The sequence below is a fragment of the Bufo gargarizans genome, chromosome 4 (genome assembly GCF_014858855.1).
Source record: "Bufo gargarizans isolate SCDJY-AF-19 chromosome 4, ASM1485885v1, whole genome shotgun sequence".
NCBI lineage: Eukaryota > Metazoa > Chordata > Amphibia > Anura > Bufonidae > Bufo > Bufo gargarizans.
This window is the reverse complement of record NC_058083.1, coordinates 457371589-457443677: the sequence shown is the minus strand read 5'-3', so window position 1 is coordinate 457443677 and position 72089 is coordinate 457371589. Positions and strand designations below refer to the sequence as shown.

General features: G+C 45.7%; 1 protein-coding gene across 1 annotated transcript; it reads left to right on the top strand.

Moving 5' to 3' along the window:
• Window positions 1-27702: 27702 nt before the first annotated feature.
• Window positions 27703-68793, top strand: NAPB (NSF attachment protein beta). Its single transcript, XM_044289965.1, has 11 exons — window positions 27703-27951; window positions 39058-39137; window positions 44400-44516; window positions 52267-52313; window positions 53979-54056; window positions 54544-54599; window positions 54900-54984; window positions 58788-58892; window positions 59599-59667; window positions 60954-61004; window positions 68046-68793. The coding sequence occupies exons 1-11, from the start codon at window positions 27854-27856 to the stop codon at window positions 68151-68153; spliced, it is 894 nt and encodes a 297-aa protein (XP_044145900.1). The 5' UTR covers window positions 27703-27853; the 3' UTR covers window positions 68154-68793.
• Window positions 68794-72089: the final 3296 nt, after the last annotated feature.

Sequence of the window (72089 nt, the reverse complement as noted above, 5' to 3'; positions counted from 1 at the left end):
ATCCCCGCCCACCGCACCTTGACAAAATTTGGAGGTTCTAGCAGGAAGCCCATTCCCCAACGGGAGAAAAAGGACATCCGCCTAGCCAACCAGATAAGCCCGGCTGCTGCCCCTCCCCCCTTACTATTTATGTGGCAGCCACATAGTGGCATTACCCTCTAAGCCCAAGGGAAGGGCAGCCCTCCAGCCATGGTTCCCTAGAGGTTTCCTCCACAGGGGGTTTTCCTCTCCTGAGTGCTGGAGGGTGACTCTCCGTGAGTCGGGGGTTTGCCATTTTTAAATATTTTGAATAAACTATTTGGCCATTTATTCCCCAATTACCGTGTTCTGTGTCTTTATTCTGTTTCTTTAATTTCCGTTCTTTGGCTTCAGGGGTGTATGCATGATTTTCTCAGGGAAGAGGTTAAAGGAGTATTCCCATATAAGGCATATGTTGATAGCAGGTGTCATAAATGTCGGATAGATGTAGATCCCACCTCTGGGACCTGCTCATATCTCCAGAACAGTGGTTCGAAGTAAATGGAGAGCACATTGCGCATGCGCAGAATCCTCTCTATTCATTGCTATGGGAGTTCCAAAAATAGCTAGCATGCTTGGCTGCTTTTTCGGAAGTCTGATAGCAGCGAATGGAGAACAAGCAGCAGAAGCGCGGTCACCTCTCCATTCACCACTAGGGGACTCCTGAAAACCGCAGCTCAGCTATTTTCTGGAGTTCCATAGCAGTGAATGACGGGTGGCCGTGAAAGCGCAACTTGCTGTCTGTACACTTTGAATCCCCATACTATAGGGATTATAAAATATCATTATAAAATATCCAAGTTAGCAGAGCATCGCTAGGACTCAGAGCTATGGTAGGAGTCCCAGCACTGTTGCGTCGAATGAGAACAGTCGCTGGTAATGCCGAGGGTCAACAACTGTTCAGGTGAACGCTGTGGGGCGAATGGATCAATCTTCTACGTCACTTTTATAGCGCTGGAAAGTCACAAATTTAGCTGCAAGTCTCTTTTTGTGTCTAAATTGGAACACAGCCTGGCTGAAATATGTAAATGCATATTATATATAATATTAGGGGATTACATACAATAAATAATAACATAGGCGCACCCCCGATGAGGAATGGCTCTCATTTATCAAAGCTAGACATTGTCCATAGCAATCAGAGAGCAGCTGTCATTTTTCCAGACCAGTTATAGAAATGAAAGCTGACCTCTAAGGGCAACAAGGACAGTTCTTGGTAAATTAGGCCTTAAGATGTATGTTAGAACAGATTTTGCGCATGGCTGTATCATCACAGTACAAGTCGCAGTCCTAGTGCCCTTATTGTGCCCCTTTACCATAGGTGCCAGACTAAGCCCTTATACATTTACTGAAGAGTCTGGGATTGCCCACATAACTGCCAACCATAGTTAGTGCCAGCCACACTACCCCTACAGATCCTAGAATTATGGGCCTCTTGTGCTATCCACAGTGTCCCCATTAGAGATAGTGAGCGACAAGTTTTATCTGCTGTCTCCGTAACTGGAAGCCATAGTTCCCCAAGAAATCCAAGCAATAGCGATCCCAAAGGTGTTATCCACAGTGATGCCAGGGTTGATAGCTCCAGTGCCCGCATAACTGCCAGCTTTTGTGCCTCCACAACAGCCAGCCACTGTACCCCTTATAATTGAAAACCACAGTATACCCAAACTGCCAGCCACTGAGTCTCCATAAGTGCAATCCATGCTGCCCCTACAACTCCCTGCAACATTAGTAACATAGGAGCTATTTGTTCTGTCCCCACATGAAGGCGAATGAAGGTGTAACTGATAATGACCTTGTGACTGTCCTACCTTCGTATCCAAGCAGTGGAGCAGACCGGACCGGCAGATGCTCAGGTTAGATGGACCCAGACGTAGACATGAGGATGCAATCAAACGTGGGTTTATTTGATCCAGAGCAGCAACATACAGTGATGCAGTACAGGATGCAGTAGATGCTGTGATGTGGGTGTCTTTCCTGAGGCTAACTGCTGAGGCAACTGCTGGTCAAAAACTGATGCCTTCACAAGCCAAGGTGTGAGTCTCTAGTCACAAGGAGTGCAGCACTTAAAATGGCTACAGGAAGTGACAAGGACCAAGGCTGCTAAAACCACGCCCAGCAGAGAAAAACTTTATAGATAAGGAACAAGGCGCGCAGCATACAAATTCCGGCCAGCAGATGGCAGCAGAGAAACAATACGTAGAAACAACATAGTAAAAGGAGATATAATAATACAGTGCATTAATTAAATTTGAAAGAAACAGCACACTCCCCGTCTGAAATTCACTTTGGGGATTTCACTATGACGAATGTCCATAAAATATAAACAACCTGTAAAAAAAACATGTTAGAATGCAAAACATAGATAGTCCTGTTTTCAACTTGGAATGGAGAAGATCTGCGAAGCTAGATACAGTCCTGTTCACCCGTCAGGGACGTTCTGGATGGGTAGTATTAAGATGAGTTCATTGATTGGTCTTGAGAACGTTTTAAGCTCGCCTTTCCTGAAGATCTTCAACTCCACCTTCCGGACCTTACCATCCTTGCTAGGGAAAACCTTTGAAATTAGCCCAACAGGCCAGTCAATCCTTTCGGTTTGTTGCTCTTTCATCAATACAAGGTCTCCTTCCTTCAAGTTTGGTTTGTGGTGTTGCCATTTTCTTCTTCCTTGAAGAACACTGAGGTACTCCTTTCGCCACCTGTTCCAGAAGTAATCTGCTAGATATTGTACACGTTTCCAGTGTTTTTGATAGATGTTCGCATGAGTGAATTCTCCACTAGGAATAAGCGTACTCTCAGTTTTTTGGGTAAGTAGAATAGCCGGAGTCAGAATGGCTGGTGTCTCAGGATCCATAGACACTGGCACAAGGGGTCTTGAATTGATAATGGCTGAAACTTCAGCGAGAAGAGTAACTAGAGTCTCATGTGTGAGTCTAGACGAGTTTACATCCATCAACATAGAATTTAAGATGTTGCGTGAGATGCCGATCATTCTCTCCCAAGAGCCCCCCATGTGGGAACTGTGAGGAGGGTTGAAAATCCAGGTGCAACCCTTTTCCGCCAACTGATCTTGAATGGACTTGGTGTCGATGTTAAGTTCTCTACAGGCTCCGATGAAGTTGCTTCCCTGGTCAGACCTCAATTGTTTTACTGGTCCTCTGATTGCGAAGAACCGTCTTAAGGCATTAATAAGGCTGGATGTGTCCATAGATTCTATCACCTCTATGTGAACTGCTCGCACACTCATGCAAGTAAATAGTACGGCCCAACGCTTACTGTTTGCGTGACCGCCGCGGGTCCTGCGTGCGGATACCATCCATGGCCCAAAGACATCTAGGCCAACATAGGTGAAAGGCGGCTCTGTACATAGTCTATCTGCAGGCAAGTCGGCCATTTGTTGGTGTAGTTGTTTTCCTCTTGCTTTACGACAGTGCACACACTGATGCAGTACTTGGGCCACACGTTTTTTCATACCTATTATCCAAAGGCCTGCAGACCGTAATTTGCCCTCAGTAATTTGCCTGCCTTGGTGTTCGGCCCTTTCGTGGTAGTGTCGGATTAGCAAGATGGTGATATGATGTTTGCTGGGAATGATGAGAGGATTTTGTTCTGCAATTCCCAGGTGGGCTTGATTCAAACGACCACCAACTCTCAGCAAGCCAAAATTGTCGATAACTGGATTTAAGTTGGCGAGAGGACTTTTTAAAGGAATCTGCTGTTTTGTTGTACAAACACTTCCATTCTATGTTGAAATTTTCCTGCTGGACGTGACGTATTATGAGGTACTCACTATGAGAGATGTTCTCAGCAGAGAAGGGTTTATGGCAGGCATGCCAACCATGACAATCTTTATCTTGGTGAGTATTATGATAACATCTTGCAATGTGCACTAACCTTGCAATAGTTCTGACGAGTCTCATCCAACTGGAGAAACGCTCGAAGCGCTGACAACCGAAGCTGGCTGTTTGCTTAGTTCCAGTGACTAATGCGCTAACTTCAGCACGGATTTCTGGATCATTTTCCGGATCCTGGATGCTGAAAGCTTCCTGTACATATTTGTCCGCCTCTTCAAGCAGAAACTCTGGACCTGTAAGAAGGACATCATTAAGAGATACACCTTGATGTTTGGCGCTTGAGTCGAAAACAACCCTAATTTGATTAGGTTTCCGTGGGTGATACACTCCAAATGAAGGCAAGTACCATCACTCGTCGTTCTTCCCTAAGGATGGAGCTGGTTCTGCATGGTTGTTGCGGAATATTTTGTCGATAAAGGCAACAATGTGTTCTCTCATCTCAGGCTTACTGTTCATGGTACGCTGAAGAGAGTTAAATCTAGACAGAGCTTGTTCTCTATTGTTCGGGAGTCTCACCCTGGTAGCTCGGAAGGGTAATGGAGAAACCCAGTGATTGGTTTCGTCTTTAAGGAACTCATTGTCCATTATCTTGATAAATTCTCTGTCTTCTACTGACAAAGCTACTTTATCATCGTCCTTGCTTGTGTTAAAGATTAATCTTCCCAAGTTGTCGGCAAAGAAGGGAGGAATGTCGTCAGGTGGTTGTATGAGGTCTGGAGGCTTCTCTTTCACCTCGTAGTGATGAGGACAAGGCTTAATGCAAGTTGTGCGTCCATCTCCACGCACGTACGTTTTGAAAGAGTGGATTCTAGGTTGATCCAAGCATACATTTCCTATGACTACCCATCCCAAGTCCAGTCTCTGGGCGTATGGTGCATAGTCGGGACCATTACACTGTTGACGCACCTTGTGTACCCTTAGATTGTCTCTGCCAAGCAGGAGTAGAATCTCGGCGTTGTTGTCCATAGGTGGGATAACATTGGCTAGGTGCCTTAGGTGTGGTTGGTGAAATGCAGCTTCCGGGGTAGGAATCTCATCCCTATGGTTGGGTATTTGATCGCATTCGATCAGCGTCGGTAAAGGTATTTCTGTATTCCAACTGACGGAACAAGCGATGAATCCTTGTGCCCTCCTGCCGCTAGTCTCTATGCGACCCGAGCAGGTGTTTAAGATGTAGGGTTCTGACAGTCCCTTTATTCCAAAGGCTTCAAAGAATTTAGGTCCTGCTAGGGAGCGGTTACTTTGGTCGTCAATGATGGCATACATTTTTACTGCCTTTTCTGGTAGCCCCTCCGGGTAGACCTTGATTAGGCATATGCGGGCACAACATTTCTCACTCTGGCCCTCCCCACATACATCCAAGCATGAGCAGGAAACAGCAGTGGCTGTGTTAGCGTTGTTTTGGGGCTCCCCGCCATGACTTGGAGTGGGACTGGTGGTGACAGCAGCCGGTGAATCCCTTGTAAGTGGAGTTGGGTGCATAGCTGAGGCATGTCTTTCACTATGACACTCCTCACACTTGATAATGGATTTACAGTCCTTAGCCATGTGCTCCAATGAAGCGCAGTACCTGAAACATACCCCAAGCTCGGTGAGGACTTTCTTGCGCTCCTGTATGGTTTTGGATCTAAATCCTCTGCATTTGTTTAGTGAGTGTGGTTTTTTATGAATGAGGCATTCACGATTGAAGGCCTTGTCTCCTGATGAGGTAGTGTACTGTTTACCAGTGGGTACTGCAGATGATGGTAGGTTAGTCTTCCTAACATTCACGCTGCTCTTAAAGTCTCTGTGTTTATGCACAATACTTTCATACCTTGATGATGGTGTCACTGAAGCTGTAGTATTGAACTCCAGGAAGTCGAGGCTGGGGTCATTCCTCATCTGGGACTGTTCGTCGATGAACCTACAGAAATGAATAAATGGGGGAAAAGTGACGTCATGCACTCTTTTGTACCTTGAGACGGATGCCGCCCACTTCTCTTGCAGGCTGTATGGTAGCTTCACGACAATTGGGTTCACCCCATGGGCAGTATTCAGGTAGCACAGCCCGGTCAGACGAGGATCTCTTTTGGCGAGCTCCAGTTCCATGAGCAAATCACTTAAATCCTGAAGCTTGTGGACATCCTTGAGACTGATCTTGGGAACGTTCTGCAGTCTCCTGAATAGTGCCTTCTCTATTGCTTCTGCACTGCCAAAGGTGCGTTCGAGTCTCTGCCAGGCTGCAGCGAGACCTGCTTCTGCTTGTCCCACATAGACAGTTCTAAGGCTCTTGATGCGATTTGTGGAGCCTGGGCCCAGCCAGTTGATCAAGAGGTCGAGCTCCTGCTCTGCGGCTAGGTTGAGGTTGGCAATGGCAGCTTTGAAGGTTGCCTTCCAGGCTCTGTAGCTCTCCGCACGGTCATCAAATTTTGAGAGACTGGTGTTAATTAGCTCTCTGCTCACCATAAACCTGGCAAACTCAGACATATCTGATCTCTCACTGCTTGTTGCCATGACAACTTGTGATGCCCCTGGGGCGTATAGGCTGTGTGGCGTGAAAGGGTGAGATGCTTCCGGGTAGAATGATGTTGCTGCAGGGTTGAGCTGTGGTCTAGCCTCTGTAGATTCTGATGACTGCCGCTTGAGCTGTGGAGGTAGGCCAGGGAACACCTGGTAGCCATCTTGCTGTAATAACTGCCCTTGAGAGGGCGCGCCTGGGCAACTGTTATTGGGTTGCTCGGGTGCTGTGGGTATCGCTGGGACTGCAGGTAGAGCTGACTTGGAGGTTTCAGTGTTGTTTGCTTGGACAGTACTGCCCACTGGGGGTGGTGCAGATAACTGTTTCAGTACATAGTCGCTGGTGCGATCAACTGGATCGTCTCTCTCCTCTGGTGGTAAGCAGACTGAATCAAAGCCTTGGCTCAATGCTTGCTCAAGTAGTCTTACTTTTGCTAATGCAATTTCCTCTTCCCTCTCTGATTCAAGGATCTTTATTCGAGCCTCTGCTTCTGCCCTCTTGGCTTCTGCCTCCGCTTCTGCCCTCTTGGCTTCTGCCTCCGCTTCTGCCCTCTTGGCCTCTGCCTCTGCCCTCTTGGCTTCTGCCTCCGCTTCTGCCCTCTTGGCCGCCGCCGTCTGTGCTTCTGTTCTCGCAAGGACTTCTTTTTCGGTGAAGGAACGCCTCACTTTGGATAGCTCTGCATTTATGCGGGCCTCTAGTAATCTGTCGCTCAGGGCGGAGCTTCTAGAGCATGATGATCTGTAGGACCGCGAGGAATGTTTGGATGAATACGATCTGTGTGATCTAGTTTCTTGCAAATGAGAGATGCGGAGTTCCACTTTATCTTTAGCATCCATCACCATGGCGTCTCTTTGTCTGTCTATTGATTCTGCCTTGCACAATTCTGACAGGGCTTCTTCAATATTAGAGTCTTTTAGAAAGGTTATATACCTTGTGGACAGTCTCTTGTATCTTTCGTGGGCTGCGTTCAGCCGCCCGACGGCAACTTGTAAACTGGTGGCATCACCTGAGGAGGACTTAAGTCCTGATATGAGGGAGGAAACTCGTTCCCATAGCTCTTCCAGGTTGTCGCACAGCTCATCTTTCCTGGTGTGATAGTTTTCTGTGATCTTTATAGTTGGTTTGAGAGAGCGCCTTGGTCGCGTGACTTGGTCTGCTGGAAGTGTGGGTTCTACCTCCAGCTCTTCATAATGATCAGTATCAGGTTGCATTTGCTTTGTTTTATCACTGGGGAACTGTACGAGGTTATTTTCGGCCATTTTGATTTAAGGTGCGCTGTCTCTTTAAGAAAATGAACTTTAGAATTGGGGACTGAAAATTGCTGTGCGACTCAGATAAGGCACCCCGATAAGGTTCCTAAAGTGTTTTGAGTGAATTGCGGGGTTTTGGTTTGAGGGAGGCCCCGCGTGCGTGAACAGTTCCTATATCATGCGAGAAAGGGTTAATATAGGATGTAGAAAGTGTCTTGGTGAGTAGTGGAGGACTTCCAGGCGAGAGTATATCTACTGCGGACACGCCGTGCTTCCCCTTGGGCTTATGGGACGTGCACTGTTGCCGGGCAGATTTGCTGCGAGTGGGCCTGTTGCAAGGGAGGTTCCTGAGTGTGGCACTGGGCTCTGAGGGAACCTGTAGCCGGGCATTAGACTTTGAGACGGGTATTGACTGGGGGATAAGGCTTTAAGGCAGTTTTTGACTGTTCTGTCCCCACATGAAGGCGAATGAAGGTGTAACTGATAATGACCTTGTGACTGTCCTACCTTCGTATCCAAGCAGTGGAGCAGACCGGACCGGCAGATGCTCAGGTTAGATGGATCCAGACGTAGACATGAGGATGCAATCAAACGTGGGTTTATTTGATCCAGAGCAGCGACATACAGTGATGCAGTACAGGAATGCGGTAGCAGTGTAGATGCTGTGATGTGGATGTCTTTCCTGAGGCTAACTGCTGAGGCAACTGCTGGTCAAAAACTGATGCCTTCACAAGCCAAGGTGTGAGTCTCTAGTCACAAGGAGTGCAGCACTTAAAATGGCTACAGGAAGTGACAAGAACCAAGGCTGCTAAAACCACGCCCAGCAGAGAAAAACTTTATAGATAAGGAACAAGGCGTGCAGCATACAAATTCCGGCCAGCAGATGGCAGCAGAGAAACAATACGTAGAAACAACATAGTAAAAGGAGAAATAATAATACAGTGCATTAATTAAATTTGAAAGAAACAGCACACTATTCACACTGATACCAAAGGTGACAACCATGGTGCCCCGATAAGTGCTAGCCACAATGCCCGTCTAACACAGCATCCACAGTGCTACCATAAGAGATAGACATTGACAGTGCCATATTAGTGCCAGTCAAACCCCAAAACATCTCCACTGCCTCCATAACCAGCCATGGTTTCATCGTTCCTGCACAAGTGCCAGCCACAGTTCTCCCCAAACACATAAATGTCCTATAAAGCTCAGCCAAAGCCCTCTATAAATTTCCACTATATCTATAGTTGTGCCATAATTGACAGCCACAGTGCTCCACAAGTGCCATCGCCTTCTCAAGAACAGTCTTTAAAGGGACACTGACAGGCCAAATCAGCATATTTAGTTATATATATGACATTACAGGTCTTATAAAGTCTATTAAAAGCATCTAAGTATCCCCCCTGTCCACCTTATAAATACCGAAATCTAAAGTTTTATAACCTGCTTGTCTCGTCACCAATCTGCCCAAGCTACAACTCTCCCCAGTCAAGATCCTGCGAGATGTAAGTGAGCAGCGCTCTGAAGCGCTGCTCTGAACAGTGCCCGGCGCATGCGCATGAAGCAGAGGCTGCAGCGGCCTCGAAGACGCAGGTTGGGTCTGTACGCAGGCGCGATGTAACCCCGGCCGGGCGCAAGCGCAGAAGATTAGATGAGGACGATGCCCAGAGGATTCAATTGGCCATGCGCAGGATCTTGACTGGGGAGAGTTGTAGCCGCCGCCCAGCAAAGTGAATATTGATGAGCTGGGCAGGGCTACAGAACAGCAGTTGGGAGCGGCTGGCTGGGCGCAATTTGAGATTAAACGCCGCCCCTTGGGCAGATTAGTGATGAGACAAGCAGGTTATAAAACTTTAGGTTTTCAGTATTTATGAGGTGGACAGGGGGGGTACTTAGATGCTTTTAATAGACTTTATAAGACCTGTAATGTCATATATATAACTAAATATGCTGATTTGGCCTGTCAGTGTCCCTTTAAGTTTAGTGCGACCACAAATGTCTTCAAGGGTAGGGGATTAGGGGTGCCGCAGTTATAATCTTCAGTGCAAGAGCTAAAGTACCTGTGATGACGTCACCATCATGTGAACAGTGAAGGAGGGGCTGGAGCAAAACGGACAAGAATAGGACAGGTTATATTTTTTGGGCTGACCACGGAACGGAGCAACGGATGCGGACAGCACACGGAGTGCTGTCCGCATCTTTTGGGGCTCCATTGAAATGAATGGGTCCGCATCCAAGCCACAAAAACTGAGGCTCGGATGCAGACCAAAACAACGGTCGTGTGCATGTGGCCTTACTTATATATTCACAGAATCTAGCTAGTAATTGTAGTTAGGGATCAGTATATACAGTCAGGTCCATAAATATTGGGACATCGACACAATTCTAAAATTTTTGGCTCTATACACCACCACAATGGATATGAAATGAAACGAACAAGATGTGCTTTAACTGCAGACTGTCAGCTTTAATTTGAGGGTATTTACATCCAAATCAGGTGAACGGGGTAGGAATTACAACAGTTTGCATATGTGCCTCCCACTTGTTAAGGGACCAAAAGTAATGGGACAGAATAATAATCATAAATCAAACTTTCACTTTTTAATACTTGGTTGCAAATCCTTTGCAGTCAATTACAGCCTGAAGTCTGGAACGCATAGACATCACCAGACACTGGGTTTCTCTAGTGATGCTCTGCCAGGCCTCTACTGCAACTGTCTTCAGTTCCTGCTTGTTCTTGGGGCATTTTCCCTTCAGTTTTCAGCAAGTGAAATGCATGCTCAATTGGATTCAGGTCAGGTGATTGACTTGGCCATTGCATAATATTCCACTTCTTTCCCTTAAAAAACTCTTTGGTTGCTTTTGCAGTATGCTTTGGGTCATTGTCCATCTGCACTGTGAAGCGCCGTCCAATGAGTTCTGAAGCATTTGACTGAATATGAGCAGATAATATTGCCCAAAACACTTCAGAATTCATCCTGCTGTTTTTGTCAGCAGTCACATCATCAATAAATACAAGAGAACCAGTTCTATTGGCAGCCATACATGCCCACGCCATGACACTACCACCACCATCCTTCACTGATGAGGTGGTATGCTTAGGATCATGAGCAGTTCCTTTCCTTCTCTATACTCTTCTCTTCCCATCACTCTGTTGATCTTGATCTCATCTGTCCATAGGATGTTGTTCCAGAACTGTGAAGGCTTTTTTAGATGTAGTTTGGCAAACTTTAATTTGGCCTTCCTGTTTTTGCGTCTCACCAATGGTTTACATCTTGTGGTGAACCCCTTGTATTCACTCTGGTGAAGTCTTCTCTTGATTGTTGACTTTGACACACATACACCTACCTCCTGGAGAGTGTTCTTGATCTGGCCAACTGTTGTGAAGGTCGTTTTCTTCACCAGGGAAAGAATTCTTCGGTCATCCACCACAGTTGTTTTCCGTGGTCTTCCGGGTCTTTTGGTGTTGCCGAGCTCACCTATGCGTTCCTTCTCTTTAAGAATGTTCCAAACAGTTGTTTTGGCCACGCCTAATGTTTTTGCCATCTCTCTGATGGGTTTGTTTTGTTTTTTCAGCCTAATGATGGCTTGCTTCACTGATAGTGACAGCTCTTTGGATCTCATCTTAAGAGTTGACAGCAACAGATTCCAAATGCAAATAGCACACTTGAAATTAACTCTGGACCTTTTATCTGCTCATTGTAATTGGGATAATGAGGGAATAACACACACCTGGCCATGGGACAGCTGAGAAGACAATTGTCCCATTACTTTTGGTCCCTTAACAAGCGGGAGGCACATATGCAAACTGTTGTAATTCCTACACCGTTCACCTGATTTGGATGTAAATACACTCAAATTAAAGCCGACAGTCTGCAGTTAAAACACATCTTGTTCGTTTCATTTCAAATCCATTGTGGTGGTGTATAGAGCCAAAAATGTTAGAATTTTGTCGATGTCCCAATATTTATGGACCTGACTGTAGTTCAGGGTAGTGATAGGTTAGGCTTCCGACGGCCAACTAGATAGAGGCCCAGTTGCACTGGTAGATTAGTTGGCAGGTTAAAGGGGTATTCCTATCTTAGACAATGGGGGCGTCTGATAGGTGCGGGTCCCACCGCTGGGACCCGCACCTATATCGAGAACAGAGCGGGTATCGCTGTGGCTGGAGGACCCCAGATTTCCGGGGTCCATCCACCACCAAGCGCTAATCCCCACCTCTACCATAGAAGTGAATGAGAGCATGCCGCACATGTGCGGCCCATGCTCCCATTAATTTCTAAGGGGCAGACAGCAATAGCCGAGCCAGAGCTCGGCTATTTTCGGCAGCCCAATAGAAATGAATAGAGGGCTGCTGCACATGCGCAGTGCGCTCTCCTTCACTTTCGGGGCTCCGTTCTCGATATACAGTACAGACCAAAAGTTTGGACACAACTTCTCATTCAAAGAGTTTTCTTTATTTTCATGACTATGAAAATTGTAGATTCACACTGAAGGCATTAAAACTATGAATTAACACATGTGGAATTATATACATAACAAAAAAGTGTGAAACAGAAAATATGTCATATTCTAGGTTCTTCAAAGTAGCCACCTTTTGCTTTGATTACTGCTTTGCACACTCTTGGCATTCTCTTGATGGGCTTCAAGAGGTAGTCACCTGAAATGGTCTTCCAACAGTCTTGAAGGAGTTCCCAGAGATGCTTAGCACTTGTTGGCCCTTTTGCCTTCACTCTGCGGTCCAGCTCACCCCAAACCATCTCGATTGGTTTCAGGTCCAGTGACTGTGGAGGCCAGGTCATCTGGCGCAGCACCCCATCACTCTCCTTCATGGTCAAATAGCCCTTACACAGCCTGGAGGTGTGTTTGGGGTCATTGTCCTGTTAAAAAATAAATGATGGTCCAACTAAACGCAAACCGAATGGAATAGCATGCCGCTGCAAGATGCTGTGGTAGCCATGCTGGTTCAGTATACCTACAATTTTGAATAAATCCCCAACAGTGTCACCAGCAAAGCACCCCCACACCATCACACCTCCTTCTCCATGCTTCACGGTGGGAACCAGTGGAGTCCATCCATTCACCTTTTCTGCATCGCACAAAGACACGGTGGTTGGAACCAAAGATCTCAAATTTGGACTCATCAGACCAAAGCACAGATCTCCACTGGTCTAATGTCCATTCCTTGTGTTCTTTAGCCCAAACAAGTCTCTTCTGCCTGTTGCCTGTCCTTAGCAGTGGTTTCCTAGCAGATATTCTACCATAAAGGCCTGATTCACACAGTCTCCTCTTAACAGTTGTTCTAGAGATGTGTCTGCTGCTAGAACTCTGTGTGGCATTGACCTGGTCTCTAATCTGAGCTGCTGTTAACCTGCGATTTCTGAGGCTGGTGACTCGGATGAACTTATCCTCCGCACCAGAGGTGACTCTTGGTCTTCCTTTCCTGGGGCGGTCCACATGTGAGCCAGTTTCTTTGTAGCGCTTGATGGTTTTTTTGACTGCACTTGGGGACACTTTCCAAGTTTTCCCAAGTTTTCGGACTGACTGACCTTAATTCCTTAAAGTAATGATGGCCACTCGTTTTTCTTTACTTAGCTGCTTTTTTCTTGCCATAATACAAATTCTAACGGTCTATTCAGTAGGACTATTAGCTTTGTATCCACCTGACTTCTCAACAAGGCAACTGATGATCCCAACCCCATTTATAAGGCAAGAAATCCCACTTATTAAACCTGACAGGGCACACCTGTGAAGTGAAAACCATTTCAGGTGACTACCTACTGTCTCTGCGTTTTTAGAACTTGAGAGCAGGACATACCTCGGCCGTCTCAGGACCGAGGGACAGCCACTGCCATCATTGTTGCATCTACGCTGCTATTGAGAGGACTGCACTGTGATTTACCTATGAACTGTGCCTTTTGTGCTATTTGTATTGTTGCACCCATCAATTGGATTACAATAAATACGTTCTGAACCTACTCCATCAAGAGCAGCGCAATTACCACCAGACAGGAGCCCGAGTTCCAGGGTGTGCCCCAAGGGAAGTAAGGGTGCACCCTCCAGTCACTGCACGACCCCAGGGGCCCAGCGCCAGTATATCAACTACCACTCCTCTCATCCTCGCCTCCCCCGCAGGTCGCCACGGCTCCACCCAAAGGTACCTGGGAAGAGATCAGTACTTACCTGCTCTCCGCCGCTTCTTTTTGGCTCTGTGGCACCCAGGCTGTCTTCACCGCACTTCCAGTCTCTCCCTGTCAACTTCCACATGTGCAGGGTCACTGACGTATGCCACTGCAGCCAATGACATATTGTGTCCTTATGCCTGTTTGAATCAAGCCTCGAAGAACCACTGGACAATATTCTAGGTGAATTTTATTTGCCTGAAGTGTTCCTTTAAATGGTAATTATTCACCTGTCTGATTATAGCATCCTCTGTTTATGGCCACATGGTTATATTGGAACTATAGTCAAGATGATTTTATGACAGTCCTACATCTGTGACTGAAAATACATAAAGAATATAAATTATTGGAGCACCAGGAACGTATTTGCCCTTATTAAACATGGCCGGCAACATCATTGCACACTAAGGTAGTAAGAACTACATTTCCCATGAGGCAGCGCGGCGTCAGCTGTCAGAGACAGCGGCCGGTGTTCTGCCAGATTCCTATACCTTGGCAGAATGCTATACCGAAGTGACGCGGCCGCACCCGAATCACCTAGAGGAGGGTGTGTGTGGATCCATCTGCAAGCGCAGATCCACTGGATTCGTAAAAATAATTGCACCGCCGCGGGAGAAGCACCTACTTAATTTGCATGCGCGAAACCATACACTGCGCGTACACACTCAGCACTGCTATGTGGATGACCCCACCACCCCAATATCCTGCATTTAGCTCTGCTATGTGGTGAAGCTAAACTGCTCCAGATGATGTGTCCGTGAGTGTGCACTGAGGGGTAGGGAGATCTAATGTAACATTTTGCACTCCAAAATCTACCTACCACTTAGTGCGCACGCGCGGTGTACGGTTTTGCGCATTATTATTATTTATTATTAAAGCGCCATTCATTCCATAGCGCTGTACATATGATAAGGGGTGCACATACATAATACAGACAATTGCACTAATCATAAACAAGATGAGTTACAAACTGGTACAGAAGGAGAGAGGGCCCTGCCCGTAAGGGCTTACAATCTACATGGTATGGCAGAAGGACACAGTAGGAGAGGGTGAAGCTGGTCATGGCGGTATAGAGGCAGCAGGGTCACTGGTTGTAGGCTTGTCTGAAGAGGTGGGTTTTCAGGTTTCTTTTGAAGGATTCCACTGTAGGTGAGAGTCTGATATGTTGGGGAAGCGAGTTCCAGAGTGTGGGGGATGCACGGGAGAAATCTTAGAGTCGATTGTGGAAAGAGGTGATAAGAGGAGAGGAGAGAAGGAGGTCTTGTGAGGATCGGAGAGTGCGTGTGGGGGTGTATCGGGAAAGTAGCTCAGAGATGTAGGGAGGGGACAGGTTATGGACGGCCTTGTATGTATTTGTTAGTACTTTGAAGTGAATTCGCTGGGCAATGAGGAGCAAGTGAAGGGATTGGCAGAGGGGGGAGTAATAGGGTGAGAGGTGGATTAGTCGGGCAGCAGAGTTGAGGATAGATTGGAGGGGTACGAGAGCGCTAGATGGAAGGCCACAGAGGAAAATGTTGCAGTAGTCTAGGCGGGAGATAATGAGGGCATGTACAAGCATTTTCGCTGATTCAAAGTTAAGGAAAGCACGGATGCGGGAGATGTTTTTGAGTTGGAGGCGGCAGGTGGTGGACAGGGCTTGGATGTGCGGTCGGAAGGAAAGGGCAGAATCCAAGATCACTCCAAGGCAGCATACTTTGTTGACTGGGGAGAGTGTGCAGCCATTGATCATTAAAGATAGGTCTGTTGGGGGGGTTTGAACAAGATGGGGGAAAGATTATGAATTCTGTCTTATCCATGTTAAGTTTAAGAAAGCGAGAGGCGAAGAAGGATGATATAGAAGAAAGACATTGTGGGATTCTTTATAGTAAGGTGGTGATGTCTGGACCAGAGAGGTAGATTTGTGTGTCATCAGCGTAGGAGTGATACTGAAAGCCATGGGACTCTATGAGCTGTCCCAGACCAAAAGTGTAGATAGAGAAGAGCAGGGGTCCTAGGACAGAGCCTTGCGGGACACCAACAGAGAGGGAATGAGACGAGGAGGTAGTGCGGGAGTGGGAGACGCTAAACATCCGGTCTGTGAGGTATGATGTGATCCAGGAGAGGGCCAGGTCAGTGATGCCAAGAGATGAGAGAGTTTGCAACAGAAGGGAGTGGTCAACAGTAGGGATGAGCGAACTCGAACTGTATAGTTCGGGTTCGTACCGAATTTTGGGGTGTCCGTGAAACGGACCCGAACCCGGACATTTTCGTAAAAGTCCGGGTTCGGTGTTCGTCGCTTTCTTGGCGCTTTTGTGACGCTTTCTTGGCGCTTTTTGAAAGGCTGCAAAGCAGCCAATCAACAAGCGTCATACTACTTGCCCCAAGAGGCCATCACAGCCATGCCTACTATTGGCATGGCTGTGATTGGCCAGAGCACCATGTGACCCAGCCTCTATTTAAGCTGGAGTCACATAGCGCCGCCCGTCACTCTGCTCTGATTAGCGTAGGGAGAGGTTGCGGCTGCGACAGTAGGGCGAGATTAGGCAGATTAACTCCTCCAAAGTACTTGACTAATCGATCGATCTGCAGCTGTGCATCATTGAGCTGCTGAAATTCAATTGCTCACTGTTTTTAGGCTGCCCAGACCGTTTGTCAGTCACTTTTTTCTGGGGTGATCGGCGGCCATTTTGTGTCTTGTGGTGCGCCAGCACAAGCTGCGACCAAGTGCATTTAACCCTCAATGGTGTGGTTGTTTTTTTTGGCTAAAGCCTACATCAGGGTGAAGCTGTCACACCAAGTGCATTTAACCAGCAATAGTCTGTTTATTTTTTGGCCATATACTACATCAGGGGCAAGCTGCGCCTGTCACCAAGTGCATTTAACCCTCAATGGTGTGGTTGTTTTTTGGCTAAAGCCTACATCAGGGTGAAGCTGTCACACCAAGTGCATTTAACCAGCAATAGTCTGTTAATTTTTTGGCCATATACTACATCAGGGGCAAGCTGCGCCCGTCACCAAGTGCATTTAACCCTCAGTAGTGTGGTTGGTCAAGCTGTCACACCAAGTGCATTTAACCAGCAATAGTCTGTTAATTTTTTGGCCATATACTACATCAGGGGCAAGCTGCGCCCGTCACCAAGTGCATTTAACCCTCAGTAGTGTGGTTGGTCAAGCTGTCACACCAAGTGCATTTAACCAGCAATAGTGTGGTTATTTTTTGGCCATATCCCAGTCTAATTCTGTCACTAAATCCATACCGGTCACCCAGCGCCTAAATACTAGGCCTCAAATTTATATCCCGCTAAATCTGTCGTTACCGCTGTACTGTTGTGGCTGGGCAAGTTATTTAGTGTCCGTCAAAGCACATTTTTTGTTCTGGGTTGAAATACAATTCCAAATTTAGCAATTTCATAATTTAGTGGTTTCTGCTATATCAGAGCTATTTGAAATCTATCCCTAAAAGGGTATATAATATTCAAGGTGCACATAGGGTCATTCAGAATAACTTCACACACACGCTACTGTGCATTTCCAAGTCTAATTCTGTTAGTAAATCCATACCGGTCACCCAGCGCCTAAATACTAGGCCTCAAATTTATATCCCGCTAAATCTGTCGTTACCGCTGTACTGTTGTGGCTGGGAAAGTTATTTAGTGTCCGTCAAAGCACATTTTTTGTTCTGGGTTGAAATACAATTCCCAATTTAGCAATTTCATAATTTAGTGGTTTCTGCTATATCAGAGCTATTTGAAATCTATCCCTAAAAGGGTATATAATATTCAAGGTGCACATAGGGTCATTCAGAATAACTTCACACACACGCTACTGTGCATTTCCAAGTCTAATTCTGTTAGTAAATCCATACCGGTCACCCAGCGCCTAAATACTAGGCCTCAAATTTATATTCAGCTGAATTTGAAAACAATACATTGGGCCAAATAATATTTTTGTTGTTGTGGTGAACCATAACAATGAGGAAAACATCTAGTAAGGGACGCGGACGTGGACATGGTCGTGGTGGTGTAAGTGGACCCTCTGGTGCTGGGAGAGGACGTGGCCGTTCTGCCACATCCACACGTCCTAGTGTACCAACTACCTCAGGTCCCAGTAGCCGCCAGAATTTACAGCGATATATGGTGGGGCCCAATGCCGTTCTAAGGATGGTAAGGCCTGAGCAGGTACAGGCATTAGTCAATTGGGTGGCCGACAGTGGATCCAGCACGTTCACATTATCTCCCACCCAGTCTTCTGCAGAAAGCGCACAGATGGCACCTGAAAACCAACCCCATCAGTCTGTCACATCACCCCCATGCATATCAAGGAAACTGTCTGAGCCTCAAGTTATGCAGAAGTCTCTTATGCTGTTTGAAGACTCTGCTGGCAGGGTTTCCCAAGGGCATCCACCTAGCCCTTCCCCAGCGGTGGAAGACATAGACTGCACTGACGCACAACCACTTATGTTTCCTGATGATGAGGACATGGGAATACCACCTCAGCATGTCTCTGATGATGACGAAACACAGGTGCCAACTGCTGCGTCTTTCTGCAGTGTGCAGACTGAACAGGAGGTCAGGGATCAAGACTGGGTGGAAGACGATGCAGGGGATGATGAGGTCCTAGACCCCACATTGAAAGAAGGTCGTGCCACTGACTTTCACAGTTCGGAGGAAGAGGCAGTGGTGAGACCGAGCCAACAGCGTAGCAAAAGAGGGAGCAGTGGGCAAAAGCAGAACACCCGCCGCCAAGAGACTCCGCCTGCAGCTTCAAGGAGTTCCCTGGCATGGCACTTCTTCAAACAATGTGCTGACGACAAGACCCGAGTGGTTTGCACGCTGTGCCATCAGAGCCTGAAGCGAGGCATTAACGTTCTGAACCTGAGCACAACCTGCATGACCAGGCACCTGCATGCAAAGCATGAACTGCAGTGGAGTAAACACCTTAAAACCAAGGAAGTCACTCAGGCTCCCCCTGCTACCTCTTCTGCTGCTGCCGCCTCGGCCTCTTCTGCTGCTGCCGCCTCGGCCTCTTCCTCCGCCTCTGGAGGAACGTTGGCACCTGCCGCCCAGCAAACAGGGGATGTACCACCACCACCTCCGTCACCAAGCGTCTCAACCATGTCACACGGCAGCGTTCAGCTCTCCATCTCACAAACATTTGAGAGAAAGCGTAAATTCCCACCTAGCCACCCTCGATCCTTGGCCCTGAATGCCAGCATTTCTAAACTACTGGCCTATGAAATGCTGTCATTTAGGCTGGTGGACACAGACAGCTTCAAACAGCTCATGTCGCTTGCTGTCCCACAGTATGTTGTTCCCAGCCGCCACTACTTCTCCAAGAGAGCCGTGCCTTCCCTGCACAACCAAGTATCCGATAAAATCAAGTGTGCACTGCGCAACGCCATCTGTAGCAAGGTCCACCTAACCACAGATACGTGGACCAGTAAGCACGGCCAGGGACGCTATATCTCCCTAACTGCACACTGGGTAAATGTAGTGGCAGCTGGGCCCCAGGCGGAGAGCTGTTTGGCGCACGTCCTTCCGCCGCCAAGGATCGCAGGGCAACATTCTTTGCCTCCTGTTGCCACCTCCTCCTTCTCGGCTTCCTCCTCCTCTTCTTCCACCTGCTCATCCAGTCAGCCACACACCTTCACCACCAACTTCAGCACAGCCCGGGGTAAACGTCAGCAGGCCATTCTGAAACTCATATGTTTGGGGGACAGGCCCCACACCGCATAGGAGTTGTGGCGGGGTATAGAACAACAGACCGACGAGTGGTTGCTGCCGGTGAGCCTCAAGCCCGGCCTGGTGGTGTGTGATAATGGGCGAAATCTCGTTGCAGCTCTGGGACTAGCCAATTTGACGCACATCCCTTGCTTGGTGCATGTGCTGAATTTGGTGGTGCAGAAGTTCATTCACAACTACCCCGACATGTCAGAGCTGCTGCATAAAACGCGGGCCGTCTGTTCGCGCTTCCGGCGTTCACATCCTGCTGCTGCTCGCCTGTCTGCGCTACAGCGTAACTTCGGCCTTCCCGCTCACCGCCTCATATGCGACGCGCCCACCAGGTGGAACTCCACCTTGCACATGCTGGACAGACTGTGCGAGCAGCAGCAGGCCATAGTGGAGTTTCAGCTGCAGCACGCACGGGTCAGTCGCACTACAGAACAGCACCACTTCACCACCAATGACTGGGCCTCCATGCGAGACCTGTGTGCCCTGTTGCGCTGTTTCGAGTACTCCACCAACATGGCCAGTGGCGATGACGCCGTTATCAGCGTTACAATACCACTTCTATGTTTCCTTGAGAAAACACTTAGGGCGATGATGGAAGAGGAGGTGGCCCAGGAGGAGGAGGAGGAGGAGGAGGAGGAGGAAGAGGGGTCATTTTTAGCACTTTCAGGCCAGTCTCTTCGAAGTGACTCAGAGGGAGGTTTTTGGCAACAGCAGAGGCCAGGTACAAATGTGGCCAGCCAGGGCCCACTACTGGAGGACGAGGATGAGGAGGAGGTGGAGGAGGATGAGGATGAAGCATGGTCACAGCGGGGTGGCACCCAACGCAGCTCGGGTCCATCACTGGTGCGTGGCTGGGGGGAAAGGCAGGACGATGACGATACGCCTCCCACAGAGGACAGCTTGTCCTTACCCCTGGGCAGCCTGGCACACATGAGCGACTACATGCTGCAGTGCCTGTGCAACGACAGCAGAGTTGCCCACATTTTAACCTGTGCGGACTACTGGGTTGCCACCCTGCTGGATCCACGCTACAAAGACAATGTGCCCACCTTACTTCCTGCACTGGAGCGTGATAGGAAGATGCGCGAGTACAAGCGCACGTTGGTAGACGCGCTACTGAGAGCATTCCCAAATGTCACAGGGGAACAAGTGGAAGCCCAAGGCCAAGGCAGAGGAGGAGCAAGAGGTCGCCAAGGCAGCTGTGTCACGGCCAGCTCCTCTGAGGGCAGGGTTAGCATGGCAGAGATGTGGAAAACTTTTGTCAACACGCCACAGCTAACTGCACCACCACCTGATACGCAACGTGTTAGCAGGAGGCAACATTTCACTAACATGGTGGAACAGTACGTGTGCACACCCCTCCACGTACTGACTGATGGTTCGGCCCCATTCAACTTCTGGGTCTCTAAATTGTCCACGTGGCCAGAGCTAGCCTTTTATGCCTTGGAGGTGCTGGCCTGCCCGGCAGCCAGCGTTTTGTCTGAACGTGTATTCAGCACGGCAGGGGGCGTCATTACAGACAAACGCAGCCGCCTGTCTACAGCCAATGTGGACAAGCTGACGTTCATAAAAATGAACCAGGCATGGATCCCACAGGACCTGTCCGTCCCTTGTCCAGATTAGACATTAACTACCTCCCCATAACCATATATTATTGGACTCCAGGGCACTTCCTCATTCAATCTTATTTTTATTTTCATTTTACCATTATATTGCGAGGCTACCCAAAGTTGAATGAACCTCTCCTCTGTCTGGGTGCCGGGTCCTAAATATATGCCAATGGACTGTTCCAATGTTGGGTGACGTGAAGCCTGATTCTCTGCTATGACATGCAGACTGATTCTCTGCTGACATGAAGCCAGATCCTCTGTTACGGGACCTCTCTCCTCTGCCTGGGTGCTGGGCCTAAATATCTGACAATGGACTGTTGCAGTGGTGGCTGACGTGAAGCCTGATTTTCTGCTATGACATGCAGACTGATTCTCTGCTGACATGAAGCCAGATCCTCTGTTACGGGACCTCTCTCCTCTGCCTGTGTGCTGGGCCTAAATATATGCCAATGGACTGTTGCAGTGGTGGCTGACGTGAAGCCTCATTCTCTGCTATGACATGCAGACTGATTCTCTGCTGACATGAAGCCAGATTGTCTGTTACGGGACCTTTCTCCTCTGCCTGGGTGCTGGGCCTAAATTTATGAAAATGGACTCTTACAGTGGTGGGTGACGTGAAGCCTGATTCTCTGCTATGATATGAAGACTGATTCTCTGCTGACATGAAGCCAGATTGTCTGTTACGGGACCTCTCTCCTCTGCCTGGGTGCTGGGCCTAAATTTATGACAATGGACTGTTGCAGTGGTGGCTGACGTGAAGCCTGATTTTCTGCTATGACATGCAGACTGATTCTCTGCTGACATGAAGCCAGATCCTCTGTTACGGGACCTCTCTCCTCTGCCTGTGTGCTGGGCCTAAATATATGCCAATGGACTGTTGCAGTGGTGGCTGACGTGAAGCCTCATTCTCTGCTATGACATGCAGACTAATTCTCTGCTGACATGAAGCCAGATTGTCTGTTACGGGACCTCTCTCCTCTGCCTGGGTGCTGGGCCTAAATTTATGAAAATGGACTCTTACAGTGGTGGGTGACGTGAAGCCTGATTCTCTGCTATGATATGAAGACTGATTCTCTGCTGACATGAAGCCAGATTGTCTGTTACGGGACCTCTCTCCTCTGCCTGGGTGCTGGGCCTAAATTTATGAAAATGGACTCTTACAGTGGTGGGTGACGTGAAGCCTGATTCTCTGCTATGATATGAAGACTGATTCTCTGCTGACATGAAGCCAGATTCTCTGTTACGGGACCTCTCTCCTCTGCCTGGGTGCTGGGCCTAAATTTATGAAAATGGACTCTTACAGTGGTGGGTGACGTGAAGCCTGATTCTCTGCTATGACATGAAGACTGATTCTCTGCTATGACATGAAGACTGATTCTCTGCTGACATGAAGCCAGATTGTCTGTTACGGGACCTCTCTCCTCTGCCTGGGTGCTGGGCCTAAATTTATGAAAATGGACTCTTACAGTGCTGGGTGACGTGAAGCCTGATTTTCTGCTATGACATGCAGACTGATTCTCTGCTGACATGAAGACAGATTCTCTGTTACGGGACCTCTCTCCTCTGCCTGGGTGCTGGGCCTAAATATCTGACAATGGACTGTTGCATTGGTGGCTGACGTGAAGCCTGATTCTCTGCTATGACATGCAGACTGATTCTCTGCTGACATGAAGCCAGATCCTCTGTTACGGGACCTCTCTCCTCTGCCTGGGTGCTGGGCCTAAATTTATGAAAATGGACTCTTACAGTGGTAGGTGACGTGAAGCCTGATTCTCTGCTATGATATGAAGACTGATTCTCTGCTGACATGAAGCCAGATTGTCTGTTACGGGACCTCTCTCCTCTGCCTGGGTGCTGGGCCTAAATTTATGAAAATGGACTGTTGCAGTGGTGGCTGACGTGAAGCCTCATTCTCTGCTATGACATGCAGACTGATTCTCTGCTGACATGAAGCCAGATTCTCTGTTACGGGACCTCTCTCCTCTGCCTGGGTGCCGGGGCCTAAATATCTGAGAATGGACTGTTCCAGTGGTGGGTGACGTGAAGCCAGATTCTCTGCTATGGGACCTCTCTCCAATTGATTTTGGTTAATTTTTATTTTTTTAATTTTTATTTTAATTCATTTCCCTATCCACATTTGTTTGCAGGGGATTTACCTACATGTTGCTGCCTTTTGCAGCCCTCTAGCCCTTTCCTGGGCTGTTTTACAGCCTTTTTAGTGCCGAAAAGTTCGGGTCCCCATTGACTTCAATGGGGTTCGGGTTCGGGTTCGGGACGAAGTTCAGATCGGGTTCGGATCCCGAACCCGAACATTTTCGGGAAGTTCGGCCGAACTTCTCGAACCCGAACATCCAGGTGTCCGCTCAACTCTAGTCAACAGTGTTGAAGGCAGAGGACAGGTCAAGGAGAAGGAGGACAGAGTATTTTTTCTTGGTTTTGGCTGTCAATAGGTCCTTGGTGACTTTGGTAAGGGCAGTCTCGGTCGAGTGGTGGGGTCGGAAGCCAGATTGTAGGCGGTCAAAGAGGGAGCAGGAGGAGAGGTGGGAGGACAGTTCTGAATGGACATGTTGTTCAAGTAGCTTTGAGGCATACCATCATCAATTGGATTACAAATTAAGTAGGTGCTTCTCCCGCGGCGGCGCAATCATTATTACGAACCCAGTGGATCTGCGCTTGTGCAGATCCACACACACCCTCCTCCAGCTGATTCCGGTGCGGCCGCGTCACTTCCGGGTATAGCATTCTGCCAGGGTTGAGACTAGAATGGAGTTGTTAGAAGGAGATCCTCCCCCTGGAGTCAGTAATATAGTAGAATGGGAATGTTAGAAGGGGGTCCTCCTCCTAGAGCAGGTAATATAGTAGAATGGGAATGTTAGAAGGGGGTCCTCCTCATGGAGTAGGTAATATAGTAGAATGGGAATGTTAGAAGGGGGTCCTCCTCCTGGAGTCAGTAATATAGTAGAATGGGAATGTTAGAAGGGGGTCCTCCTCCTGGAGTCAGTAATATAGTAGAATGGGAATGTTAGAAGGGGGTCCTCCTCCTGGAGTAGGTAATATAGTAGAATGGGAATGTTAGAAGGGGGTCCTCCTCCTGGAGTCAGTAATATAGTACAATGGGAATGTTAGAAGGGGGTCCTCCTCCTGGAGTCAGTAATATAGTAGAATGGGAATGTTAGAAGGGGGGTCCTCCTCCTGGAGTCAAAAACATAATAGAATGGGAATGTTAGAAGGGGGTCCTCCTCCTTGAGTCAATAATATAGTAGAATGGGAATGTTAGAAGGGGGTCCTCCTCCTGGAGTCAGTAATATAGTAGAATGGGAATGTTAGAAGGGGGTCCTCCTCCTGGAGTCAGTAATATAGTAGAATGGGAATGTTAGAAGTGGGTCCTCCTAGGGTTGGACGATATCAAAAATATTCAGACGATAACGATATTAAAAAATGTATCGCAATAACGATATATATAGCGATAAATACCTGTTTAAAAGAAAAAAAAACACAAGGAGACGGAATACTGTATGGGGGGCCACAAGGAGACGTTATAATGTATGGGGGGGCCACAAGGAGACGTTACACTGTATGGGGGCCACAAGGAGACGTTACACTGTATCGGGGGCCACAAGGATACGTTATACTGTATGGGGGCCACAAGGAGACGTTATACTGTATGGGGGCAGCCACAAGGAAACGTTATACTGTATGGGGGCAGCCACAAGGAGACGTTACACTGTATGGGGGGCCACAAGGAGACGTAACACTGTATGGGGGGCCACAAAGAGACGTTACACTGTATGGGGGGCCACAAGGAGACGTTACACTGTATGGGGGGCCACAAGGAGGAGTTACACTGTATGGGGGGGCACTAGGAGGCGTTACACTGTACGAGGGGCCACTAGGAGGCATTACACTGTATGGGGGGCCACTAGGAGACGTTACACTGTATAGGGGGGCCACAAGGAGGTGTTACACTGTATGGGGGGGCAGAAGGAGGTGTTACACTGTATGGGGGGCCACAAGGAGGTGTTACACTGTATGGGGGGCCACAAGGAGGTGTTACACTGTATGGGGGGCCACAAGGAGGCGTTACACTGTATGGGGGGCCACAAGGAGGCGTTACACTGTATGGGGGGCCACAAGGAGGTGTTACACTGTATGGGGGGCCACAAGGAGGCGTTACACTGTATGGGGGGCCACAAGGAGCGTTATAATAAGGTCTTGTGGCCACAGGCCACCATACATGCAGTAATACTTTGCGATATACCTTTCCCGCGGCTGCCTCGCTTGTGTGCTCCGATTCTGACATCAGATGCCGGTGGGCAGAGATTTGAATATGGGAGCAAGGAGGAGGGAGAGCCGGGGCGGCCGCTGCGGGAAGTAGTAAGTTTATAATTTTATAAGTCTCGTGGAGACTTGACTAAGGGAGGCGGAGCAAGAAGGAGCCAGGCCAGGACGAAAGGAAATAATGTTACTCAGCGCTATGCAAGGTGCAGGGGCGGACGCACGTTTAGAAGCGGTCAGCGCACAATGTGCGCTGACTGCGTTGATGACGTCACAAAATACTGCGGTATTTAGGAAACTGCGATATCGCCATTTTTTTTATACCGTGGTATATCGTGATACCGGTATATCGCCCAACCCTAGGTCCTCCTTCTGGAGTCAGTAATATAGTAGAATGGGAATGTTAGAAGTGGGTCCTCCTCCTGGAGTGAGTAGTATAGTACAATGGGAATGTTAGAAGGGGGTCCTCCTCCTGGAGTCAATAATATAATGGGAATGTTAGAAGGGGGTCCTCCTCCTGGAGTCAATAATAGAATGGGAATGTTAGAAGGGGGTCCTCCTTCTGGAGTCAGTAATATAGTACAATGGGAATGTTAGAAGGGGGTCCTCCTCCTGGAGTCAATAATATAATGGGAATGTTAGAAGGGGGTCCTCCTCCTGGAGTCAATAATAGAATGGGAATGTTAGAAGGGGGTCCTCCTCCTGGAGTCAGTAATATAGTAGAATGGGTATGTTAGAAGGGGGTCCTCCTCCTGGAGTAGGTAATATAGTACAATTGTAATGTTAGAAGGGGGGTCCTCCTCCTGGAGTCAATAATATAATAGTATGGGAATGTTAGAAGGGGGTCCTCCTCCTGGAGTCAATAATATAATAGAATGGGAATGTTAGAAGGGGGTCCTCCTCCTGAAGTCAGTAATATAGTAGAATGGGAATGTTAGAAGGGGGTCCTCCTCCTGGAGTCAGTAATATAGTACAATTGGAATGTTAGAAGGGAGTCCTCCTCCTGGAGTCAGTAATATAGTAGAATGGGAATGTTAGAAGGGAGTCCTCCTCCTGGAGTCAGTAATATAGTACAATGGGAATGTTAGAAGGGAGTCCTCCTCCTGAAGTCAGTAATATAGTAGAATGGGAATGTTAGAAGGGGGGTCCTCCTCCTGGAGTCAGTAATATAGTAGAATGGGAATGTTTGAAGGGGGTCCTCCTCCTGGAGTCAGTAATATAGTAGAATGGGAATGTTAGAAGGGGGTCCTCCTCCTGGAGTCAGTAATATATTAGAATGGGAATGTTAGAAGGAGGTCCTCCTCCTGGAATCAGTAATATAGTAGAATGGGAATGTTAGAAGGGGTCCTCCTCCTGGAGTCGGTAATATAGTAGAATGGGAATGTTAGAAGGGGTCCTCCTCCTGGAGTCGGTAATATAGTAGAATGGGAATGTTAGAAGGGGGTCCTCCTCCTGGAGTCAGTAATATAGTAGAATGGGAATGTTAGAAGGGGGTCCTCCTCCTGGAGTCAGTAATATAGTAGAAGGGAGTCCTCCTCCTCTATAGTCAGTAATATAGTAGAATGGGAATGTTAGAAGGAGGTCCTCCTCCTGGAATCAGTAATATAGTAGAATGGGAATGTTAGGAGGTCCTCCTCCTCGAGTCAGTAATATAGTAGAATGGGAATGTTAGAAGAGGGTCCTCCTCCTGGAGTCTGTAATATAATAGAATGGGAATGTTAGGAGGGGGTCCTCCTCCTGGAGTCAGTAATATAATAGAATGGGAATGTTAGAAGGGGGTCCTCCTCCTGGAGGCAGTAATATAGTAGAATGGGAATGTTAGAAGGGGGTCCTCCTCCTGGAGTCAGTAATATAGTAGAAGGGGGTCCTCCTCTATAGTCAGTAATATAGTAGAATGGGAATGTTAGGAGGGGGTCCTCCTCCTGGAGTCAGTAATATAGTAGAATGGGAATGTTAGAAGGGGGTCCTCCTCCTGGAGTCAGTAATATAGTAGAATGGGAAAGTTAGGAGGGGGTCCTCATCCTGGAGTCAGTAGTATAAGCTGTTCACTATAGAATCAGCTAGAATGGAGTTGATTCCACTCCACTTGAACCCCACTGCCCCCGAGTGCTCCCCCTCCTATATGAGCTCCATATGCCGCCCCTCACCCGCTCCCGTGCAGCTCTGCGGACTCCAAGACCCCACCACATCCTCCCACCGGCACACAGCCCCTCCTCCTTCCACAAACATCTGCAGTCGGGGTTCTTCAGCACTTCCCACATTTGGTCATGTGACCATGAAGGAGCATGTGACCAATGACGTCATATACCTCCTTCTAACAACTCCACTCTAGCATCTCCCATTCTGCCAGGTATAGGAATCTGACAGAACACGGGTCAGTGTCGGGCGCTGGTGCAGGAGACAGGTCGGGCTCAGCGGCAGGTTGTGAGGTTCGCGGAGATTCCCAGGGAACAGACATGGACACCTCCGGGAAAGAGCGAGAAGCCGTGCAGCTGATGGCCGAGGCCGAGAAGAGGGTGAAGTCCTCGCATTCCTTCCTGAGGGGTCTCTTCGGGTAAGTGTAGGGAGGAGGTGGGGGTGCTGGCTGGCGTCATGGGGGAGGGAGAGGTGTTTCCCCGGCCGGGATCTGGGATGCTGAGTCAGAGCTGACCCTGGAGGACTGTGACCAGTCCCTGCAGAGAAATGTCACCAGTATACAGATATATATAATGAATGATGTCATCAGTATACAGATATGTATATAATGAATGATGTCACCAGTATACAGATATGTATATAATGAATGATGTCACCAGTATACAGATATGTATATAATGAATGATGTCACCAGTATACAGATATGTATATAATGAATGATGTCACCAGTATACAGATATGTATATAATGAATGATGTCACCAGTATACAGATATGTATATAATGAATGATGTCACCAGTATACAGATATGTATATAATGAATGATGTCATCAGTATACAGATATGTATATAATGAATGATGTCACCAGTATACAGATATGTATATAATGAATGATGTCATCAGTATACAGATCAGATCTGTATATAATGAATGATGTCACCAGTATACAGATCTGTGTGTATATATATATATATATATATATATATATATATATATATATAATGAATGAATGATGTCACCAGTATACAGATCTGTATATAATGAATGATGTCACCAGGAGTCTGATGGATCACCCATATCGTGATGGTCACTAACTCATAGATGGTAGAATCGCAGCGTGTGAACAAGTCTTTATATAGGTTGACATCTTCTAGGTTGGTCCTCAAGGTAGCAGCATAAGGAGGTTCCTCTGTCAGGGCTGGACCTAGATGTCCTTCCTTTTTAAAATGGGTGTCACATCCATAGACTCTATTGGAGAGAGACTATAAATGTGCAGCCAACTCTCTTGGGCACTCCTTTTGTCAGTGATTGTAACCCAATAGTCCATCAATTATGGTAGGAGATCCTCTTTAACGTTGAGGTTCCCCCGGTGGGATCAGATGACTGCAGGAGACCTCATCATGACGGGTCTGTTGATACATTAGTGTTGATCACAAATGACTCTCCTGTACCATGTAAGCTCCTGTCTGCTAAACTGCTTCATACCCTTCAGTGAGGGCCAGCACCCCTCAAGCCATGTCTGAGGCACCTCATCAAGGGGTTTGTTTCCTTCCCATGGGGCGCTGCCTGAAAATAGGTCTCCATACACGTGCAGGGTCTCCTCAATGTAAACAGCCCACCGTCCCGAGGTATCTTGCACTCCATCAGTTTCAGGCTAGCGGAGCTCCAAGGTGGGCACACTCATTATGATTGGCATACTGTTTGTTTGGGAATGAAGAACCAGTGACCTCCTAAACAATCAGAATTTATCATTTTCGAGGGAGACTGAAAATGTAGTCAGAATGGGTGAAGTGAAGAAGAATGATCAGGACAACCTGGTTCCCCATCAGGGAATATGGACATCAAAGGGGTGGGTGCCCTTTTGCAACCCCCGTATGAGAAAAGGGCCGCTAACATCCCCTCTGGCGACCTGAATGGCCGCTATTCACAGTATATTGCTGTGTTTCCGCAGAATCCGCACGTGTTGGATTTGGTGCATTTTTCACCCCATGCATTGCAAAGACTGTAATCAGTGATGGATATCCGTAGCATAAATGAACCCTATGAGGATCTAGTCCAGGGATGGCCAACCTGTGGCTCTCCAGCTGTTGCAAAACGACAACTCCCAGCATGCCAAGACTGCCTTATAGCTATCAGCCTACAGCAGGGCATGGTGGGAGTTGTAGTTTTACAACAGCTGGAGAGCCACAGGTTGGCCATGCCTGGTCTAAGATCTGCACTGCAGGACCGTTTAGGGAGAGTTCACTTCACCATTATTTTTCCGTTCTTCTGATCCGTCAGAACAGAAAAAAAAATAGATCCTGTAAAAATACAGATGCCATTTCTGTTTTTTTAGATGGGGGGGGGGGGGGCGAGTCCTGCATGCAATGGATAAAAAAAATTAAATAAATGGATAGATTAAAAAAAAAAAAAAAATAAAATAAATTATGTAAACCCTCCCTAAGGGCTCATGCAGACGGTCCCGAATGCACGTGCAACATCTGTGCGAATTCCACAGATGGATCCAGACCTATTCATCTTGAATGGGTCAGTGATCCGTCCGCACCGAAAAAAAATTGTTCTAAGTTCTTTTTTTTTTTTTTTTTTGCGGTGCGGAGCCGCGGGGAGAAACCCCACGGAAGCACGGCTGGTGCCCTCATATCGCTGGGTAACGGCCGTCTGCAAAAGCCCTTGCACTGCAAATCCACGGCAAAGAAGGGTCTGTCCTGTACCCTTAGGGCATGCATGGCCGCATTGTACAGCACCAGCAAGGGGGAAGAGATTTTAGGAAAACACACGGGGGGAGATTTATCGAAAATAGAAAACTGGCTTAGTTGCCCGTAGCAACCAATCAGATTCCAAATGAAAGGTGGAATCTGATTGGTTGCTATGGGTAACTAAGCCAGTTTTCCTTGGCACCATTTTTGATAAATCTACCCCCCTCATGGTGTATAAAATTTTCACAGTGAATTGATCTTCGCTGTGGATTTGAAATCTGCAGAATCGCAATTTAGTCGCCACCGTGGATTTCACACTTTGTAGTGCAGAGGGTGAAATCCACGTCTATTTCAGTGGCAACAGCCGCATGAGGTTCATGGATCCGCAGGGGAAAATGTTCTCTGTATTCTCCGTAGCCTGAGGGTACATGCATGTGGCGGTATAGTTTATGTACATTTTCATGAGGATTTTGCAGCGTTTTCTGCACCAACATCCGCATATGTTACTTGCAGGTTTGGTGACGGATTTTCATGTGGATTTGGCCCAGATCTCAACATTTGCATTGTGCACAAACAATTGAAATGCTACGGATTTCAAAATCCACACCACAGGTCATTTTCTGCAGGTTAAGGTGGTATTTGGAAAATCTCCTCTACTCAGCTGGTACTGTGTTGCTCTGCAGATTTTCCAGACGGCAATCCACGCAAAAGGCTAGGGCTACACGACGACATGTGTCGCGTGGCACACAGAGCACAGGTACAGTGCAGCATGTGTCGCGCGGCGCACAGAGCACAGGTACAGTGCAGCATGTGTCGCGCGGCGCACAGAGCACAGGTACAGTGCAGCATGTGTCGCGCGGCGCACAGAGCACAGGTACAGTGCAGCATGTGTCGCGTGGCGCACAGAGCACAGGTACAGTGCAGCATGTGTCGCGCGGCACACAGAGCACAGGTACAGTGCAGCATGTGTCGCGCGGCACACAGAGCACAGGTACAGTGCAGCATGTGTCGCGCGGCACACAGAGCACAGGTACAGTGCAGCATGTGTCGCGCGGCACACAGAGCACAGGTACAGTGCAGCATGTGTCGCGCGGCACACAGAGCACAGGTACAGTGCAGCATGTGTCGCGCGGCACACAGAGCACAGGTACAGTGCAGCATGTGTCGCGCGGCACACAGAGCACAGGTACAGTGCAGCATGTGTCGCGCGGCACACAGAGCACAGGTACAGTGCAGCATGTGTCGCGCGGCACACAGAGCACAGGTACAGTGCAGCATGTGTCGCGCGGCACACAGAGCACAGGTACAGTGCAGCATGTGTCGCGCGGCACACAGAGCACAGGTACAGTGCAGCATGTGTCGCGCGGCACACAGAGCACAGGTACAGTGCAGCATGTGTCGCGCGGCACACAGAGCACAGGTACAGTGCAGCATGTGTCGCGCGGCACACAGAGCACAGGTACACTGCAGCATGTGTCGCGCGGCACACAGAGCACAGGTACACTGCAGCATGTGTCGCGCGGCACACAGAGCACAGGTACACTGCAGCATGTGTCGCGCGGCACACAGAGCACAGGTACACTGCAGCATGTGTCGCGCGGCACACAGAGCACAGGTACACTGCAGCATGTGTCGCGCGGCACACAGAGCACAGGTACACTGCAGCATGTGTCGCGCGGCACACAGAGCACAGGTACACTGCAGCATGTGTCGCGCGGCGCACACAGAGCACAGGTACACTGCAGCATGTGTCGCGCGGCGCACACAGAGCACAGGTACACTGCAGCATGTGTCGCGCGGCGCACACAGAGCACAGGTACACTGCAGCATGTGTCGCGCGGCGCACACAGAGCACAGGTACACTGCAGCATGTGTCCCGCGGCGCACACAGAGCACAGGTACACTGCAGCATGTGTCCCGCGGCGCACACAGAGCACAGGTACACTGCAGCATGTGTCCCGCGGCGCACACAGAGCACAGGTACACTGCAGCATGTGTCCCGCGGCGCACACAGAGCACAGGTACACTGCAGCATGTGTCCCGCGGCGCACACAGAGCACAGGTACACTGCAGCATGTGTCCCGCGGCGCACACAGAGCACAGGTACACTGCAGCATGTGTCCCGCGGCGCACACAGAGCACAGGTACACTGCAGCATGTGTCCCGCGGCGCACACAGAGCACAGGTACACTGCAGCATGTGTCCCGCGGCGCACACAGAGCACAGGTACACTGCAGCATGTGTCCCGCGGCGCACACAGAGCACAGGTACACTGCAGCATGTGTCCCGCGGCGCACACAGAGCACAGGTACACTGCAGCATGTGTCCCGCGGCGCACACAGAGCACAGGTACACTGCAGCATGTGTCCCGCGGCGCACACAGAGCACAGGTACACTGCAGCATGTGTCCCGCGGCGCACACAGAGCACAGGTACACTGCAGCATGTGTCCCGCGGCGCACACAGAGCACAGGTACACTGCAGCATGTGTCGCACCAATGTCACGCAACAATTTTTATATTGATAGTCTATGGTGTTGCAGTGTGACATGTGACATACTGCCATGCTACAGTAGTAGAAAAATCCATCTTGGATGGATTTTTTGCTATTGTCGTGTCGCAGTATGTCGCAGTGCGACACCATAGACTATAATAAAAATTGTACCGCGACATTGGTGCAACAAAATGTCGTTGTGTAGCCCTAGCCTAATATACACTGTGTGCATGTGGCCTTAAAGTTAAAGAGGTTTTGAGCTTTTCCCATATTGATGACCCACCCTCAGGATAGGTCATCAATATCAGATTGGCGGGGATCCGACTCGTGGCACCCCCGCCGGACTGCTGCATGAAGAGACCGCAGTGCTCAAGCTTTCTCTACACTGATTACCTATTCGCCATTGACATTGCAGTGGCGAGCAGTGTGATTAAAGCACCTTGGCCCCCTGGAGCTATTACACTGATCGCTGCTGCTGTGTCACCGCCGAGCAGGTAACCAGTGCATTGAACACGGCGCTCGCAGGAGTGCTGCATTTTCTTCATACAGCTAATTGGCAGGGGTATCGGGGGTCACATCCCCACCAATCTGATATTAATAGGTTATCAATATAGTAAAAAGGGAGAACCCCTTTAATTGCACCAAACATTTAGGGGGTAAAAATAGGGTGTTGCAACTTTTTAGGTTTATTGACCCAAAAAATTTAGCAACATCACTGCAGTTTTGAAAAGTGGATGGAAGGTGGACATAGTTAGGCCTCTTGCACATAATCCGTCTGCAAAAGACAGATCGGCAAAATATGGATACCTTCCATGTGCACTCCTCATTTTTCTCACTCCTATCAATAGAAAGGACTATGCTCGTCTGCAACGTGGACCAGATTAGGACGTGTCTTATGTTTTGTGGAACAGCCATACAGATATATAGAAAATACATGAATGGGTCCATGAGCTGTCGGGGGAAAAAAAATGCGGATAGTGCACAGATGGAAAATACGATCCTGTGCATGAGACCTTAGCCTGTCGAGATGATTTGAAGGGGTTGTTCACTTTAAAAAAATATATATATTGATGACATATCCTTATGATATGTTATCAATATCAGATCGATGGGGGTCCGACTCCCAGCTGGTTGAAGAGAAAGCAGCGCTTGTGCTGCTTTCCCTTCATCGTTTACCTGCTTACCATCGCAACCGCAGCAGTGGCCAGTGAGCAGATGCAATTACAGCAATGGTGTCGCATCCACTTCTATGGGACAGCTCCCTCCTGTTTGAGTGTATAGGAAGTGAATGGTATGGCTTGGGTATAATTACACCTGTTCACTGCTGCTATTGAACTGGCGGGGGGCCAAGTCTTCTGAAAATAGGTCATCAATATTAAAATTCAGACAACCCCTTTAAGCCAGATTTATCAACTGAGACTTGTTTAAAAGCTGGCAAAATTGTCCCAGCCTTCCTCCAGTAAAAGGGCTGGAGTAGAAAGTGGAGTAACCTCTCCAAACAGAAATATTAGCGCTAAAGATGCGCCAAATTTGTCAAATGTTCACACGTGCAACATTTGCTAAGTTTGCAGACAGTGCGGACTCCTGCAAAACTGACTAAAAGAAATTCCCCACGTGATGAATCTCCCGCTTAGTGATTATACTTTGAGAAATTGGGTGTGATGCTTGCCGTGGAGATTGTCCCTTGCGGACCGCGTGGTGCGGCGTGATTATTTTAGGATTATATTACCTTACTCCACGCTTGTACATGGCGTCTGATCTTTATCTTGTATGTGAACACTTAAAGGGGTGAGTTATTATTTTGTTCTTTGTATGTTTCTAACTAGGCAAATGTAACGGCTTTACCATGCACTTACTGCATCTGTAGTTGCTCCTTTCTCAGATTTCACTGAGGGTCACATGACCTGTGATGTCAGCCTCTCTCCCTGTTCTGATGATGTTTCGTGCAGAAGCCTGAGAGATCAGATGTGAGTCTGTACACAACGCCCCCCTTCACTGCTGTCTACTGTTGTCTGCTCTCTCCCTTGATTCTTAACCCCTTCAGCTGCACAGACTCATAACTAAAGGCTTTACTGAGTAGCTGCAGGCAGTGAATAGACAAATGCTGGGCACAGGAGCTGACAGAGGAGTTCTGTAGAGCATTGCACAAGAACAGGATCCTGTGTGTATTAGCAGTGTCATTATACAGCTGGGACTTGTAGTCCTACACGTGCAACATACTGCAGAGTTTCCCACCAGGCAGACATGTCACTCAGGGCAGCTGTTGTAGCCACTCCCTTTGCAGAGCAGGGGGAGGGGCAGAGAGTGTTGTTATTGCAGTTAAACATAGGGCCAGAAGAGAACCAGGGAAATGAGGAAATATAGTTTTTCTTGCCAAAAACTTGCTTAGCTTAGTTATATATTGCTGACCATCAGATTTACAGGGCTATATATATATATTTTTCATAACTCGGACAACCCCTTTAACCTAACCACATGCATCATTTTTTAATAAAAGCACCAACCATCCCTCGACTTCTTGGACATCACATAAAATGGGGCGAGGGGGGAGATTTGGAGCATTTCTGATGTGTGAATATGACTTTGCAAACACATTTCCAGTCCTCCCTTCCAGCCTGAAGACTACAGCGGTGACACTGGGGACGTCAGGTCTGTCTAGGGGCACACAACCCATCATTATTGAAGTTTATACTTGGTAATCCAGACTTCAGGACGTACAAGCTGCTGATTTGATGTAGGAGATTGAGGTCAGGAGTCTGTTCTGGCTTTCTTTGTGCTCCACCTGTCCCTTATCACACAGAGTCTGGGGAATTTACTTCTGGTGAACATCAAGTTGATGATCTTTTATTATTAGATTACCACCGCAGGATGTCTCAGAGGGGTGGCCTGGGGGTGTAGTCACAAGCAGGAGAGGGCCACAGGGATTTCTACAGCTTAAGGCCTCATGCACACGACCAGGGTGTGTTTTGCGGTCCACAAATCGCGGATCCACAAAACACGGATGGCGTCCGTGCACGTTCCGCAATTTGCGGAACAGCACGGACAACCTTTAATATAAATGCCTATTCTTGTCCGCAGGACAAGAATAGGACATGTTATATTTTTTTAGCGGGGCCACGGAACGGATCTTTTGCGGCCCCATTGAAGTGAATGGGTCCGCATCCGAGTCTTTGGGCTGCAAAACGGACTCGCCTGCATAACGGAAACAGGACGGATCCGTTTTGCAGCCCATACACTCCTATTATGATGGAATGAATAACGGAATGCCTCTAAAGGCATTCATGCATTCCATCATAGAATTGCGTTATGGTCCGTGGTAACTGAATCCATTACGCAATTCACCTTTTACCAGTAAACAAAGTGTGAACTAATTTCATAACCTGAAATTCGCTAGTCTCTAGTTATAATGGCTCCTTTTGTCTAGGGAGCAATGATTAGGAGAGAAAAAAATGGCCGCCGTCCTATTAGCACACACAAAACCTGTCCTAATCACACAGGAGGACAAGTTACTTCACAACACTGAGGTAAAGAGCTGCCTCATCCTGCTCTCTGCTCTGCTTGTCATGGATCATCATCCTGAATACAGTTTAATATGATATTTAGCTGAATCTTTGTGGGAGTGGAGTTGATCAGGAGACATGAAGTACAGAGAGGACAGACTCTGGTAATGTGGGGCTGTGGTAATGGAGACTGCAATTCTAACAGAGATTCAGCTAAAGATTTTATAATCTGTGTTCAGATCTATAATCCCTGACAAGCAGAGAGGAGGATGAGGCAGCTCTTTACCTCAGTGTTGTGAAGTAACTTGTCCTGCTGTGTGATTAGGACAAGCTATGTGTGTATAGGATGGCGGCCATTTTATTTCTTCTAATGATTGCTACACAGACAAAACGAGCCATTATAACTAATGTAAGGTATTTTGAATATATTTATAATGAAGTAATATTTAGGTATTTTCAATTTCTTAATTCCTGAAGAACCCCTTTAATCTGTTTGTATGATATATGGAATAAATAGTTATAAGATTAGGTGCACTGCTGTGGTGGATGCAAACAGTAACATCTGACTAAGGCCTCTTTCACACGACAGTATGTCCATTTCAGTGTTTTGCGGTCCGTTTTTCACGGATCCGTTGTTCCGTTTTTTGCTTCCGTTGTGGTTCCGTTTCCGTTCCGTTGTTCCGTTCCGTTTTTCCGTATGGCAAATACAGTATACAGTAATTTCATATAAAAAATTGGGCTGGGCATAACATTTTCAATAGATGGTTCCGCAAAAAACGGAACGGATACGGAAGACATACGGATGCATTTCCGTATGCATTCCGTTTTTTTGCGGACCCATAGACTTTAATGGAGCCACGGAACGTGATTTGCGGCCAAATATAGGACATGTTCTATCTTTAAACGGAACGGAAAAACGGAAATACGGAAACGGAATGCACACGGAGTACATTCCGTTTTTTTTGCGGAACCATTGAAATGAATGGTTCCGTATACGGACCGTATACGGACCGCAAAAAACGGCCCGCAAAACGGAAAAAAAAAACGGTCGTGTGAAAGAGGCCTAACCCTCACACTGATGTTAAAAATTAGACATTAGCCAGTATATCCTTATATTAAGGACACGCCTGGGCCCACACACCACGCCAAGGTTTCTCAAGTGGCACGGGACCTAACGCTAAACCTACCTGTACCGTATGGGTAGTACCAGGAGCCAGTGGGCAAATTACAGCAGCGTAAGGTCCGACTCCCAGCACAGCTCCCAGTTACCTCCAGTGTGACTAATCACACGTACAATCGGAGGAGGCTTAGAGTTCCACCCATGGCTGGCTGATATGTTGCAGGCCTCACAGGTGCACCTAAATGCTGCCTATGGATGGTAATCAAGGGGCATTAAAATTGGAGTTTATACACCTCCAAGTGGTCTCAAAAGGCAGGAAATTCTCAACCCCAAATGCAGTTGTGCATTTATGCTTGGGGGGAGCAGATACTGCGCCTGTGGTCTGTTGCTATAGGCGATCCCCAGCAAAAAAATGCATACAATAGAGGATGCCCGCAGCAGACCACAAGTGCCACAAAGACATCCTACACCAGATGGTAAAATGTGTGGATGTACAATAATACATAGAATAAGTAGTTGTAAGATTAGGTGCACTACTGTGGTGGATGCGAACAGGAACATCTGACTAACCCTTACAGTGATGTTAAAAATTAGACATTAGCCAGTATATCCTTATATTAAGGACACACCTGAGCCCTCACACCACGCCAAGGTTTCTCAAGTGGCATGGTACCTAATGCTAAACCTACCTGTACCGTATGGGTAGTACCAGGAGCCAGTGGGCAAATTGCAGCAGCTCCTCCGAGCATAAATGCACAACTGCATTTGGGGTTGAGCATTTCCTGCCTTTTGAGACCACTTATTTTTGTCATTTAAATTGTATTATTGTAACGGCACCCCGTGCATAAGAGGGGGTAAATGCTGTTTAAGAGATATTCACTTTCCAGATGCAAAGGCAGCTACTAAAGAAGCCAATCTCCCGAACTGGAAACCATATGAATGCTGCATACAGCCGAATAGGAAAAACCATATGAAAGGTTTACACTCCTAGCAGTCGAACTAGCACAAGAACGAGACCAAGCTCTGTGTTGAGGGTCAAGCAGTGGTCAGCCAGAGCTGTGTGTTTATTGTTCTTATATACACATTCTTACACATTAGTACCACCCACATGGTTTTGTAAAACAACCAGTAACCCCGTACAATACACTCAGACACTCCCACACAAAATCCTCCCCTCTGCCTGTGATACAATTGCCTTACACAATGGGTTAATGTAATTATCACAGACAGGAGAATACACAGTTTTACACAATGTCTTCTGTCCTGGAGACAATTGGGAAGTAATCCAATTTATCTCCAAGGGCAGAGGCAAAACTCCATTAGCCACATGGCAACAGAAGACAATAAAAAAGTATAGTAAAAAAAAATATTTAACTGTGCAGCCTGTCCTAAGGATAGACTAAGAATTTTTAAAACCTAGTTAACCCCTTTAGTTGTACAGGAAAACCCATATGAAAGGTTTACACTCCTAGCAGTCGAACTAGAACAGCAAAACAGGGTGCGGGGTAAGTATATTCCCTCTGAGGGGCCAGGCACATGGGGAGGCTGTTTGTTATATTGGACCCCCCTTTTAATTCTATTAAAAAAATAAATTTCTGACTATTTTTTGGGCCAAAAAGATATGGGTAATATGGATACAACAATACTAATGAAATACTAATGGTCGTTAACCATTAATAATTTTTTATTTTTTTTTTCTCTTCTGTTTTCCATAGTGGAAATACAAAGATTGAAGAAGCTTGTGAAATGTATGCCAGAGCTGCCAACATGTTCAAGATGGCCAAGAACTGGAGTGGTATGTGTCAGCCTCTGTGGGGCGCTTTTAAGGCTTTGTCCATCTACTTTGTAATCATAGAAGCTGCTTAAGACCTTCCATCAAACATTTCTGGGCCGATTCAGAAAATATGTTGGGGGGGTAATCTGGGGCCCATGCATAAATGCTTAATCGCATCCATTACTATTCTCTACAGTGCAATTGGAAAGTCTTTAGACTCTCACTTTTTTCACATTTTGTTATTTTGCAGCTTTGTGCAAAAATTAAAGTTTATATTTGTCCCATTATTCTGCACTCTGAGCCCCATAATGAGAAAGTGGGAACAGTATGTTACAAATCTTTGCTAATGCATTGAAAAGAAAAACAAAAATCTTGCATTGACATAAGTATTCAGACCCTTTACTCTGGATTTAGTTAAAGCACCTTTGGCAGTGATTACAGCCTCCAGTCTTCCTGTGTATGATGGCCACAAGGTCTGCACTCCTGGATTTGGGGATTTTCTGCCATTTTTCTCTGCAGATGCTTTCAAGCTCTGTCAGGTTGGATGGCCTGTCGGTGGACAGCCATTTTCAGGTCTCTCTAGAGATGTTCGATTGTGTTCAAGTCTCTGGCTGTGCCACTCAAGGACATTCATGGAGTTGTCCCTAAGCCATTCCTGTGTTGTCTTGGCTAAGTGCTTAGGGTCATTGTCTTGTTGGAATGCACTTTGGATCAGGTTTAGAATATCTCTGTACTTTGCCCCATTCAGCTTTTTCTCAACTCTCTAATCACTCTCCCTGTCCCAGACGCTCAAAAACACCCCACAACATGATGCTGTCACCAGTAGGGATAGTATTGGGCAGTGCCTGCTTTCCTTCAAACATGATACTTAGAATTGAGACCAAAAATTTCAATCTTGGTTTTATTCATCACACAAGAGAATCTTCTTTCTCGGTCTGAGAGTCCTTTAGCTCCTTTTTTTTTTGTTGCAAACTTTCATGTGTCTTACTGGTGCTTCTTTCTTGCCACTCTGGCATAAAGCCCAAATTGGTAGAATGCTGCAGTGATGGTTGACCTTCTGGAAGTTTCCCCAATCTATAAATATAATCTTTGGAGCTCAGCCACAGTGACCATTAGGTTCTAGGTCAACTCTCTTACCAAGATCTTTTTCCTCTGCATAGTGGGGTGGCCAGCTGTAGGAAGAGTCCTGTTTGTTCCGAACTTCTTCCGTTGAAGAATTATGGAGGCCACTGTGCTCTTGGGAACTTCAAGTGCAGCAGAATTATTTTTTTTGTACCCTTCTCCAGATCTGTGCCTCCACACAGTCCTGTCTCTGAGCTCTACAAGCAGTTCTTTCTTCCTCATGGCTTGGCTTTTGCTCTGATATGCATTGTCAGCTGTGAGAAATTACATAGACAGGGGTGTGTCTTTCCAAATCATGTCCACCACAATCAAGTTGTAGAAACATCTCAAAGATGATCAAGAGAAATGGGAGGTCCCCAGAGCTAAATTTCAAGTGTCCTAGCAAAGGTCTGAATGCCCATAAAAAATTTTAGATTTTTCTTTTTAATAAATTTTCTAACGTTTCTAAAATTCTTCATTTTCTCATTATGGGGTATTGAGTTCAGGATGACGGATGGGAAAAAAAAGTGATTTTTTTTTTTTTTATTTATTTTATTTTTAGCGCAACATAACAAAATGTGAAAAACTGAAAATCTGAAGATTTTCTAAATGCACTGTACTATTGGGTTTTTGTGGATGTGTAGAGTGGGGAGAGGCTAGAAATTAGTCAATAGTCATTCTCTAAAGGGGAATCAATCAACAAGTGCTTTACCGTTTGCTGAAGGCATCCACCAGCATACTCATCCATCTTCTTCAATGGAGGATTCTGGCCCAAGTATTTCCGTAGAAACGTTTCCCCTCGCTCTTGTTCTGCAATCCAGTTCTCCAAGACAAAGGTCTCCCATGCATGATGTGAAAGCAGGAGTTTTCCAGCTTTATGGACTGTTTTTCAACTTTTTTCAGCAATGTGGTGTATCTGTTCAAAAATCACATTCATCTGCTCTCTGCTACTCTGTCCTGGCTCCCTGGCTGTGTCCATTGATCATCTGATCTCCGGCCTGTAAACTTCCACACGGACAGGGTCACTGCACCACTACAGCCAATGACTCTCCACAGCGGTGATGTGTCCCTAAGTGGCATGTCACTTCTGGTTCACATGCTGCTTGGGGACAGGTCACCACTGAGGCTAGACATTGGCTCAAGCAGTGCCCATGACACCATCAGTCCAGGAGATCATTGACTGGAGCCGGGGAGCTGGAATAGAGCAGCAGGGAGCAGGTCAGTATTATTGTTTTCAATAGATATAACATATGGCTGGAAAAAGTTGAAAAAGCCGGCCATACACTTTGGATAGTCATCTGATAGCTCTTCCTTATATGCCAGAGAAAATAGCCTGGTGTTTAATTCAGTATACACCTGTATATGAGGAATATGTGTCCATTCCACTAAAAACTACACCAGGGATCAGCAGCCTCCGGCATGCCAGCTGTTCTGAAGTTACAACTCCCAGAATCCTCCTTTCACTTCTTTGGGAGTTACAAAAACAACCGAGTAAGTGTGCTTGCTGGGAGTTGTAGTTTCACATCGTCTGGAGTGCCGAAGGTCGCTGATCCCTGAACTGCACATATATCCTGTTCATTCCCTGTCGATGAAGCACAGAGAATTCAGTGTACACCTGTATATGTTAAATATGTGTTCATTCCACCTCTATCAAATACAGGAAACTGATTATTCCTATTTCTATAGCTTTAAAATGAATAAAATGGTTTATTTTTTTTCATTCTTTTTAGTATGTCCCTAAAATTAGATTTGGTTATAAACATTAGAATTGAGGTAATTTTCATAGACTTGCATTGGCTTTGCTGTTGCGATAATGGGGCACATTTACTAATGGACTCGCGGCACCTTTTAGACGTAAAGAGTGTCACAGGTCCCCTTTTCTGTCCGGCCGTGTGACACAATTTTGGCACACGGCTGGTTTTGCGCTTTGTACGCCAGTTGGGCGGGGGCTGGGACCCCAGCCCTGGCAAATTTACTTACACTAACATTTGGAAACGGGCGCAAATGTGAGCTAAAAACTACACCACCCAGGGGCTGGCGTAGTTTTTACTCCAGGCGCACAGATTGTCACAGATGCTCCTAATTTATGACTAGGCACATGCTTTGTCATAAATTTGACGCTTCTAGCGGCAGCACAGAGGGGGGAAACTAAGACTGGCGGTCTTAGTAAATTTGCCCCAATGTACTGCTGACTGTGCCTTATTCCTTGTCTAACTTCTCCTCAGCTCCCAGTCACTGGTCTTTCCTTTTTAGCTAATGACTTATTTTCTTCAGCTGCTAATTTTTAATGAGGGCTCATTCAGACGACTGTAGTGTTTTGTGGTCCGCAAATTGTGGATCCGCAAAACACGGATATCTGCCCGTGTGCGGTCCGCAGTTTGCAGACCGCACATGGCCCGCACTATGAGAGAAATGCCTATTCTTGTCCACAATTGCGGACAATAATAGGACATGCTCGGTCTTTTTTGCGGGGCCGCTTCATTTGCGACTACCATTGAAATGAATGGGTCCGCAGCCGTTGCGCAAAATTGCTACTCCCCCTTTGTCTCAATCTGAGCCACCAATCAGATGTCAGAGAGAGCACCTGTGTCCTCCGGTCTCCTCTACTGGCTTCTGAACAGTGCCACAGCTAGAGATAGGGGCCCTCAGGAGCCGACAGCTCCCAGAGAAGGCTCCTCCATCTTTATCTATAAGACCAGTGCCAGTGCCATGTACATAACAGGGGCTGCCCTGGACAGTGTCTGAAACCACCATCTCCCTTTTTTTCAAGCACTGGCTAAGAAATGATCAACATGTCAGTATGGGAACATTTACTGTCCTAAAGGACTACTACAACCCAACGCTCTGCCCTGCTTCCAAGTAAAGAACCATAATGATCAACAGTATTCTGCACATATCAACAAATACATTAATATTCATTCATTAAAGGGGTAGGCCCATTCCAGACATTGGGGGCATATGCCCCCCCGAATGTCTGATAGGTGCAGGTCCCACCTCTGGGACCCACACCTATACTTAAAACAGAGCAGGCAAATTCCCGGCGGGCACACCACACAAGTGAACAGAGCCCCACCCACGCTAGTTGAATACTAGTCATGACGTCACTGGGCCAGCGGTAAACGGTGAGAAGGCCGCGGCGCTGCTGGAGCGCCGCTGCCTTCTCAAACAGCTGATAGGCGGAGGTCCCGGGTGTCTGATGCCCACCGATCAGATGCTGATGATCTATCCAGAGGATAGATCATCAGTTAAAACAAACTGCAGAACCCCTTTAAAGAGGACCTTTCATCATAAAGTGTGTGCAATTCTTATACTACCTTATCGGGCTGCTGCCACTGACTTTTTTATTTATTTTTATTTTTTATTTTCTTCAAAAGGACCCCCTGTTCACCCGCTGTGCTCCCCGTTTGTTTCGTCGCCTCATATGCAAATGAGGCGACTTGGTTATAGTAGGCGTTGACATTTTAGTTCTGCTGGGCGCGGTTATCTTCTCCCTGGCATCGAGCGCATCCAATCACAACGCCCCGCTCTGAGCCAAGGAGAAGGAGCTCAAGTTCTCGCGAAAACTTGAGCTTGTAGACGTCCGGACCGAGCGCGAGAACTTGAGCTCCTTCTCCCTGGCTAAGAGCGAGGCACTGCAATTGGATGCACTCGCTGCCACCGCTGCCCCAGTGACGTCACGACTTGTATGAACTGGCCTGGGCGGGGCTAAGCTCCGTTCACTTGTGTGGTGTGCCCGCCGGGTCTTTGCCAGCTCTATTCTAAGTATAGGTGTGGGACCCGCACCTATCAGACATTGGGGGGGCATCAGATGACCGCGCTCAGCAGAACTAAAATGTAAACGCCTACTATAACCAAGTCTCCTAATTTGCATATGAGGCGACAAAACAAACTGGGAGCACAGCGGGCGAACGGGGGTCTTTTTGGAAAAAAAAAAAAAGTGCCCGGACATCAGTGGCAGCAGCCCGATAAGGTAGTATAAGAATTGCACACACTTTTTTCTGATGAAAGGTCCTCTTTAACGTCCTGACTGTCAGCATACTACGTCCAGGTTTCAGAATATTCGGAATTAAAATGTGACTGTTTTGGGTAGTCGGCCTTCCTTTGCTAATGTGCTGATGAGAGATGTGGGAGAGATATACGATATATTTTGTCGCTGTTGTGATCTGTTACTCTGTTTTATAGCTGCGGGAAATGCATTCTGCCAGGCGGCCAAACTACACATGCAGCTTCAGAGTAAACATGACTCCGCCACAAGTTTCGTTGATGCCGGGAATGCCTATAAGAAAGCTGATCCTCACGGTAACTGGCATGAAATATCCACCTACTACAACAATTCTGTGTTATCCAAGATACAAGACACGACATGAAGACGCCATTGTTAAAAGTTAGCACTAAATGCACAATTGGGTTCTCCAGACGATATAAATGACGGACCCCAGCCTTCAAGTGCTCTGGTTTTTATTCTCTGCCACCAGGCTCTGATAATGGGGATCATGGTGGGGCAGTGCCTGTTTATTTGGGTATTGCCCACAGACAAAAAAATAAGGGCTTTTTCAGATGAGCATGTCCAGCGCAGAAACTATGTTCCATGTGGGATCTTCTGTTATTTACACTGCTTGTTTCACAGGCTCACACAGCACTATAGTGATTTATAATGCTGTGTGTCTCTGCATGATCTTGCTTTTATAGAATTATACGTGTAGAGACACACAGCCTTATAAATCGTTATAATGCTGTTTGATCCTGTGAAACAAGGTGTGACCATAACGGGAAATCGTGCTCCCACACGGAGCATGTTTTCCGCACTGGGCACGCTCTTCTGAAATAGGCCTTAGATGGACATTCATGAAGCTAGGATATACAGATTAAGAAATTAAAGTCGTCTGGCGCGTGTTGTCAAACCCTAGAAATGTATTTCTATTGGGGTCATTTATCAAACAGGTGTAAAGTTGAACTGGCTTAGTTGCCCATAGCAACCAATCAGATTCCACCTTTCATGTTTGACAGCTCTTTTGGAAAATGAAAGGTGGAATCTGATTGGTTGCTATGGGCAAACTAAGCCAGTTCTACTTTACACCAGTTTGATAAATGACCCCATATGTTAGGAAATGTGAGATCTTCTAACTTTAAATTTGGTTGGTTATAGAGATTAACAATTTGAGCTCAAATGTGAGGCTGTGACCACTGCTTTAAGGGTGAATGCACACGATCTGGATTTATGTGCGGACAATCCGCACTGAAATCTGCAGGTTTTCGCAGGGAAATCCATGCGGTCAATCCACATCAATTGGTGCGGATTTGGTGCAGATTTTCCGCATGCAGATTTTACTGTCCCCATTGAAGTGAATAGAGAAAATCCAGACAGAAAAAAAAAAAAATGAACATGCTGCGGATTTTAAAATCTGCACTGTGGGTCAAAATCTGCGCTAAAAATCTGCATTGTGTGCATGAGAATTTCAAATTCTTATAGAATACAATGTACATGACCTACGGTGCGGATTTTCCTTGCGCAAATCCGCAACTTACAGGCCCGCAACTTACTGTGCGCTATTTGTAATTTATGTACGTCCCTGGTTCAGATTTATTTCTCTTCTCCCACAGAATCTTTAATTGTATGGTGCATTACATCCTATCTGACGTGCAATCCCAGCAGTCATTGGTCATGATCATTGGGCTGTTAGTAAAACAATCTGCTGAAAAAAAACCTCTAAAACCATCCCCGTATATCACCAAGGAACTCATTAAAGGGTTCACGTTTGGTGTTCTTTTCTTTTAGACCCTCCATCTCACCCCCTTGGCCCTGCCGGTCCTGGGTCTTCCTGCGTCGACATCTGGTTTGATTTGAGCCATGTGACTTCCAAAGTCAATGATGGGCTGCAGCTGTGACATGTCACACATGCGTCATTTGACCCAGTGACGCAACACATGGGTGACATGTTACCACTGCTCATAGCACTTTGAACCTTCTACTTACATGGTCTCTGCTCTGCTTTTCCAGCATGTGGTGTGCAGATCCATAGAAGGTATGTAGGATCCATAATTCACACACTTCAGAGCCGATTCAAGCCAAAGGCGCATAGTGCTATGGGCAATGAGCAACATTTCTGCACCTTCCGTGCTTTCAGTAAAGGTTTAGTTCCTTTTTAATACCTGTTTCCTTAGAGTAGAAAAAAGGAGTCATGGCAGATCTTACTTTCAAGTAAACTCTCTATTGACTCCCCCATAGCTGACAATCCTGGGTATTTGGGGATGACCAAAGAGAATATGGGGTAGTGATGATCAGTGCGGTCAACCAAACTCTGGAAGTAATTTTATATCAGCATTAAAGGGGTTTTCCCATCTCAGACAATGGGGTCATATCGCTAGGATATACCCCCACTGTCTGATAGGTGCAGTTCCCAACTCTGGGACCCGCACCTACACCGAGAACGGATCCCTCAAAGTTGTGGAGGGTGCATTCGCAGCCGCCCTCCATTCATTTCTATGGGGCCGCCAAAAATGTCTGAATGCTGGCTCGGCTATTTTCATCGGCCCCATAGAAATGAATAGGAGCAGTGGCCCATCCCATTCACACTCCGGCCCCCCTCTGTTCTCTGTGTAGGTGCGGTTCCCAGAGGTGGGACCCGCATCTATAAGACAATGGGGGCATATCTTAGCGATATGCCCCCATTGTCTGAGATGGAAATAGCCTTTTAATATCCTTGTATCTTAATGGGGTATATACATCTTATACAAAGATGGCATATTGCTAGGATATTGCACTAGTCCTGAGTATAAAGGGATGCAGTGCCAGTTTTATGCCATGTCTTCTTCACTTTTACTCTACACAGCGGTGCTCCTGACCACCCGTGAGCCAGGAGCTGTAGCCCCCCCCCCGGTCACTTGAATGGAGCTTTGTTGCTGTGGTAGTTGAACTGCCTCTGTGTGGAGAAAAACAGTAAAGAAGACATGGCACTAAACCTGCACTGCGTCCCCTTTATTCTCAGGACCAATGGGGGTCCCAGAGGTCTGAGCACCAAGTGATGGCATACAATGCGTTCGGAAAGTCTTTGCTTTTGTTTTGTTGCTGCCTTGTGCGAAAAAAAATAATTCTATTTTTTCCCATTATTCTGCACGCAATTCCCCTATAATGGCAAAGTGAAAACAGAATGTCAAAAACCTTCGCCATTTCTTTAAAAAAGACTAAAATCTTGCATTGACATAAGTATTCAGGCCCTTTACTGAGTATTTAGTTGAAGTTGGCAGCAATTGCAGCCTCCAGTCTTCTTAGGTATCATGCCACAAGGTTTGCAGACCTGGATTTGGGGATTTTCTACCATTCTTCTCTGCAGAGCCTCTCAATCTCTATCACATTGGATGGGGGCCATAGGTGGACAACAATTTTCTGATCTCTGCAGAGATGTTTGAATTGGTTCAAATAAAGGCTCTGGCTGGCCCACTCAAGGATATTCATAGAGTTGTCCCTAAGTCACTTCTGTATTGTCTTGACTGTGACCCTAGGGTCATTGTCTTGTTGGGAAGTGAACCTGATTCAGAATGCTATGGACTTCATTAAATACCGTATTTTTCGCCCTATAAGACGCATCGGCCCATAAGATGCACCTAGGTTTTTGAGGAGGAAAATAAGAAAAAAAATATTTTGAACCAAAAGGTGTGCTTTTGGTGGGTTTTGAACTAATGATGGTCTGTGGATGACACTGTTATGGGGTGGGGATTTGTGGATGACACTGTTATGCAGTGGGGATCTGTGAATGCTATATATGTGTCATCCACAGTCCCCCCCCCCCCCCTCCCCCAGTGGAGTCACTGTACTCTATATTACACCGGGCCCCACTCACAGCAGTCTTTATATGTAAAGTGTAGTCATGGGAGCTTTGTTAAAGTATCGCAATCCTCTGCAGTAGTGCAGTCGTCTGTGTAGTACTCCCTATCAAACTACCGTAGCAGGCCGTCTGGCAGCATAATGTCACGCGCCTGCATCGCCCACTTTATTAATGAAGCAGGCGCGTGACTGAGTGGGTGACGTTACGAGGCCGGCCTGCCTGCTTGCCTGCTACGGTAGTTTGATAGTGAGTACTGAGGATTGCGATACTTTAACAAAGCTCCCATGACTACACTTTACATATAAAGACTGCTGTGCCGCAATTCCAACACCAGTTTGCCGGCCTCCAGCCAATCCTCCCTCCCCGCTGATACATCGCAGGCCGCGCTCTGCAGCATAGCGGCCGGCGATGTATCAGCGTCACCAGAGTAATAATGGCAGCATTCGCTTTATAAAATGCACTGCTATTTCCCCCCCCACACTCTTTTTGCATCTTATAAAGTGAAAAATACGGTATATAACTGTACTTTGCCCTATTCAGCTTTCCCTCAACCCTGACCAGTCTCCCTCTCCCAGACGCTGCAGACATCCCAACTGCATGATGCTGCCACCAGCATGCTAAACTGTAGGCATGTATTGGGCAGGTGATGAGCAGTTCCTGGTTTCCTCCAGACATGATGATTAGGAATTCGGGCCAAAAAGTTCAATCTTGGTTTCGTCATACCACATAGTCTTATTTCTGGTTTCCCTGCCATAAAGCCCAGATTGGTGGAGTGCAGCATTGATGGTTGACCTCCTGGAAGTTTCACCAATCTGCACACAAGGTCTTTGGAGCTCAGACAGAGTGACCATTGAGTTCTTGGTAACTTCTTTTACCAAGGCCCTTTTCTCCCCGATTACTTAATTTAGTTAGGTGGCCAGCTTTAGGGAGTCCTGGTTGTTCCAAACGTCTTCAATTGAAAAAATATGGAGGCCACTGTGCTCTTGAGTTTTAACAAATTTCTGCTCCACTGAAATCCCCCTCTCCAGATCTGCGCCTCTGTCTCTGAGCTCTGTAGGCCTTTCTTTCCTACTTATGGCTTAGTTTGTGCTCTGATATGCATAGTCAGATGTGAGATCTTATACAGACAGGGCTGTGTCTTTCCAGACTATGCCAAATCAACTGAATTTATCACAGGTGGGCTCCAATTAAGGTGTTGAAACATCTCAAAGATGATCAACAGAAATGGAAGGCTCCCAGAGCTAAATTAACACCTTCCCGACCAGCTCCGAACATGTACGATGCTGGCCGGGACTTTAAACATGGTGCCCGCTCGTCTAATGCCGATCGTGGACTTTTAATCCTTTAAATGCGGTGGTCAAACGTGGCCACAGCATCTGAATGTGCTAAAACACAGAAGCGCGTGCTTCTGGGTGTGCTCTGACTTCACCCAGCAAGGATTGGGGGAGCCAGATGCATTGTGCGGTAGTTGCAGGGCTCCATAGAAATACATTGTAACTCTCATACACTCAGTACTAATGCATTGGAGTGTATGAGAGAAGCAATCTGATGATTGCTTGCTATAGTTCCCTATGAGAAGTTGAGAACTATGAAATAGTGTAAAATAAAAAAAAGTTTATAAAAATAAAAATTTAAATTACCCCCTTAACCCAAAATAAAAAAATAGACATCATAGGTATTGTCTATAGGGAACGCTGTAAAAACAAAAGCCAAAACTATTGTGGAATTGCAGTTTTTTTCCAATTTCACCCCATTTGGTCCGGCTCCCCACTACATCATTTGCCATGTAAATGGAAAGGTAAAAAAGTTATCACCCCAGAAAGGCAGGGAGTAACATAGTAACATAGTTTATAACTAGGGGTCAAGTCCTGGGGAAAAAAGTGTGGGAACTCACCCAAGATCCACTGCCACCCTGAACCCCCCCCCCCCCCCTCAAATAAATAAATAAATATATATCTAGCAGAAAATTCAGTGCAACATAAAACGTAAAAAATAATGTCTGTTCAGACATACCGTAATTGGTCTCTTTCATATTATAAGCTCCCCTCATATATAATTTACTTACAGTTCTGAAGACTCAGGGGTGCTGACAGGCTTGGCCTCAGGGGTGCTGACAGGCTTGGCCAGGCAGAAGGAGTGTGGGAGACTATGAGGCCGTTTTTCTCCAAGCTGCTATGGAAAAAAAAAATTCATTACACCTCAGGTCAGACCCCCATTGTTAATCAGAACTCTGCTAATGGCCCCAATAAGATCCCCAATGTTAATAAGTCCCCAATAAGACCTCAGCTCAGACCCCAATATGAATGACCCCCAATCAGACCTCAGATAAGAGCCCCATGCCTCATAGCAGCCCCAGGTAGCCTCTCCATCCGCCTCCAGTAGCCTCTCCATCAGCCCCCAGGCCCCTCAGTCAGTGCCTCTCAATCAGCCGCCTCATAAAATAAAAACACTTACCTTCTCCTGTTCCTGGACGCCGCTGCCGCTCCTCTCCTCCTACACGATGATCCTGCTGTCGACTGTGCTATGAAGGCTGTGCACAGCGTGACGTCACAGAGCGCCTCAGCCCTCATGCCTGTGCGTAGCCCTGCACAGCCGACAGCCGAGGACCAGGAAGCCGTGAGTACAAAGCCTTCACCGCTTCTTGGTCCTTTCGCCCGGTGACCGGCGTTAAAGATGGGCAGCCCTGAAAGGAAACGGCGTTCCTGCTATGAAAAAAGTGCAAGAACACCGTTCCCGCAGGACTCTGTTTAGAAGTCTGAAAAAAGACATTTGTCCATCTAGTTTGCCCTGTTATCCTGCAAGTTGATCCAGAGAAAAACCCCTGTGAGGTAGAAGACAATTTTTCTCACTTTAGGGGACAACATTTTTTCCAGACTCCAATCAGGCAATCAGAATAACTCCGTGGATCAACGACCCCTCTCTAGTAGCTATAGCCTGTAATATTATTACACTCCAGAAATACATCCAGGCCCCTCTTGAATTCCTTTATTGTACTCACCATCACCACCTCCTCAGGCGGAGAGTTCCATAGTCTCACTGCTCTTACCGTAAAGAATCCTCTTCTATGTTTGTGTACAAACCTTCTTTCCTCCAGACGCACAGGATGTCCCCTCGTCACAGTCCTGGGGATAAATAGATGATGGGATAGATCTCTGTACTGACCCCTGATATATTTATACATAGTTATTAGATCTCCCCTCAGTCGTCAAGTGAATAACCCCAATTTTGATAATCTTTCAGGGTACTGTAGTTGCCCTATTCAAGTTATTAGTTTAGTTGCCCTCCTCTGAACCCTCTCCAGCTCTGCTGTGTCTGCCTTGTTCACAGGAGCCCAGAACTGTACACAGTACTCCATGTGTGGTCTGACTAGTGATATGTAAAGTGGCAGGACTATGTTCTCATCACGGGCATCTATGCCCCTTTTGATGCAACCTTTTATCTTATTGGCCTTGGCAGCAGCTGCCTGACACTGGTCTCTACAGCTTAGGTTGCTGTTCACAAAAATTCCTAAGTCCTTTTCCATGTCAGTGTTACCCAGTGTTTTACCATGTAGTATGTACGGGTGACTTGCATTTTTCCTTCCCATGTGCATAACCTTACATTTGTCAGTGTTAAACCTCATCTGCCACTTATCTGCCCAAGTCTCCAATCTATTTAGATCGCTCTGTAGCAGTATACTGTCCACTTCAGTGTTAATTACTTTACACAGTTTAGTGTCATCTGCAAAAATGTATGTTTTACTGTACAAGCCTTCTACAAGATCATTAAGACATATATTAAAGAGAATAGGGCCCAATACTGACCCCTGTGGTACCCCACTAGTGAAAAACTAAAAACCCTCCGGGACTGAAAGTGTCTTAGCAATGGGTCTGAATATTTGTCTATGGGGTATTGAGGGCAGAATGATGGGAGGAAAACTTGAATTTTAATTTTTATTTTATTTTAACACAAGGCCGCAACATAACAAAATGTGAAAAGCGGGAACAAATAGTCCAAAGACTTTCTGAATGCATTGTATTCTTGTGAGCTGCTATCCCTTTATAGGATGGGAATAAACCTGTATATAGAAGATCATTCGTCAGAAATGGTAAATTCTTGACCGTTATGTTATTGTGCATTCTGAATAACAGGTTTCTTTCATTTTTGGACATTTTCATTATATCTCAAGTAACTGCATTCGTTTGGTCACTTTGCTTTTCATTGTCTTTCCCAATTGCTAACATCAGAGGCCATCAACTGCTTAAATGCAGCCATCGATATTTACACAGATATGGTAAGGATTCCCATTGTACAGATCTCCCACTGCTCATATAAACATGGAGGAACATATCGCCGCATACACACTGCATTTTAACGTTTGTATTACGGTTCCAAGAAACGGACCCACTGCCGTCACAATGGTCCAGGTGTTACCTCTGTAATCCAGATGTTACCGTGCAGCTGTACCACATCTGAAACGTCCTTTATATAAGGGACTGTAACGTGCTCTGATTTTGGGGTTCCTGCGTATTTAAAGGTATTTTCTGTAGATCGCATTTGATTTGCATGATCCGTGGTTTTTACTTTGCTTTTTGGTTTATTTGTGTCTTCAGGTTTGTGTTTTACATTAAATGTCTTCACATACACGGTTCATTGCAGTGTTACTCAAAGGGACGCTCTAGAGAAAGTAGCACATTTCATACATTATAAATGCGCTAAAACAAAGTAGGACGCACTGCAGCACTACATATGGCGTTTTTTCTGTCTAAAAGGATAGCGGCAATTATAATATTGTCACCTTTATTTATAGCTGGAGCTAAAGCGACACAGGGACTAATGTGTCATTGAAGCTCTGAGAACTGGCTTGGTTTATAGCAGCACACGAGAACTTGCTCTTTGAAATCCAGTTCTCATGAGGTTTTTGTGGGTGCTGCGTACCCTGTGTGTTCATGGCATAACATGCCTTTTTCGGTTTCCTTAAAGTTTTTTTTTCAAGACTTTAATACTGATGACCCTTCCTCTGGATAGGTCATCACTATCTGATTTTTGGGGTCTGACACTCGGGTCCCCTACCCATCAGCTGTTTGAGAAGGCAGTGGCGCTCACAGTAGCACTGTGAATACATTAGAAGAAGTGAATGCAGCCGCTATACACGTACTACTGCCAGCGCCGGTGCCTTCACAAACGGCCCCTTTCCACAAAATAAAAAAAAAACAAAAAAATAAACCTAAGAATTGCCACATGCAAAAAAGCCTGTATTATTAAAATATGAAAATATTTATCCCATATGGCGCTTCACTTCCCACAAAAATGTAATAAAAAGTGCTCAAAAAGTCCTGAAATGGTAGCCATAAATGAGGAAAAAATTTGCCCTCACACAGCTCCGCAGACAAAATGATATAAAAGTTATAGGGGTCAGAATATGGCGATGAAATTGAAACCTTTTTTTTTTTTCAGTATTAAAACACAAAAAAAATATATGCAGATGTGGTATCTCCGTAATCATACTGACCTGGAGAATCAAGAACGCAAGTGAACGCTGTAAAAACAAATTGCATTTTTGTCAATTGCACCGCATTTGGAATTTTTTCCAGCTTCCCACTACATGCTATGCAGTATTAAATTGTGCCATTAGAAAGTACAACCTGTCCTGCAAAACCAAGTTCTCATACGGCTATGTGAATGGAAACATAAAAAAGTTATGGCTCTTGGAAGGCCGGGAGTGAAAAACCGAAAATGGAAAAAACGCTCCACCAGGAAGGGGTTAAATGAAATTTATATAGAAATTTGCTAGTTACACCATGCTCTATTGCATTAAATGAAATGATTGTGTGAATGTATGTTGCATAGTGTCACTTTTCTGTACGGGGTATAGTCCTACATTGTGTCTGTAGATGTATTTGTACTATGTCCGTGCTGCATATTATTATAGCAATGATTATCTACTTTTCCTATGCAGGGAAGGTTTACAATTGCTGCCAAGCATCACATTACAATTGCCGAAATATATGAAACTGAACTTGTAGATATTGAAAAGGTAAGAATATACTGTGACCTCTACCATTGTTTAGAAAGGTGGCGTCATCATCACTGAAGTGGCCATTTACTGTTGTGGATGATAACTAGAGCAGCTGATCTGCTATGGATAGTGTTTTACTATGGGAATCCACATTTCCTGGTGTAACGCTGCCCCTTTGTGGTAAATTTAGAAGTTGCTTCTCTTGATGACCCATCTCTCCAGGCAAAACCAATGCACTAGTTTTCTGCTATTGGACTGGTGATCATAGCTGCCGAGTCTTAGCAGACCCAGGTTAGCTGTGTCAGTCAAAAGCACTATCACATGGGGCTGTTTTCCAGCTCTAATGGGAACTCATGCGGATGCGAGACTATACATATTATGTATAAAATGATCGTCACGAACTAGAGACCCCATTTTATTAATTTTGAAATAACTATTGCTATGTAATAGTGAATTGAGTCATGGAATTGTGATTCTTACAATATGTTTTGTCATCTTTGTCCAGGCTGTTGCACATTATGAGCAGTCAGCAGATTACTATAAAGGTGAAGAGTCCAACAGGTACAGGTCATGGTGGGGTTTGCTGTGTTATTCTTACTTTGTATTGTTACTACCAGGTAGATAGAAAACTAACTGTCCAGCTGCGGTATAGGAGCTCTGCTAATTTGTTAGAATAACAGCCAGCAGAATTATGAATGCAGCTCTGGATAATATTACCAACTGTAACCCAGCATCGCAAATAGATTAATTGTATAAAACATATTTTTTTTTTTAAAGTTACCTTTTATGTAGAAAATATATTTATAAAAACGTACAACTCTTCAAAGGTTAATCTTTCTGTATTTTTTTTTCTCATTTCAGCTCTGCAAACAAGTGTTTGCTAAAAGTGGCCGCGTACGCTGCTCAGCTGGAACAGTATCAAAAAGCAATAGAAATTTATGAACAGGTTTGTACTGGTCTGTCATCAAAGGGGTTTTCTGAGACTTTTTAAGTGAATAGGGCTGAGCTGCGATACCAAGCACAGCTCGCTATCGAGTGGACAGCGCTGAGAGAAGGCCGCTGCGCTATTTCAAGCGTTGGTGCCTTCTCAAACAGCTGGCCTGTGGGGTCCTGGGTGTCGAACCACCACCTGATCAGATACTGATCATCAGTAGAAAAGTCTCGGAAAAACCCTTTGAACGTTAGATGTACAGATATAGCAAATGTTAACTTGAAATGCAAAATGCACAATTGCAGCAAACTTCTAGCTTGACCTTTTCCATTGCTTTTGTTGTGTTAAAGGGAATGTGTCGCCCAAAATTGTATCTGCCAGTTAAAACCAGACAGCGACACACATCCTTTTTTCTAATCTGCTTTTACTCTCTTATTACAGAATTGTTTCTTCTATTTACTGAACATAATGATGGTGGCGGCCATCTTACCTGAGCTGTTCTTAACAGCATTCAGAAAGTATTAAGAAAATAGCTTTTTTTTGGCAGCCAGGGACAGGAGGGAACAATATTGACTTACAGGGGAGAGTCTTCTCGGCATGCTCTGTGACCTGTGTAGAGGTCATTGTACAAGGAAATAATAGATAAGCTTTGACAATCATCTATTGTGAATGGTGGATACTGTCCTATGTATGCACAGAGGTGATATCATTTACAGGCAGGATTAGAGTAAGGGCTCTTTCACACAAGCGGATGCCGTGCGGGTAATCTGCTGCGTAAAAGAGAACCAAGCCCCGTTCCGGACATTAACATGACTGATAATGCTCCGTGCCTCTCTGTGATCTTTTTACTACAAAATCACAGTGAGATAAAGTTGTCATTGTGATTTTGTAGTAAAAAGATCACAGGGAGGCAAAGAGCATTATCAGTCATGTTACTGCTCCGTGTCTCTGCTGTCCGGAACGGGGTTTGGCTCTCTTTCACGCAGTGGATTCCACTCACGGGATCCGCTTGTGTGAAAGATCCCTAAGAGCTGAACAGGTAATTATAGTAAAGTGATCTCTACAGACCAAGAATCAGCGCCTATTATTAGGTTTAGCGACTAGTGAGAAAACTGCAGGATATTACGTTTTTGACATGGAAAATAAAAAATAACATCATCAAACATTTTTTAAAAATATGTTTAACATAAAACTAGGGCTGCAACGATCAGCCGATTCGTTGCTATGCAGGCGGTTTACTTTAACTTTAAAGAGGACCTTTTACCAGAATTAAACTTCTAAAGTAACTATACAGGCATGTAGTAACTATACAGGCGCCCAGGGACCCCCCCTGCACTTACTGTTATACCTGGGCGCCGCTCCGTTCTCCCGTAATTGCCTCCGGTATCTTTACAGTTAGGCTCCACCCAGGGGAACCTGCCGTCGGCTCATTCTCCCATGCTGTAGCGCTGGCCAATCACAGTGCTCAGCTCATAGCCTGAGAGAGAAAAAAGCCTGGTGAAAGGTCCTCTTTAAATCAGCGCATCTTTATTACCATACAATGATGCTCCAGTAACAGGCAGAGCGGGCGGCGGCGTAACGTCACTTGCACAGGTGTCATCATACCATAACAGTGTCATCCACAGGTTCCCTCCCCATAACGGTGTCATCCACAGGCTCCCTCCCCATAACGGTGTCATCCACAGGCTCCCTCCCCATAACGGTGTCATCCACAGGCTCCCTCCCCATAACGGTGTCATCCACAGGCTCCCTCCCCATAACGGTGTCATCCACAGGCTCCCTCCCCATAACGGTGTCATCCACAGGCTCCCTCCCCATAACGGTGTCATCCACAGGCTCCCTCCCCATAACGGTGTCATCCACAGGCTCCCTCCCCATAACGGTGTCATCCACAGGCTCCCTCCCCATAACGGTGTCATCCACAGGCTCCCTCCCCATAACGGTGTCATCCACAGGCTCCCTCCCCATAACGGTGTCATCCACAGGCTCCCTCCCCATAACGGTGTCATCCACAGGCTCCCTCCCCATAACGGTGTCAGTCACAGGTTCCCCCCCATAACGGTGTCAGCCACAGGTCCCCCCTCCCCATAACGGTGTCAGCCACAGGTCCCCCCTCCCCATAACGGTGTCAGCCACAGGTCCCCCCCCTCCCCATAACGGTATCAGCCACAGGTCCCCCCCTCCCCATAACGGTGTCAGCCACAGGTCCCCCCCTCCCCATAACGGTGTCAGCCACAGGTCCCCCCCTCCCCATAACGGTGTCAGCCACAGGTCCCCCCCTCCCCATAACGGTGTCAGCCACAGGTCCCCCCCTCCCCATAACGGTGTCAGCCACAGGTCCCCCCCCTCCCCATAACTGTGTCAGCCACAGGTCCCCCCCCTCCCCATAACGGTGTCAGCCACAGGTCCCCCCCCTCCCCATAACGGTGTCAGCCACAGGTCCCCCCCTCCCCATAACGGTGTCAGCCACAGGTCCCCCCCTCCCCATAACGGTGTCAGCCACAGGTCCCCCCCTCCCCATAACGGTGTCAGCCACAGGTCCCCCCCTCCCCATAACGGTGTCAGCCACAGGTCCCCCCCTCCCCATAACGGTGTCAGCCACAATTTGTTTTAATATGGCCTTTGAACATAATTTTTCTAGTAATATCGTATAAACACTTTTTTTTGTGTCATTTTGGTGTTTTTTCCCAATTTAATTGATGAAATTATCGACAACTAATCGATTATTCAAATAATCGTTAGCTGCAGCCCTACATAAAACATGATTTAAACAAATTTCTGATTACACATGCCCTTTAAGTGTCAAAGTTTTGACATGTGCTACATCTGCAGTTGTTAATTATAAGGGGTTTATTGCTTACAAGGTCAGTAGCCTGACATATTCTATGCAGTCAACCATTCATACAAGTAGTGATGTCACAAGTAGGGATGAGCGATCCCGAACTTTACGGGTTCGGCGTTCGGGCAGTGGAGGAATCCAGTTATGGATTCTGTTATAACGGAATGCAAAACAGAAGCCTATAAGAGGCATTCCGTTTTGATCCATCATAATAGAAGTTTATGGCCAAGCATAACGCATCTGTCTGGTTTCCGTTATGCAGGACTTTGTATTTCGTCCTGCATAACAGAAACCAGACGGAAACCATTCTGTCATAGAATTCTGTTATATTCCGTCATAACATAATCCCTAACTGGATTCCGAACCCCGAACCAGTAAAGTTTGAGTTCGCTCATCCCTAGACACAAGCAGTTGAACATGACTGATCTCAAGTATGAGGGGGTGCTTTAACTATATGTTTCACTGACTGCATGTGCAGCTCAATCTGCGGCAAGAACTGCGCCTGGGCCTTCGTCACCAATTACACTACCATATCGCTAAATTCAAGGCACCTGAGATCTAATAAAACAGTTTTCTTTATGTCATGTTAAAAGCAACATTGAAAACGCGGCCGAAACATTGCTGCAACGAGTTTGCACGGAGTACAACAGGTGGTGTATGTGACCAATGCGCACAATCACACCGCTGTGCCATAAGAGTAATGCCCCGTTCAGATAGGTTTATTGTATTTGTGCTGAACCAAACTCTCTGCACCATAAATCCATGAGGTACCTGGGATTAGAAATCACATACAATTGAAATATCGCTTTGAATTACAATCGGCATAATTATCTAGTCACAGGTCAGATCTTCACTGTAAACCTGTCCCTAAATGTCATATATTCCCTTATGGATTCAGTAATGCCTGATGACCGAGGAGCCTGCTAGTGTTTCATTTTATTGTGTTGTGTTCTCACATTTAAATTGTAATGTTTCTCAGGTCGGCACAAGCACCATGGATAATCCTCTGCTGAAGTATAGTGCAAAAGAATATTTCTTCAAAGCCGCCCTGTGCCATTTCATTGTCGATGAGCTGAATGCAAAGGTGAGCGTTGTGTATTCAATGGGGAGATCTGTCCAGAGGATTATCAGCATTATAGCATTTTATAGATTCACCAATAATGTGTGGCATGACTGGAGTCCCATGGGTGGCATACTGATTGATTGACTATGGATCTGCTTAGGTGTCATACACCCCAAATTGTTCCAATTAGTGCTCAAAAATGGCATACCGCTTCTACAGTGGTGCTACCGTAGAGCACTGCCACTTTATTCCTGCCACAGTGTGTCTATTTGTCAGACATGGCAGTACCTTTACATATACAGCAGTAACCATAGCTGGCAGCCATAATTCTGCACGGTGCACATGTAATGTGGAGTACAAGCTGCCATCGTGACCATACAGTATACAATTTGACATGAACGTACAGTCTTCTCCAAAGAGAACTTTACTTGGTCCTCATTAATACTCTGCTAGGGATCAGCAACCACCAGTGCTTTCTCTGTGGTTAAACTATAACTGCCAGCATGCACACTTGCTTGACGGTTCTTGAAATTCCCAAAGAAATGAATGGAGCATGCTGAGAGTTGCAGTTTTACCACAGCTGGGGTGTGGCAGGTTACTGACCTGTGTTCTATGTCACAAGTACATATTATGAAACCATCCGGACACGGCCCTCGTCAAATGTCGACGGGGGGCACACATGAGATTGCTTGCACTGGATTATGACTTGTCTCGTGTTGTTTTTCAGCTTGCGGTTGAGAAATATGAGGAAATGTTCCCCGCCTTTTCAGATTCAAGGGAATGTCAGCTAATAAAGGTCAGTGTGCGCAGAAGTCATCAGGGTGGTGGGGATGTGATAGTAGGATAGGAGTGGGTTGGAACATGTGATTTTGATTTAACCTCTAAGCGACCGATGAGTATACATGTATGTGATTAGTTGTTAAGAATGTATGGGGCAGGCTCAAGAACTAAGCCCGCTCTCTACATGGTGGGTATCAGTTGCACTAACTCCAATCCTAGCATTTTAACCCCTCAGATGTTCTGTTCAATTGCATCTCCCTCTGTCCTTCGATCGGCAACCCTGCCAAGTATTCATTGGGTGTTGATTGGTTGGTATGGCAGCCAGAGGCCATCTCAAGGCACCCAGGTCTGCTATCTTATGGCTCCTGTTACACCCTGCCTCTGGGTGTAGTAGAAGGCTGGTAGAATTGCTGGATGTATTGCTGTGACTAGTACGACGATTGCAGGTTCAAGTCTGCTAAGATTAATAAAAAGTCAGCTGAATAAAGTTCATTTAGACATTTAGAAACCTAAAAATTATTAAAAATAACTTTTTTCTACTTGTCATATTCAAATAAAAAAATAAACAAAATTGGCATAGCTGCATCCCAAAATGTCTGGAAAAAAAACCAAAACATTTTTATATCACTCGTGGTGAACAATGGAAAAAGAAAAAAAAGAAACCCCAAAATTGTTGTCTTTTGGTCACGCCCACCCCCCCCCCCCTCCAAAAAATAAAGTAAATTAGAATATAAAATTATCAAAAAGTCACTTGTACACAAAATAGTGTCAATAAAAACAAGCCTTCACACAGATCCACTGGAGAAGAATAAACAGGGTATGGGTGTCGGATGGCAAAGTATCTTTAGTAGTCGTAAATTATAATAAAACATATGAATTCAGTTTTGCCATAATCACGCAGACCGGCCTCATTTATCAGTCTGATGCACTGGATAATGTATACAGCATAATGTGACAGTTATCCATTATCAGTTGTAGACTAGATCCATTGTGGTTTAAAATTGCAACAGAAATCTGCAAAGTGAGACATCTGCTGCCTATGCCGAAATTTGAGCTTGAGAAAAAACTAGTGAGCCAGACCCAAGAGGTAATTTTTTATTTGGTGGTAAATTTTAGCTTCTGGCACACAGCCAGCCAGAAAATGCGCCAAATATGTGCCTCTTGATAAAGTTGGCGTGTCTTACTGCAGAGCATGTTTGACGAAGACTTGCATATAAAAACGCCACTCTTAGTAAATTTGCACCAGTGCAATAATACAAATGTGTCCTGTGTGCTTACATGTCACTATGTTTTCTCCTGCAGAAATTGCTTGACGCTCATGAAGAACAGAACAGTGATGCATACACTGAAGCTGTAAGTAACATTGATGTCTTACAGGGGTTGGCTCTTTTTTTAATAAATTGCGCCCATATGTCAGTTATACATTGTCACTTACTAATACCATATTTGATATATATTATTATATTCAGCCTAGCTTTCCTGATTTGCAAACAGCCCTGGCGAGCCGGGGGCCATATACATGGTTAAGTCACATTATTCTGACTACTTTCGACGTTGACAGTGCGTAGCTCATAAAGGAAGTCACGTCTGGTGAGCTGGCTCGTTGGGTATATAAGGTGTGTGAAAGACAGCCTGCACACATATCCCTCGCTGCTGTCATGGGTCAAATGGCGGATTTTTCAGCGTTTCAAAAAGGGATGAATATTTATTTTCTGGCCAAGGGTGGCGTTAGGAACGAGTGAATCGACTTCGGATGAAACATCCGAAGTCGATTCGCATAAAACTTCATTTAAATACTGTACGCAGCGAGCGCTCCATACAGTATTAGAATGTATTGGCTCAGATGAGCCAAACTTATTAATTTCTACTGTTAAAAACCTTTTCCCGAACTCTGGTTCGGTTCCAAGTGGTACCAATACATTCTAATACTGTACGGAGCGCTTGCTCTGTACAGTATTCAAACAAAGTTTTAATGCGAATCCGAAGTCTATTCGCTCATCCCTAGTGGCGGTATTTCTGAAACTGTGCAGTTTGAACTGTTCTTGTGCTGCTATGGTGAAAGTGTATCCTGAGTGGACAGATGGCACCTTTGTGAATGAGCTACATGGAAACGGGGGAGCACCACGTGCCATTGATTTGGAGGTGAACACCGGCTACGAAGGTGGGCATGGGCAGACCGATGTGCTATAGTGGAGCAGATCACCTCCAAAATGAACCAGGAGCTGCAATGGGGCTCTGAAGCAGATGGATTGTGTTCTCTTTATGGATTCTCCCCGATGCACCCTCCAGCAGCTGCAGGATGCACTGCCGTCAGCATGGCTCCAGATACCTGTGACAACCTACCAGTACCTTATTGAGTTACTCCCAGTCTGCTGTCTGTGCTGCACACGATGGATACTCTGGACATTATCTGTTGGTTATAATAATGAGACTCGACTCGTGTATAAGTAGCTACTACTGGATGATAAAGTGGTGCTCACATGATTTACCCACATGACCATTTTGTGTAAGTTCTCCTTACGTGTGTAGAACGATTGCTTGAAGGAGCAGGTGGGCCATAAATGAAGTCATCACATGCTTGCCACGTTTACAATTTTTTGCCAGTATGTGGCACGCTCCCACATGGATCCATAATATAGCCATACGATTAATAGTTGAAATTTAGCTCCGGTTTGGAGTGTGAATCCAAATTTCCCGCAGTGTAACCGAATTCTACGCTGATACATGACTGCAGCATACAAGCAGCCTACTTTGAGAATGAAGTGCTTGGGAGGTTCAAACCAGTCTCCCTAAAGGCGATGTACACCCTTGGGGGCAATTTTAATGCATTGTACTTATTTTGAGCTAAAAATCAATTTTTTTAAATTGGGCTTTACCAGTCATACAGTTAGAGAAATAGTTAACCCTTTGTGACAGAATGGCTTAATATTTTTATTAAAGGCCAATTGAAATTATGATTTTTAGCCAAAAATTTGTAAAATGCACTCATAAACAAAAATTGCCTCCAAAGGTGTACATGGCCTTTAAATACTTGGCAACAGTTATCTACCACTAATGCATTATTATGTTATAGTAAGGATTTTTTTCACCTATGCATTGTGGATTCAGTTTATAATGGAAGCCACAACACAGTGGTTGACATATTCCGCAGTGTTTTACAGACCTTATCACTGGCTGCCTCCAATGGGGCTCACAATCTGAGTTCCCTATCAGTATGTCTTTGGAATATGGGCGGAAACCGGAATACCCAGAGGAAACCCACACAAACACAGGGAGAACATATAAACTCCAGGCAGATGTTGTTGGACCTGAGCGCAGCAAGGCAACAGTGCTAACCACTGTCTCAACGCGCCCCCATTGACTTATTGTAGTGTCCTTTGTCGTTTCATGCCCAAAATTAAAGAGCCTCCAATGCAAATTTGACCAGATAATTTGCTGTTGACGTTTTTTCTGCATTTCAAGGAAGTGTAAATACATTTTTAGTCTATGTTTTAACTTAAACAGTAGACTTAGAACATGTGACAGGGTGGTGCATATGGAAGACTATATGGGACTGGTTTCACTGTAGAAGTGAGTTGCCAGCAGCGAGCAAGGTCTTACAAAATAGTACCCCCCAGATCCCCGACAAAGACCTCTCAGCTAAGCCAGTTTTCTCCCCTCTGTACTGATGAGGCCAGTCACCTCAAAACAGCTGTCTGGAGATGAGGTATGGGCTTGGATATAATCCTAAATTATCTCTCAAGGCCTGTTTAAAAGGTTGAATCTTGACACACACAGAGATATATATATTTGGAAAGAGAGCTAATTTGCATATCTTTTTTTTTTTTTTCCCCAGAGGAGCATTGCTTTGTCTATAATACCCCTTATACCAACTAGATGCAGTTCACAAGTAGAAATTAGCTCCCCCAGATCCCCAAAAAATCATCCTATAACAGCTGTCTGCAAATGAAGCACTGGCTTGGCTATAATCCTGAGTTATGTCTTAAGGCATGTTTAAAAGGTTGCAGCAAACAGAATGCTGCAGCACTGTGCATAGAATATATGAACTAATGCTATATTCACAATATTAAAAGAATATTAGGTACTTAGCAAATTAATTTTAAGCAAGATGATTTGTATCCATCCACCATGGCTGACCTCTGTCTGGATGTGAACCTACTCTTTACGATATCTTTCTCTTTCTCTGCACTAATTAAAAACAACCTTTGGAAAAGATAGGCTTGTGCACAACCATATTGGGTGCCTCCACACCTCCAGATTTATACTACAAAAACAAAGGAGTAAGTTAGCATGTTCTGTAAAACGAAGTCAGTGCACAGGTGTGCATCGCCATGGATGAAACTGCAAAACTAAAAGCAAATACAGTGCAGTAGCACTTTGCAAACAAGAGCTTTATTCACTGTACAAATTGACTTTAAGGTACTTAGCAAATATACACTTATCAACATTGAAATTGCAACACCAAGAAGAACAAGCCATAAGATTAACAGGTGCCGCTAAGATCTACAGATCAACACCTAGCTTGAATCTGTGGCATGTGGAAGGGGCATAAAAACCAGACTGAGAGCAGTTATTTTTATTCAAATAAAACCTCAAAAATCAGATCAAGTCAAGTGGGACAGTTGTGTGATACCTCCAGTTATCGACACTTTTCGCAAACTGAGAGGGACAGAATCCTTTAACTCAGAGACCTTGGTTTATCACTCGGGCAGATTGATACACACCTAGGCCAAGATGTCAGCACTGTTCAATGTTGCGTGTCCTGGTAGTTGGGAGAACGGCAACGAACTGGAATGACAGCAAGAGGTGCACAGAGGAGAACCTCTGCACAGACTGATAGTCTAATTAGAAGAATGGTGTGTTGTAATCCATTCTGTAATGCAAATTAAATTGGACGTCTCATCCCAAGCCTAGGGTGGCAAACTGTGTCTGCACAAACCATCATAAGGCATTTTAATGACATCGGGCTGCAAACCAGACGTCCAGTTCCACTGACCTCACACCACCGTTCTCAAAGGCTATCATGGTGCACAGCAAGATGGCAAAGGAGGCTGGAATGGAGGTCTGTCCTCTTGAGCGATAAGTCACGCTTTTGTCTTGGATGCAGTGATACCTGGAAATTTATCTGGAGACGATGTGGGCAACGCCGTAAGAGGTCTTCATAAGGGAATGTCACACTGGTCCTACTGCGAGGATTATGGTGTGGAGTAGAATCATGTACAGTAGCCGGACCCCTCTAGTCTTCATTTCAGGTACACTAACAGCTCAGTATTACATTAATCTGGTCGTGGAACCATTGATATAACCATTTCTCTAAAGTGTCACAGGAGCTGTTTTTCAACAGGATAACACCAGGCCACATGTTGCTCATGCTACTGTGAGCCGCCTGAGTGGCTTAGATGTGCTACCCTGGCCTGCAGCCTCTCCAGACTTGTCTCCCATTGAGCACATTTTGGATGTCATTGGTCGGCAATTTCAAGGATGCTTCCAGTAGCTGAACTTTGTGTGTGCCCAAGTGCATTTAGCGTGGCTGAATATCTCTCAGACATCCATTAATAACCTCATTGATAGCATGCCAAGGCTTATAACTGCCAACTTGCAGGCTGAACTGGATGGACATATGTATTTTTATAGCCTAACAAACTATGTTACTATGTTTTTTTTCTGCGACGTGCGCTCCTACTGTGAATAAATCAAGATGTTTTGAATATTTGGTTTTAATTTTTTAGCATTTGCATATTATGAACATGTCTATCGATCCTGTAATTTCCATCATTTCACTTTTCTTTCTTGTTATTGCAATTTCAATGTTGAGGAGGGTATTTTGATCAACATTATTTGTGCCCATCCACCACGGCAAGGTGACATCAAATTAATTCAGGGAGAGCAGGCTCCACATTTTGATCAAAATGTATTTTCTAGGTACTGGTACTTCATATTCACTGTACATAGTGAATATAGCATTACTTCATAAATTCTAGTGCTGTTGCCTTGTGTTTGCTTGTACTTTTGTAGTTTTAGCCATGGACTTCATTTTACAGGACATGCTGACTAAGTTTCTCTTCTGTTTAAAAAAAAAAAAGGGGTTAAAAATTGCTTTATATAGGATAGCGTCCTTCCAGTGGATGGCAAACCTTTTTTTTTTTTTTTTTTTTTGTTCGTTTTTTGACGGAGAGCAAATTTTGGGGCATATAATTGAAATTCTCGTGGTCAGATGTCAGACACCTAATGAAAATATAAAATATATATACCTGTGTGTGTGTGTGTGTAAAAAAAAAAAAAAAAAAAAAAAAAAAAAAAAAAAAATATATAAATATATATATATATATATATATATATATATATATATATATAATATATATATTTATATTTGGAAAAATGAGCGGCACTCCAAGAATAAAAGCAGCGAACCCTTTATTCACACCGGTGGTGCAACGTTTCGGCTCTAATCACGAGCCTTCCTCGCTTGAGGAAGGCTCGTGATTAGAGCCGAAACGTTGCACCACCGGTGTGAATAAAGGGTTCACTGCTTTTATTCTTGGAGTGCCGCTCATTTTTCCTAGAATATTCATCAGGGAAACCAGTCCATTCCCTTTGGGACGTGCACCCGCCTTCTCCCTCGGGAGCCAGTGCCGCCATTTTTCTTTCTATATATATTACAGACCAAAAGTTAGGACACACCTTTTCTTTCAAAGAGTTTTCTTTATTTTCATGACTATGAAAATTGTAGATTCACACTGAAGGCATTAAAACTATGAATTAACACATATGGAATTATATACATAACAAAAAAGTGTGAAACAACATGAAAATATGTCATATTCATAGGTTCTTCAAAGTAGCCACCTTTTGCTTTGATTACTGCTTTGCACACTCTTGGCATTCTCTTGATGAGCTTCAAGAGGTAGTCACCTGAAATGGTTTTCACTTCACAGGTGTGCCCTGTCAGGTTTAATAAGTGGGATTTCTTGCCTTATAAATGGGGTTGGGACCATCAGTTGCGTTGTGAAGAAGTCAGGTGGATACACAGCTGATAATCCTACTGAATAGACTGTTAGCTGCTTTCTTCTTGCCATAATACAAATTCTAAGTAAAGAAAAACAAGTGGCCATCATTACTTTAAGACATGAAGGTCAGTCAGTCCGAAAAATTGGGAAAACTTTGAAAGTGTCCCCAAGTGCAGTAACAAAAACCATCAAGCGCTACAAAGAAACTGGCTCACATGTGGACCGCCCCCCGGGAAAGGAAGACCAAGAGTCACCTCTGCTGCAGAGGATAAGTTCATCCGAGTCACCAGCCTCAGAAATCGCAGGTTAACAGCAGCTCAGATTAGAGACCAGGTCAATGCCACACAGAGTTCTAGCAGCAGACACATCTCTAGAACAACTGTTAAGAGGAGACTGTGTGAATCAGGCCTTCATGGTAGAATATCTGCTAGGAAACCACTGCTAAGGACAGACAACAAGCAGAAGAGACTTGTTTAGGCTAAAGAACACAAGGAATGGACATTAGACCAGTGGAAATCTGTGCTTTGGTCTGAGTCCAAATTTGAGATCTTTGGTTCCAACCACCGTGTCTTTGTGCGACGCAGAAAAGGTGAACAGACTGACTCTACATGCCTCGTTCCCACCGTGAAGCATGGAGAAGGTGTGATGGTGCTTTGCTGGTGACACTGTTGGGGATTCAAAATTGAAGGCATACTGAACCAGCATGGCTACCACAGCATCTTGCAGCGGCATGCTATTCCATCCGGTTTGCGTTTAGTTGGACCATCATTTATTTTTCAACAGGACAATGACCCCAAACACACCTCCAGGCTGTGTACGGGCTATTTGACCAGGAAGGAGAGTGATGGGGTGCTGCGCCAGATGACCTGGCCTCCACAGTCACCGGACCTGAACCCAATCGAGATGGTTTGGGGTGATCTGGACCGCAGAGTGACGGCAAAAGGGCCAACAAGTGCTAAGCATCTCTCGGAACTCCTTCAAGACTGTTGGAAGACCATTTCAGGTGACTACCTCTTGAAGCTCATCAAGAGAATGCCAAGAGTGTGCAAAGCAGTAATCAAAGCAAAAGGTGGCTACTTTGAAGAACCTAGAATATGACATATTTTCAGTTGTTTCACACTTTTTTGTTATGTATATAATTCCACATGTGTTAATTCATAGTTTTGATGCCTTCAGTGTGAATCTAAAATTTTCATAGTCATAAAAATAAAGAAAACTCTTTGAATGAAAAGGTGTTTCCAAACTTCTGGTCTGTACTGTGTGTGTATATGTGTATGTATATATATATATATATATATAAATTTCCTGGGAAGAATAGATTGATGATTAGTCCATTTTCTTCTCTTTGCCAATAGCAAATCTGAAATCTGTTTTTGTCAAATTTCAGGTGAAGGAATTTGATTCAATATCTCGTTTGGATCAATGGCTAACAACCATGTTACTCCGCATCAAGAAATCAATCCAAGGAGATGGCGGCGATGGCGACTTGAAATGAGGAAGGGGATTACAGTGAATACATACCTAAGTCTCTCTTTGTTCCCGTCTCTGCGGTTTCAATTTACTTTTACATTTCAGTGCCAGTCTAGTCTGTAGTACAACACAATGTAAGCGGCTGCATGTCATGGAGCACTGAAGGGATTTCATAGTAAATAAATTATTTCAAAATTAGAAGGTTGGAGAAAGCGATTAATGTATAAATCTGTATGAATAAGTGTAATTATTATTCCTTAAGAATTTACCCGTTATCTTTGCACAGTGAAAGCAGCCATTATATGAGCTATCTTATTATGGTGTCCATTGAAGTCACTTACATTTGGTCCCTAATGATTATTAGCCATGGGTTCGGAACATAACAGTATAGGAGAAGACTGATACTCTAGTATGTCGAGTCTGGTATTGGTGTAATTTTAAGAGCTTCTATGGCTTAAGGCTACTTTCACACTCGCTTTTTGGCTTTCCATTTGTGAGATCCGTCATGGGCTATCACAAGCGGGCCAAAGCGGATCAGTTTGGAATGGAAAAGGATCCACTCAGAATGCATCAGTTTGCTTCCGATCAGTCTCCATTCCGCTCTGGAGGCGGACAGCAAAACACTGGCTGCAGCGTTTTGCTGTCCGCTTGACGAAACTGAGCTCTCTGACAAAATCTGGCACAATAGAAAACGGATCAGTCTCCCATTGACTTTTAATGGAGTTCATGACTGATCCGTCTTGGCCATGTTACAGATAATACAAACTGATCAGTTCATGATGGATGCATGCGGTTGTATTATTGTAATTGATCCGTTTTTTGCAGATCCATGACGGATCTGCCCAAAACGCGAGTGTGAAAGTAGCCTTAATTTCATTTTATAAAATCTGATTGATAATGCCAGATCAGTTGGGGGTAAGGATCGGCTAATACCAAGCCGATTTATGCTTTGCTCTGCTGTCCATCCAGTATTGAGTCAGATGAGACTAGTTGTTAAAGATAGACTTTGGGGTTGTCAGACTGAGCTTACAGAAGAATCCGTCTACTTGCTTAGGTCTTCGACTCGGCTGCAATAGTAATCAGATTTTTGAAAAAGAATGGATGGAGATTGATTAGGCAATGCAAAAATGAATCTACTTACATAGGCAATGTAGCATCTGAACATAACCCCTGGTATAGGCATGGCCACCGATTTTTCAGGATTGCGTCACTTAGAAAACATATTAATTGTCTTATTGGGCCTTAGTCATATAAGGGCTTATTTGTTTAAAACTCTAAATAAATGTGAAAAATAAAGTGTATGTAACCTGTGTATATTATATACATATTTACATTATATCCTGGTCGGATAACTGATGGGGGGGTTCGGGTATTATGATATTTTTGTAGTTCCAACCAGGAACCCTTTAACTTTTTATTTTTTTTATACATTATGTGGAAACACTGTTTCCATAGATTTAATCTAGGTTGGAACTGTGTGTGTTGAAAGGAAATATTATATCAAATAGATTATTAAAATGTATTAAAGAACTCTAGATAAGAGTTAATCTATGGACCTACTAATGTGGTAGAATTTTGTCTTTGGCTAATGAAATGTATGTAAGGTATGTGATTCTGAATTTACCCTGGGTTCACACCTGAGCGTTTGCGATGGAGCGCTCTGTATGCCGCGATTGTACCGGCGTTTGCAATCACGCGTACAGAGACAAGCGAACGCCCATTGTCGCGCGTTCCCGAAAGTCTATGTATGGGAACGCACGACAAGACGCCCCAAAGAAGCTCATGTACTTCTTGGGGCGTCGGGCGTTTTACAGCGCGATCGTACGCGCTGTAAAACGCCCAGATGAGAACCATGCCCATAGGGAATCATTGGTTTCTCCTTGTTGAGTGTTTTACAGCGCGTAGGAACGCGCTGTAAAATGCTCAGGTGTGAACCCAGGGTTAGGGGAGTCTGTCACCTCCAAAATCAGTTTCAAAGTCCCCCGAAAAATGACCATATATGTTTAGTGAAAATCTCCCCCTGAGTCAGTGCTACCAGCTCTGAAATCTTAGGGGCTGTCAATCCAACAAGAGGGGGAGGCGTTGGGCAGCATTGTGGCAGAGCGATGATGCACCAAATGTAGCGGCCCCATCCATGGTGCACCAAAAAGATATGGTTACATTTTGTGCGCCTCTACCTAACATGGTGGAATGTTTACTTTAAAAACTGATTTTGGAGGTGGCAGATTCCCTTTAGGCTAGGGCTTTGTGGCATGCTATGGTAAAATTGCAGGGTTACCACCTTTTCCTGTAGAAAAAAGGTGCAGCTGTAACAAAAAAAAAATATTGATATGATTCCAATAAGAAAACCGTTAAATGTGTGCCAATCTTGCCATTTTGCAGGCATTGTCATGGAGCCCAAGTCCTAGCCTAAAAGACTGTTAAGGGCTTCTGTGCCTTTTGTGGGTACGGCAAAGTATATAAATAACTCTATTTATTGACCTATGTGTCCTTAAGAATTCTATACAGATCTTTGGCTGGCTTGAGTTGTCTAAATCTTGCCAATCAGATCACCAGATTTTATTTTTAATATTGTCTGCTTTCACTGTGCATAGGAAGCAGGCAAATTTGGCCATGTTCATATGAAGTTCTTTCAGATCCAGTCATCGCTCTATTATTTTATATGACATGATTTACAGTGCATCACACCATGTAATATGATTATTTTTATTTGATATCTTTTAGTATTTGTATGTGCATTATTTTCTTGTTTGTTTTTTGTGGTTCACCTAGCGCAGCCCATTTTATACCTGGGACATCACTTCTGAAGCCACTGACTGTTTCGTACTTTATTGACTTTTGTGATACTGCTTTCTTTAGTGTGGTAATTTTTCATTTGAAATGATCAGAAAACAGTATTTTTGCACAGTTGTGAGAATATGCATACTTCCCTGTGTCACAGTAATATGATGCAATAGTTTTTGTAGTCTTGTGTCTCGTCCTATGTGTTTTGGTCGATTATTAGACGCTCTGGATACCTTAGATAGTAGATGGCATGTGTCGACTGTTGTGCAAAATGTCATGCTGCAGTTTCCAACCTATATAATGGACAATCTGTCTTCCTTCTCGATGTGCAATTATGTAACCTGTATCTAATAATTCTAAGCAGGAAATACTGTGTATTTTTGTGTGCACATTGTACAGTTAATAAAGTGACAGTATGCAATGGCAAAAAAGTATGTGTTTTTTGTTCTTTGCTTCCCAGATGTTCAGCACACCCAGGAGGGGAGAGCACAGGAGACATGTGATAGTAGCAAGAATGTTGGTTGTAGTTATTACTCACTCTGATGCTTCCCTGGGCCGTGCAGTGATGGGAAGGGCCAGGGGCGGATTGGGAACTTAAAGTGGCCATGCAGAAAATGCTAAAAGTGGCCCCATTTTGTAGTTGGGTCCAAATTGATGGAAGGCAGGGCCAGAAATACCATATTGTGGCACATTATACCACAACAGAGCCAAATACAACAGTCTTTACAAAATACTGCCGTCAGCACAAAATACATCCCCAAAAACTTCCACTGGCTGGCCATGATGAAGCCCCAGGTGGCCCCCTGGGCATCGGACCACCGGGGAATTTCCCTGTAAGGTCTATGGCCATCCGCACCTGGGAAGGATGCACCTTTCTTCCCTTTGGGGTAAATCCTGATTCCTGCCTGATGGTGGCTACGGGTACTCTTGATGGTGATGTATTACGAGGTGCAAGGCAGGGTCCTCTGCAGCTGTGAAGGCAATGATGAGGCAATATTGCTGCAGAAAAGTTCTTTACTGAAGATTCAAGTTCAGTTTCGCCAGTTACAGTTCTCAGCATGCATGGACTGGCAGTTTATACTCCTGCAGCTGTGTCCTTACACATAATAGTATTTAACAGGTCAAGAGGACTATTTAACCCTTTCTCCACCAGCGCCGTACATATATGGCGCTAGAG

Excerpts from the sequence above, each read along its gene's own strand:
- NAPB (XM_044289965.1), top strand. The coding sequence starts at position 27,854 with ATGGACACCTCCGGGAAAGAGCGAGAAGCCGTGCAGCTGATGGCCGAG. Across the intron at positions 58,893-59,598 it reads TCGATGAGCTGAATGCAAAG|CTTGCGGTTGAGAAATATGA; the intron begins GTGAGCGTTGTG and ends GTTGTTTTTCAG. Across the intron at positions 61,005-68,045 it reads GTGATGCATACACTGAAGCT|GTGAAGGAATTTGATTCAAT; the intron begins GTAAGTAACATT and ends GTCAAATTTCAG.